General features: G+C 47.3%; 1 protein-coding gene, 1 non-coding gene and 1 pseudogene across 2 annotated transcripts; 1 reads left to right on the plus strand and 2 right to left on the minus strand.

The window, feature by feature from the left end:
• Positions 1-4,456: 4,456 nt before the first annotated feature.
• LOC137312912 (beta-1,3-galactosyltransferase 5-like) lies at positions 4,457-7,713 on the plus strand (annotated as a pseudogene).
• Positions 7,714-11,652: 3,939 nt separating this feature from the next.
• LOC137312913 (beta-1,3-galactosyltransferase 5-like) lies at positions 11,653-33,002 on the minus strand. Its single transcript, XM_067979287.1, has 3 exons — positions 32,951-33,002; positions 12,577-12,591; positions 11,653-12,455 (listed from the first exon to the last, which is right to left on the minus strand). The coding sequence occupies exons 1-3, from the start codon at positions 33,000-33,002 to the stop codon at positions 11,653-11,655; spliced, it is 870 nt and encodes a 289-aa protein (XP_067835388.1).
• Positions 33,003-49,468: 16,466 nt separating this feature from the next.
• trnal-cag (transfer RNA leucine (anticodon CAG)) lies at positions 49,469-49,551 on the minus strand. The gene has a single exon. It is a non-coding gene; the product is annotated as a tRNA-Leu (tRNA).
• Between the last annotated feature and the right edge of the window lie 22,538 nt (positions 49,552-72,089).

Raw genomic sequence — 72,089 nt, forward strand, 5'->3', positions numbered from 1 at the left:
TCCCTGTCTCCCCCTCTCATTCTGTTTGCTGATTTTTGTTATCAATCTCTCACTCTCGGTCTTAGTCTGTCTTCTTACATCACCGCCCCTTTATCTCCGTTTCTCGCTCATTCTGTTTTACTTTTCACTCCATATATTTCCCTCCTTCTCTTGTATCTCTTGCCTTTTCTCTGAGTGTTTCTCGGTGTATTTATGTTAATGTCTATCTATCACACTCCCTCTCTGTTTCTGTCACCTCTCCCATCTATCGCTTCGTCTCGTTCTTCCTTCTTTCCCCTTGTTGCCTTTCTTCTCAACTGTTTTCCGCCAGTTCCATCCTCTTCATATCCTGCTAAGGAGAAAATCAGAAACAGAGTGAGAGCAAAATGGGAAAAAAATAATGAGACGAGGGAAGCGAACACAACACAAAAAGGGTGAGTAATCCAACGGTGTGTCGGAGTGAGATGGAGCGGAGACAGAAAGTGAAATAGGTGAGAAATGGAAAATGGAGAAATATTGGAAGCAAAATGAGAAAAAGGAGGTAAAGGCAGAAGAAAGAGAAATGAAGAAGGAAGAAAGTGATTCTAATTAAGGAAGGAATGAAAGAGAAAGAAGTGAAAGGAATCGAGAAAGGGGTACAAGGGAAAGAGACCAACATAAATAAATGAGAAATTATGAGGAACGAGAGGAAAATATAACGAAGTCTGAGACAGAAAAGACAAAGACAGAAAAATGATGAAGAGCGGAAAGTAAAAGGAGTCAATGAGCTCCCCCAATCACTGGATTAAATTCAGGTGCTGGCCCAGTGATCCTCAAATCTTCTGCCTGTTGCTGCTCATTCGACACAGGACTCGGGACAGTGAACAGATATTTAATACAGGACTCGGGACAGGGAACAGACATTTAATACAGGACTCAGGACAGGGAACATACATTTAATAGAGGACTCGGTACAGTGAACAGACATTTAATACAGGACTCGAGACAGGGAACAGATATTTAATACAGGACTCGGTACAGTGAACATACATTTAATAGAGGACTCGGTACAGTGAACAGACATTTAATACAGGACTCAGGACAGGGAACATACATTTAATAGAGGACTCGAGACAGGGAACAGATATTTAATACAGGACTCGAGACAGGGAACAGATATTTAATACAGGACTCGGTACAGTGAACATACATTTAATAGAGGACTCAGTACAGTGAACAGACATTTAATACAGGACTCGGGACAGGGAACAGACATTTAATACAGGACTCGGGACAGGGAACAGACATTTAATACAGGACTCAGGACAGGGAACATACATTTAATAGAGGACTCAGGACAGGGAACATACATTTAATACAGGACTCAGGACAGGGAACAGACATTTAATACAGGACTCAGGACAGGGAACATACATTTAATACAGGACTCGAGACAGGGAACAGACATTTAATACAGGACTCGGGACAGGGAACATACATTTAATACAGGACTCGAGACAGGGAACAGATATTTAATACAGGACTCGGGACAGGGAACAGACATTTAATACAGGACTCGGGACAGGGAACAGACATTTAATACAGGACTCGGGACAGGGAACAGACATTTAATACAGGACTCAGGACAGGGAACATACATTTAATACAGGACTCGAGACAGGGAACAGATAATTAATACAGGACTCGGGACAGGGAACAGACATTTAATACAGGACTCAGGACAGGGAACAGATATTTAATACAGGACTCGGTACAGTGAACATACATTTAATAGAGGACTCAGTACAGTGAACAGACATTTAATACAGGACTCGGGACAGGGAACAGACATTTAATACAGGACTCGGGACAGGGAACAGACATTTAAACACGACTCAGTACAGGGAACATATATTTAACGCAGGACTCGGTACAGTGAACAGACATTTTCCGCACGACTCCGTGCAGTGAACAGACATTTAACACATTGCTCGGAACAGGCACAATAGTTTAACGCACAACTCCGTGCAGTAACAGAAGTTTAACACAGTGCTCGGCAAAGGGTACAGTCATTTAACGCACGACTCGGTACAGTGAACAGACATTTAACACACGACTCGGTACAGTGAACAGACATTTAACACCGGACTCGATGCAGGAAACAGGCAGAAAAAGTAGGATCAGAGAGGTAAACGCGTGGCTAGAGAAACGGTGCAGGAGGGAAGGCTTCAGATTCCAACAGCATTGGGACCAGTTCGAGGGCAGAAGGAATCTGGTCAAAATATATGGGTTGCACCTCAACAGAGCTGGGACCAATGTCCTCGTGGGGAGGATAACGAGTGCTGTGGGGAATTTGGCAAGGGAATGGGCACCAGGATGAAAAAATGGAGAGGAGAAACAAGGTGATAGAGGACTAGGAGAGACAAACAGCACTCGAGTAAAGGGTAGTTCAGAAATAGGATGGATCAAGCAGATGGCAAATGTGAGGCAGTGTAAGAATGGACAGGTCAGGGTATATTTGAGCAAGAGCCCATGAAAATACGATGCGTACATAATTTTTACTAAGCTGCTGGCAATGAAAATGTAAAAACTAAAATTCTGTGCTGTAGATTTAGGCAATGTTTGTAAAGGAATTTAGTGATAATGCTTCGTGGAGATCAACAATTCATCGTCGACCAATCTTACCTCAGTCACTGCGGTAAAGAATTTAGCCTGTTACGATAAGGCCCTCAAATCTCCCACTCATCAAGCTGACAATAACCAATCAACCTCATCTTCCATGGACTTGTTATGTTCGAAAAACAACGTCACATTTCCAGGCTCCAGGTGCAAGGGTCGGGCTGGTACCGAATATAAGACCAGTGTAAGTACAGGTGATTGTAAGGGGTCAGTAGGAGAGGAAGAATCTTCAAAGAAGAAGGAAACCCCCGAGCAGGTCGAGCATCTCCACTCAGAAACGAATGGAGTCATTGTTTTCCCTTCTTATAATCATGGCGTGAGCGTTGTAATTATTTTATTTTGTGCTTGGTTTGATCGCATCAATAAAGAACTCTTCACCATCTACAGGGTGTCAGGGTCGGATTTATTACAGCAGTCTAAGATGGGTTTAGAGTGCATGTGCATAAATGCAAATAACGCAGGATATGGTTACGGTAGAACAATGATTATGTTACTGGACTAGTAATCCAGAGGCTTCGGGTAATGATCTGGCGACATGAATTCAACTCCTGCCATGGGAGCTGGAGAATTTAAATTCAGCTAGTTAAATAAAATCTGGAATAAAAAGCAAGTATCAGTAATGGTGACCATGAAACTACCAGACTGTCATAAAAACCCATCAGGTTCACTAATGTCCTTTATGAAAAGAAACCTGCCTCGTCACCCGGTCTGGCCTATAAGTGACTTCTGACCCACAACAATGTGGTTGATTCTTAATCGCCCGTTGAAATGGCCTAGAAAGCTACTCAGTTGTACACACCCGCTTAAAAAAGTCATAATAATTTTAAAACCGGATGGATCACCCGGCATCGGAACACTGTGCAGCGGACACGACAAAGTCAAAAAAACAAGCCCAGTCAACACGGCAAAATCTTCCTCACTAACATCTGGGTGGTTGTGATAAAAATTGGGAGAGATTTCCAACAGACTAGTCCAGCAACAACCTGACATAGCCATACTCGCAGAATAATATCTATCAGCCAACGTCCCGGACTATTGCATCACAATCCCTAGGTATGTCCTGTCCAACTGGCCAAATAGATCCACCGGAGGTGGCGGCACAATGGAATACATTCAGGAGGGAGTGGCCCTGGGAGTTCTCAACATTGACTGTGGACCCCAGGAAGTATCAAGGCGTCAGGTCAAAAAAAGGCAAGGAAACCTCCTGCTGATTGCCACCGACCGCTGTCCCTTGGCTGATGAATCAGTACTCCTCCATGTTGAGGACACTTGGAGCAAGTACTGAGGGTAGCAAGGGCACATAATGTACTCTGGGTGGGGGACTTCAATATCAATCACCAAGAGTGGCTCGGTAGCACCATTACTGACCGAGTCTTGAGGACATAGCTGACAGACCGAGCCTGCGGCAAGTGGTGAGAGATTTAATTGAGGTGAATAAAATTATGAGGGGCATAGATAGTTTGGAGAGGGAGGACCTACCTCCCTTAGCAGAGATATAAAAAACAGTGGGCATAGTTTTAAAGTAATTGGTAGAAGGATGAGAGGGGAGTTGAAGAGCAATTTTTCGACCAAGATGGTGGTTGGGGTACGCAACTCACTGCCTGAAAGGGGGTAGAGGCAGAAAACCTTATCCCATTTAAAAAGAACTTGTATATGCACTTGAAGTCTCATAAACTGCAATGCTACGGATCAAATGCTGGAAAGTGGGATTTGGCTGGATCGCTCTTTTTCGGCCGGCACAGTCATGATGGGCCGAATGGCCTCCTCCTGTGCCGTAAATTTCTATGATTATATGATTCTGATGCCCTTGTTCTTCGAGATGATTCCCAGGAAGGTAAGATGCCACCTGTACAGCTCTCTTTCTGTTCTACTCATTCTGGTTTGGAAAGGAGTACATCATTCCCAATGGATCGTTCGGAAGGATATAAACTTGACCTCAGGCCAACTGCACGGTTTCCTGGCGATTCCTGACTCCCGGTGCGACACCGACCCTCCATTTTTGAGCATACTGGTAACCACGAGACATGAGCAGCTGTAGGAACGGGTTGCCATCCGGGAGACCTGGGGCAAAGAGAGACGGATTGGGGAGAGAAGGAATTGTACATATTTCCTCCTGGGTTACGATGGTGCCCAACAGTCAGATATCGAGAGAGAAAATCAACTCCACAAGGATATAATTCAGCGCTATTTCACCGACACCTATTTCAACCTGACGATCAAAGCATTAATGGGGATGGAATGGGCTCATCTATTCTGCTCTTCAGCCGTTTTCGTCATGAAGACAGACTCAGACATGTTTGTGAACACCAATTACCTGACCCAGCTGCTGTCGGCGAAGAATACCCACAATTTCTTCAGTGGAGTTGCGCTTATTAATTGAGGCCCAATAAGGAATACAAATAGCAAATTTTACGTTAGTGAGGAGGAATATCCAAAGTACGAGTTCCCCTGTGCTATCAATAAAGCCGACCAGCACCGCCGGCATCTGAAGCGCATTCTCCCAGTACGTTTGTCTGTCAGTGGATTTCCCTTACTCCATCTCTGCCTTTCTCTGTTTCCCTCTCCATGTTTATCTGTGCTCCTCTGACCACTCATAGACTCCCAGTGCCTCTCTGCTCCTCTCATCATTCACAGACTCCAAATATCTCACTGCTGCTATCATCATTCACAGACTCCAAATATCTCACTGATCGTCTCATCATTCAGACTCCCTGTGTCTCTCTGCTCCTCTCACCACTCACAGACCCCCTGTGATTTTCTGCTCCGCTCACTATTCACAGACTCGCTGAGTTTTTCTGTTACTCTTACCACTCACAGACTCACTGTGCCTCACTGCTCCTCTCACCACTCATAAACTCAAGGTGTATCTCTGCTTCTCTCACCACTTAAAGACTCCCTGACTCGCTCTCCTCCTCTCACCATTGACACACACCCTGTGTCTCTCTCCTTCTCTCGTCACTTAAAGTCTCCTTGTGGCCCTCCACTCGTCTCAACATTCACATACTCCCTGTGTCTCTCTACTCTTCTCAGCACTCAAAGATCACTTGAGTCGCTCTGCTCCTCTATCCTTTCACAGTCTTTCATGTGCGTGTCAGCTCCTCTCACTATTCACAGACACCCTGTGGAATATAATGTGCGGGATTGTGAAGTCATCAACTTCGGGCGGAAAAGTAAAAAACAAAATATTTTTAATGGTGAAATACTATAAAATGCTGCAGTACAGAGGGATCTGGGTGTCCTCGTATATGAAACACAAAAATTCAACGTACAGGTTCACCAGTTAATCCGGAAGGCAAATGGAATGTTGGCCGTTATTTCTAGGGGGATGGAGTATAAAAGCAGGGAAGTCATGCTTCAACTTTACAGGGTGTTGGTGAGACCACACCTGGAGTACTGCGTACAGTTCTGGTGCCCTTAATTAAGGAAGGATATATTTGCATTGGAGGCAGTTCAGAGAAGGTTCACGAGGTTGATTCCAGGTATGGAAGGGTTGTCTTATGAGGAAAGATTGAACAGGTTGGGTCTATACTCGTTGGATTTTAGAAAAGTGAGAGGTCTTATGAAACATATACGATTCTGAAGGGACTCGATTGGGTAGATGCTGAGAGGTAGTTACCCCTGTTAGAGGAATCTAAATCGAGGGGACATGGTCTCAGAATAAGGGGACGCCCGTTTAAGACTGAAATGAGGAAGAATTTCTTCTCCCAGAGGGTCTTCAATCTTTGGAACTCTTTACCTCAAAAAGCTGTGGAGGCTGAGTCATTGAATACATTCAAGGCTGAGTTAGACACATTTTGATATCAAGGGAGTCAAAGGATATGGGGAAAGGGCGGGAAAATGGATTTGAGGTAAATATCAGATCAGCCATGATCTCATTAAATGGTGGAGCAGGTTCGAGGGGCCAAATGGCCTGCCCCTGTTCCTATCTCTTATGGCCTTATGATCTGTGTCTCTCTGCTCGTCTCACCAATCACCGACTCCCCGTGTCTCTCTGATCCTCTCACCACTCACAGTCTCCAAGTGCCTCTCTACTCCTTTCACCATTCACATACTCCTCGAGTCTTTCTGCTCCTCTCACCATTCACATGCTCCCTCTGACTCTCAGCTCCTTTCACCACTCACAGACTCCCTGTGCCCCTCATCACTCACAGATTCAGTGTGTCTCTCTGCTCCTCTCACCATTCAAAGACTCTCTGTGTCTTTCTGCTCCTCTCCCCACTCACAAAATCCTTTTCTCTCTCTGCTCCTCTCACCACTCAAGGACTCACTGTGTCTCTCTGAATACATTTGTTATGTCCTTGCCTTTCCAATTTTCATTCTCAGAGCACATTTCATCCTCTAGCTTTGCTTTTTTCCTCTCAACACCCACGTCCCTTTTTTCCGTTTAATTTTCTCTCAGTTAGTGTCTCTCCATTTCTCTCCTTACCTTAAATAAATGGACCAATTTAGCTGACATAATTATGGGTAGCTCTTGAAACTGAAGTTCCATTCTCACCCTGTAGCACGAACACACAACATGTCAGGGTGATCCCTCCCACAGGACCGGAGGTGCACTTGACCCCCATCCAGCCACCGAGATTCACATCCTCGAACTCGGAAATACACAAGTGAAATGGACGGGGAGAAGAGATTTTCTGTCAGTCAAATGCCTGAAACATCAGCAAACAGTAATAGACAGCTGGTCAACACTGACATCAACCGCTGTAATCAAGACAATGATATGCAGATCTGTGGATTAATTGTTTGATCAAACTAGAGGTCCCGGGGTCCAGGTTGACGGTGGTGGGGGGGGGGGGGGGCATGTTCCCTTTGCTCATTGATATTTATTTGGGACAAGTGTGATCAGGGTGGATTTTGCGCTCGGTCAGGCTGCACGTTGTTTTAGACAAGCATCCGACGAGACACATGGAGCGAGCGGCCGTGTGAGCTTTGTTGTTTGAGTGGTCGAACTCTTTCTATCCCAGTAAAATTAAGTATTGATTGCTGATTCTCCGTTCTTCTTTCCAGTCTCCTTTAGTTGCTAGTAATTTTAATAATTCCGCCTGGAATCAACGTTGCACATGGGTTGAATTGTAGCCCGTTTGCTTGGTGCCAATGTGTGTGTCTGTTTCCTGCAATACACCGAATACATTTACGTTTGAATTGTAAGAAGTGCAGAGCAGTTTAGTTTAGATGTGGCATAAAAACACCTTTCGAATGATGGAGACGTGTCAGCTCGTTACCTTGTAGATTGTTCTTTGATGGTATATTCAACTTGTAAAGGTCATGATTACGGGATGGAGACAATTATGTGAGAGATAACTGGCGTTAGGGCCCAGAGGAATCTCGGACATACATGAAGGAACTGCCATCCATTAGTTAGTTAACTCATGTCCGGTAAAGGAATAAAGAAGGAATTTAGTAACGTCGATGTAAACTCACCTCAGTTACACATCATCTGGAATATGTTTGGCTGACGAGGAATTAGATTTCTGTCTCCCTCTGCAAACATAATAATACTTTCATCTCAACTCCTGCATAGGATCTGCCCGCACTGGTCTGTATGATTAACCCTCTGTGAACGGTCTCCAGCTGTTGTGTTAGACGGGGTTTCACTGCTCCCTTCTGTCAGTTACCGTGTATATGAATAAACCCCGTTTAGTTCTTTAGCCTGTTGTGAACTTTATCTAATGTGGTTTCACATCTCTCTCAAACTGTCCCTTCTGTGAATTGCTCTGTACATGAATAAACTCGTTTGATCCTTTATCCGGTTGTGAACTTTGTACGACGCAACCAAAATTCTCCCTGATCTCAAACGATGAGGGCGGTTCTGGCATCCATCCATACTATCCAGGAATAATAAAAAGGTGATTGGTGTGCCCTGCGCAAAGTGCCCCAGATTACTTCAGTAATCAGGTGGGAAATAGGGGAAACCTTGAACATGTTTGAAAGATAAAACGAATAATGTTATATAGAGCAACTTGTCCTCTGCTTATCTACCCGAGCTGCGCTGAGCTTGTCGATGTGAGTCCAGTGTGTTACTGAGCCGCACACAATTTATGAAGGCCCGAGATACCACCCCCGGCCTGTGCTGATGTTGATCTCACCCAGGGTGGTACTGAGCGTGGCCTAGTTCAGGCAGGGCCCAGGTACATCACCCGGCCTGTGCTGAGTTAGAGGACGCAAGCCTCGGTAGATGGTTGTGGTCCAAGTGCCCCTCTGGTCCTGTGAGAGGAATCACCCTGCCATATTCTCACTGTAATTTCAAGCCTCGGTAGATGGTTGTGGTCCAAGTGCCCCTCTGGTCCTGTGAGGGGAATCACGCTCCCATATTCTCACTGTAATTTCAAGCCTCGGTAGATGGTTGGGGTCCAAGTGCCCCTCTGGTCCTGTGAGAGGAATCACCCTGCTATATTCTCACTGTAATTTCAATCCTCGGTAGATGGTTGTGGTCCAAGTGCCCCTCTGGTCCTGTGAGAGGAATCACGCTCCCATATTCTCACAGTAATTTCAGCCTCTGTTGATGGTTGTGGTCCATGTGCCCCTCTGGTCCTGTGAGAGGAATCACCCTGCAATATTCTCACTGTAATTTCAAGCCTCGGTAGATGTTTGGGGTCCAAGTGCCCCTCTGGTCCTGTGAGGGGAATCACCCTGCCATATTCTCACTGTAATTTCAAGCCTCGGTAGATGGTTGGGGTCCAATTGCCCCTCTGGTTCTGTGGGAGGAATCACCCTGCCATATTCTCACTGTAATTTCAACCTGTTTCAAATCTCATCGACCCTGAGCTCTTTTGCTGTTTCAATGTTAGTTACCCGTGAGCTTGATGGATCACTGGACACGCTTTGGTAAAACAGACAGGCTTTATTTCAACAGAACAACCCATTATCAGACAGAACCTCTACCAGCGGAGGTAGACTTCAAAAGAGGAAGGGTTGAATTCCAAGCAATAACTGCGGCGATATTATCCCCAAAACTAACATGCGATGACCATCCCATAATCAGGAATCTTACAGATTCTGTGGCCTTGCTATAGGGTGAGCAAGCAACCTCCGTTTCAAGAGCAACCCCTTAATTATTTCAGCGAAAGGGGCACATTTATTTAATATCTGTACAGGTAAGGAGAGAAGAAATGAAAACGAAAACAAGCAAAGTGGATGTTGAGATGGGAAAGGAGAGCTGACTGTGAATGATGTGAGGAGCAGAGAGACACAGGGAGTCTGTGAATGGTGAGAGGTGCAGAGAGACATAGGGAGTCGGTGAATGGTGAAAGCAGCAGAGAGACACAGGGAGTCTGCGAATGGGGAGTGTTGTAGAGAGACACGGGGAATCTGTCGGTGTGAGAGGAGAAGAGAAACATTCAGTCTCAGTGGGTTGACAGGAGCAGAGAGAGTGTGAAGCTGTGGCTGGAGAGAGAAGCAGAGAGACATAGGGGGTCTATGAAGGGTGAGAAAAACAGAGAGACACAGTGTGTCTGTGAGTGGTGAGAGGAACAGATAGGCACGGGAGGTCTGTGAATGGTGAGTGTTGCAAAGAGACACAGGGAGTCTGTGAATAATGAGAGGAGCAGAGAGGCACATGGGGTCTGTGAATAATGAGAGTAACAGAGAGAGACACAGGGAGTGTGCGAATGGCGAAAGGAACAGAGACAAAGGGATTATGTGAATGGTGAAAGGAGCAGAGAGGCACGGGAGGTCTGTGAATTGTGACAGTTGCAAAGAGACACAGGGTTTCTGTGAATGGTGAGAGGAACAGAGAGACACAACGAGTCTTTCAATGGTGAAAGGAACAGAGAGACACAGGGAGTATGTGAATGGTGAGAGGAGCGGAGAGACACAGCGAGCCTGAATGGTGAGAGTTGCAGAGAGACATAGCGAGTCTGTTAATGGTGAGTGGAGCAGAGAGACAAAGCGAGTCTGTGAATGGTGAGAGGAACAGAGAGACACGGGTAGTCTGTGAATGGTGAGAGTTGCAGAGAGACACAGGGTGTCTGTGAATAATGTTATGAGCAGAAAGAGATACAGGGAGTGTGTGAATGGTGAGAGGTGCAGAGAGACACACAGAGTCTGTGAATAGTGAAAGGAACAGAGAGACACAGGGTGTCTGTGAATGGTGAGAAGTCCAGAGAGACACAGGGAGTCTGTGAATAATGAAAGGAGCAGAGAGAGAGACAGGGATTCTGCGAATGGTGATAGGAGCAGAGAGACAGAGTGAGTCTGTGAATGGTGAGAGCAGCAGAGAGACACAGTGAGTCTGAGAATAATGAGATTAACAGAGAGAGATACAGGGATTCTGTGAATGGTGAGAGGAGCAGAGGAATACAGGGATTATGTGAATGGTGAGAGGAGCACAGAGACAGTGAACCTGTGAATGGTGAGAGCAGCACAGAGACACACAGAGTCTGCGAGTGGTTAGAGGAGCACTGATAGAGATAGAGAATAGCAGAGAACGGCCGAGATGGAGTAAGGGAAATCCAGAACAGACAAAGATACAGGGAGAATGACATTCAGAGATTGAGTAAAGGTTTACTGAGACGTGAATTAAAGAGCGTGCATAGACTTCTAGACCAGGGTTAGTGATACCACAGCTCACCATCTCTCCCAGAATGGCACCAGCAGTTGGCCAGATGTGCTGGGCCGCTTAATGATGGCACAGGGTATCTCGTCCCCCTATCTCTGTCCCATTGATGGTGACAGACCAGCAGCTCGAACACCCGAGTGAAACGATCCACGTCATCATATTCATTCTAATTTGGAATCAATCGCATTGAATGAATGTTTGTTTAATCGACCTGACTGCGTTGTAAACTGTTCCGGGTTTGTGACCTGGAATGCACTGCATGAAAGGACGGAGAAAGCAGATTGAACAGTAACTTTCAAAAGCGAATTGGATAAATACTTGAAGGGATAAATATTGCAGGGATATGTGGAAACAGCAGTGGAGTGGGACTAATTGGATAGCTCTACCAAAGAGCAAGCACAGGCAAGATGGACCGATTGGCCTCCTTCTGTGCTGGAAAATTCCATGACTCGACGATTCTAAGGACATCCTTCACCTGTTGATTCTTCCAGTTCCTTCCAATAGAGACGGTTCTCAAAAGGTCTAACCCAGTGTGAGATCACTATGCTCCGAAATCTGCACACTGAAAATGGAACCTTGCCAGTGGAGAAGACTTGCCTGGAACTCAGGCTGACCGGGGAGACTTGAAGTTTGGCCAGACACAACCCAACGAAGACATCTTCCAATTTGAGGAACGGAACATCCCTCGAAATATTCCAGATCTCTCGCGCGAAGTCACCGGAAAAGACATACCCTGTCCCAGAGCAAAATGTCGGATACTTTGAATGAGGATATTCCTCCTCACTAACGTAAAATTTGCTATTTTTATCCCTTATTGGGCCCCAATTAGAGAAGACAACTCCACTGAAGAAATTATGGGTATTCTTCGCCGACAGGAGCTGGGTCAGGTAATTGCTGTTCACAAACATGTCTGAGTCTGTCTTCATGACGAAAACCGCTGAAGAGCAGAATCGATGAACCCATTCCATTCCCATTAACACTTTGATCGTCAGGTTGTAATAGGTGTCGGTGAAATTGCTCTGAATTATATCCTTGTGGAGGTGATTTTCTCTCTCGATATCTGACTGGCGGGCACGATCGTAACCCAGGAGGAAATATGTGCAAATCTTTCTCTCCCCAATCCGTCTCTCTTTGCCCCAGGTGTCCCGGATGGCAGCCCGTTCATCCTGCTGCTCATGTCTCGTGGTCACCAGTATGCACAAAAATGGAGGGTCGCTGTCGCACCGGGAGTCAGGAATCACCAGGAAACCATTGAGTTGGCCTGAGGTGGAATCCACATGCTTCCGAACGATCCGTTGTGAATGATATACTCCAATTATCAAAATGTAAACCAGAATGAGTAGAGCAGAAAGGGACCAGAGCAGGAGCAGGAGGCATCTTACCTTCCTCGGAGTCATCTGCAAAACAACGTCATCAGAATATGACTGGCCATTTACACAATTAATCAGGAAAATTAATGAATCCAAACAATAAAGTAGTTGAGCAAAATAAAGAAAATAAAACTAAGGGCGATACAGAGTAAAGCTCCCTCTACACTGTCCCATCCTTCAAACACTCCCAGGGCAGGTACAGCACGGGTTAGATACAGAGTAAATCTCCATCTACACTGTCCCATCAAACACTCCCGGGGCAGGTACAGCACGGGTTAGATACAGAGTAAATCTCCCTATACACTGTCCCATCAAACGCTCCCGGGGCAGGCACAGCACGGGTTAGATGCAGAGTAAAGCTCACTCGACACTCTCCCATCAAACACACCCAGGGCAGGTACAGCACCGGTTAGATACAGAGTAAATCTCCCTATACACTGTCCCATCAAACACTCCCGGGGCAGGTACAGCACGGGTTCGATACAGAGTAAATCTCCCTATACACTGTCCCATCAAACGCTCCCGGGGCAGGCACAGCACGGGTTAGATACAAAGTAAAGCTCCCTCAACACTCTCCCATCAAACACTCACAGGGCAGATAAGGTACAGGGTTAGATACAGAGTAAAGCTCCCTCTATACTGTCCCATCAAACACTCACAGGGCAGGTACAGCACTGGTTCGATACAGAGTAAAGCTCCCTCGACACTCTCCCATCAAACGCTCCCAGGGCAGGTACGGCACAGGTCAAACACAGAGTAAAGCTCCCTCGACACTCTCCCATCAAACACTCCCAGGGCAGGTAGAGCACGGGTTAGATACAGAGTAAAGCTCCCTCGACACTCTCCCATCAAACACTCCCGTGGCAGGTACGGCACAGGTATAGAGTAAAGCCCACAATTCGAGATTTATGTCACTTCCCCCCAAACTCTTTCAGTACAGCTTCAATCTTGTGCTATGCATCTTGCATTTACACCCAGGTATCATGTTTGCGATTGAAAGCTCAGAAATGCAAAGTCAAAAAATGTTAAGAACAGGGCCGGTGATCCCTGAAAATACAGAATGACCTGCAGCCTGAATCCTACCTTCTCTGTGCCCCCCGCGCTCTCAGCGGGTCGATGGCTTCGTTGCCTGAAACTTTGGGGGGTCCCAGAACAAACAATCACTCTTTGGCCCATTAATAATCCCGGACAGCCCCTGAAATAACATTGTTTGCTCCTCTCACTTCCTCATTGCGACTGTCTCGAAACTGCTCCGACTATCGATTCTCTGCCTGCATCTAATTCACCTTTGCTCCAAGTGTCCCTCACTGTTTAATCATTATTTAACTTTTATTGGCACTGTAACACATGTTCGAGTTGCTGTGAATTAACCCTCTCGCTGCTGACTATCGCTGTGGTACTGTTTTCACGGGCGCTTTCCGTGCTCTGATACAAGAGCCTTGTTCTTCGTTGCGAGGCAAGATCGTGAGAATTGGCAGGTATTTTACAATGTATGGAGTATCACAGCTGGGCTCAATGAGGCTAAGGATGGGTCCTGGGCCGTCCCGCTCTGTGTGGCTCAGGAACACACTGGATTAAATCAGCAATCATCAGAAGCCAAGGATGGATCCTGGGCCGTCCCCCTCTGTGTGGCTCAGGAACACACTGGATGAAATCAGCTATCATCAGAAGCCAAGGATGGATCCTGGGCCGTCCCGCTCTTTGTGGCTCAGGAACACAGTGGATGAAATCAGCTATCATCAGAAGCCAAGGATGGATATAGAAACATATAATCATAGAATCATAGAAGTTACAACATGGAAACAGGCCCTTCGGCCCAACATGTCCATGTCGCCCAGTTTATACCACGAAGCTAGTCCCAATTTCCTGCACTTGGCCCATATACCTCCTTACCCATGTAACTGTCCAATTGCTTTTTAAAATACAAAATTGAACCCGCCTCTACTGCTGCCTCTGGCAGCTCGTTCCAGACACTCACCACCCTTTGAGTGAAAAATTGCCCCTCTGGACCTTTTTGTATCTCTCCCCTCTCACCTTAAATCTATGCCCCCTCGTTATAGACTCCCCTACCTTTGGGAAAAGATTTTGACGATCTACCTCATCTATGCCCCTCTTTATTTTATAGACTTCTATAAGATCACCCCTTAACCTCCTACTCTCCAGGAAAAAAAGTCCCAGTCTGTCTAACCTCTCCCTATAAGTCAAACCATCAAGTCCCGGTAGCATCCTAGTAAATCTTTTCTGCGCTCTTTCTAGTTTAATAATATCCTTTCTATAATAGGGTGACCAGAACTGTACACAGTACTCCAAGTGTGGCCTCACCAATGCCCTGTACAACTTCAACAAGACATTCCAACTCCTGCATTCAATGTTCTGACCAATGAAACCAAGCATGCCGAATGCATTCTTCACCACCCTATCCACCTGTAACTCCACTTTCAAGGAGCTATGAACCTGTACTCCTAGATCTCTTTGTTCTATAACTCTCCCCAACGCCCTACCATTAACGGAGTAGGTCCTGGCCCGATTCGATCTACCAAAATGCATCACCTCACATTTATTTAAATTAAACTCCATCTGCCATTCATCGGCCCACTGGCCCAATTTATCAAGATCCCGTTGCAATCCTAGATAACCTTCTTCACTGTCCATAATGCCACCAATCTTGCTGTCATCTGCAAACTTACTAACCATGCCTCCTAAATTCTCATCCAAGTCATTAATATAAATAACAAATAACAGCGGACCCAGCACCGATCCCTGAGGCACACCGCTGGACACAGGCATCCAGTTTGAAAAACAACCCTCTACAACCACCCTCTGTCTTCTGTCGTCAAGCGAATTTTGTATCCAATTGGCTACCTCACCTTGGATCCCATGAGATTTAACCTTATGTAACAACCTACCATGCGGTACCTTGTCAAAGGCTTTGCTGAAGTCCATGTAGACCACGTCTACTGCACAGCCCTCATCTATCTTCTTGGTTACCCCTTCAAAAAACTCAATCAAATTCGTGAGACATGATTTTCCTCTCACAAAACCATGCTGACTGTTCCTAATTAGTCCCTGCCCCTCCAAATGCCTGTAGATCCTGTCTCTCAGAATACCCTCTAACAACTTACCCACTACAGATGTCAGGCTCACCGGTCTGTAGTTCCCAGTCTTTTCCCTGCCGCCCTTCTTAAACAAAGGCACAACATTTGCTACCCTCCAATCCTCAGGCAACTCACCCGTAGCTGTCGATGATTCAAATATCTCTGCTAGGGGACCCGCAATTTCCTCCCTAACCTCCCATAACGTCCTGGGATACATTTCATCAGGTCCCGGAGATTTATCTACCTTGATGCGCGTTAAGACTTCCAGCACCTCCCTCTCTGTAACATGTACACTCCTCAAGACATCACTATTTATTTCCCCAAGTTCCGTAACATCCATGCCTTTTTCAACCGTAAATACCGATGTGAAATATTCATTTAGGATCTCACCCATCTCTTTTGGTTTCGCACATGGATGACCTTGTTGATCCTTAAGAGGCCCTACTCTCTCCCTAGTTACTCTTTTGCCCTTTATGTATTTGTAGAAGCTCTTTGGATTCTCCTTTGCCTTATCTGCCAAAGCAATCTCACGTCCCCTTTTTCCCCTCCTGATTTCTCTCTTAACTCTACTCCGGGAATCTCTATACTCTTCAAGGAATGCACTTGATCCCAGCTGTCCATCCATGTCATATGCCTCCTTCTTCTTTTTGACTAGGGCCTCAATCTCCAGAGTCATCCAAGGTTCCCTACTTCTTCCAGCCTTGCCCTTCACTTTATAAGGAATGTGCTTACCCTGAACCCTGGTTAACACACTTTTGAAAGCCTCCCACTTGCCAGACGTCCCTTTGCCTGCCAACAGACTCTCCCAATCAACTTCTGAAAGTTCCTGTCTAATACCATCAAAATTGGCCTTTCCCCAATTTAGAATTTTAACTTTTGGGCCAGACCTATCATTCTCCATAGCTATCTTAAAACTAATGGAATTATGATCACTGGTCCCAAAGTGATCCCTCACTAGCACTTCTGTCACCTGCCCTTCCTTATTTCCCAAGAGGAGGTCAAGTGTTGCCCCCTTTCTAGTCGGGCCATCCACATACTGAATGAGAAATTCCTCCTGAATACACTCAACAAATTTCTCTGCATCCAAGCCCCTAATGCTATGGCTGTCCCAGTCAATGTTGGGAAAGATAAAGTCCCCTACTATTACCACCCTATTTTTCTTGCAGCTGTCTGTAATCTCCTTACATATTTGCTCCTCAATTTCCCGTGGACTATTTGGGACTAGCCTCTCCAGTCTATCCACGTAACTGAAATCCCTCATGCTTGGAACCATTCTCGATAATCTTTTCTGCGCCCTCTCTTCGGCCTTCACATTATTCCTCATGTGCGGTGCCCGTAATTGGACACAAGATTCCAGCTGTGGCAGAAATGTGTTTTTTAAAGGTTCAACATAACTTCCTTGCTTTTGGACACCATGGGCACGAATTGAGCAGGCCTGCGGGTTCCCAGCGGGTGGTCCTCCGGGAGCGTGGAAAATGCGGATGGCTAATCGCGTGCGTCTCCCACGCGATCGCGGGATAATTGGACCGATTAAGCCCTGCTTCCTTGTTCTCCGCTCCCCAGCTGCGTGCCGGCCTGCTGCGCATGCGCAGTGCCGTCGACGCGATGTCGGAGCTCCACTTAAAGGGGCAGTCTCCCAAAGCCCCTCCTGCTGCAATCAGTAGGTTTCTGACGATGGCTCAGCCAAGGGGAAAGGCTGCGCCCCGTTTTTCCGACCTGGCGCTGCAGCTGATGCTGGAGGGCGTGAGGAGGAGGAGGGACACGCTCTTCCCAGAAGATGGACGCAAGTTCCCTGCCGCCGCCACCAGGAAGGCATGGGCAGAGGTGGCGGCGGAGGTGAGCAGCAGGGGCAACACCCCAAGGACTTGGGAGCAGTGCCACAAGCGCTTCAATGACCTGACTAGGTCTGGCAAGGTGAGTAGACCAACGCACCCTCCCACATCCCGTCCCCACCATCACGCCAAACAGATCACAACCCCTCCTGCACAGCCACCACTGCGCTCCATCAGCAATCCTCACAGCCACTCATTCACCATCCTCGCCGTGCACGCAAGTACCCACCGTCCCTGACCCCACCCGAACACTACCACACACCCCAATCCCAATGCAATGGGATGGGCACGTGGCACACGCATCCTCCCATCCATCTGCGCCACGCTCAACCCAACCACACCGATGCTCGATGCGTCTCACGATGCAATACGCACCCACTCACACATCTGTGTTTTGCCTTCACAGGAGAAGAGAAGCAAGAACAATCGTGAAAGGGCACGCACCGGAGGTGGGCCGCCGCAAGTGGTGGAGCTCACCGACGCCGAGGTGGAGGCGCTCGACCTCGCCCGCATGCGACATTGCCTCTCGGTGGCTGATGGCGAGGGTGTCGCCGGCCGAAACGGCCGGTAAGGGAAAGCTGACACTCAACACCCATGATCGCGAGTGACCGTATCATCACCTGCCATCAGGCGCACTGTCAAGTTGGTCCACATGCCTCAAAGTGCCCTCTGTTCTCTTGCAGGTCCATCTTTGGGTGAAGCGATCGTGGAGGGCGATTCCTCAGAGGACATGGCGGTCTCTGAGGGTGCATCGTCACATCAGAGCCAACCATCTACCAGCGCAGAGACACGCACCTCGGTGGGTCCCCCTCGCCAACTAGTTGGGGTAGCACTTGGTGAGTCACCGTGCACGAGTGAGCATGAGCAGACCCTGGTGGCACGGGCAGCCGCGGAGGGTCCGCGACGGAGGGAGCACTCATCTCCAGGCTTTGCTCAGCCGGACCCAGATGCTGAACCCAGGGGGCCACCAGTGAAAAGGAGAGTCGTCGAGGGCCACCAGCTAATTGCTGAGGTACTGGCAGAGGTGCCGCGCGCATTGTCCACAATAGCGCAGGCGATGGAGGAGTCCACCTCCTGCACGTGGGCATTGGTGGCGCAGGCACAGGAGGGTACCGGCGACACAGTGTCGCAGGTAGGTGCGGGACTGTCTGCGGTGGAGGACAGGCTGGCCTCCCTCGAGCGTCACGCACAGCTCCAGATCGAGTCCATGCAGGCCCTGACAACGTCTGTACGGATTCAGGGTGAGCAACATTCCGACGCCATCCACAGTCTGAGGGATACACTAGGGGTGGCCTTGCAAGGCCTCACACATGCCATCCAAACTGCCGTCCAGCAGGGTGGAAGGGGTGATGTGGGCCGAGGCCAAGAGAGGGATGATGGTGACCGGGGACATGGAAGCGGGGACGCCTCTCAAGGCGCCCCCACGTCCCACCCGTCGCCCACATCTCAACCAGTACCCGCAATGGTGCCTCCTCTCCAGGTGGCCGAGTCTGCCCCTGCCCCGGTGCAGGAGGAGCAGTCTGTGGAGGTGCCGTCACGGGCACCGAAACCCAGGGGCCGTCCGCCAAAAGCATCTACCCGGTCAAGGCAAGAAGACGAGCAACCTGCCACTCCCTCTGCTGGAGCCACAGGGGTAGCACCACGTAGGGGTTCCCGGAAAAGAATTGCAAAGGCCTGAAAATCACAAAGGGAATACACCAGGGTGTTTATTATTTCGTACTTTTTTTCTTATATAATGTCACATTCGAGATATTAAATAGTCTATTCTCACCACTCCTGCCACCTCTCGTCCATTCTTCCGCGGCTTGTGCAATAGATGCGTTCCGTGGAGGCCATCATGACGGCGAACACCTGCTGCCACCCATTGGGCACACTGCTGTGGGTGCAGCATTACTGGCAGCACTCTTCAATGGAGGGGGCTGGTATGGCCGCTCGCATGTGCAGGTGAGGAGATGCGAGCGCCTCGCAGTGTCTGACTCTAGGAGAACCGTTGACGTATGAGTGCCTCCCTGGCCCGGCGACCATCCCGGTGAGTCGCGGCTCGGCGCATGGGTCGTCCAACATCCTCTGGCGCGTCCTCCTACTCCGCCTCCTCCTCCTCCGCCTCCTCCTCCTCCTCATCCTCCTCCTCCTCGCCCTCGCCTTCCTCAATGTGGGTGGCGGGTGTGGATGGGGCCTCCTCCAGCGGCATCCCTCTCTGTTGGGCCATGTTGTGCAGGGCACAGCAGACAACTATGATTCGTCCCACTCTGAATGGTGTGTATTGCAGCGCTCCCCCAGAACGATCAAGGCACCTGAAGCGCATCTTGAGAAGCCCTATTGTCTGCTCAATTGTAGTCCTGGTAGCAGTGTGGCTGTCATTGTACCGACGCTCCGGCTCGGTGATGGGGTTCCTCAGAGGTGTCATGAGCCACGTGTGCAGGGGATACCCCTTGTCGCCGAGGAGCCAGCCGTTGCCGGCGTTGGGTGCCTGCAGGATGGGCGGGACGGCGGACTCCCTGAGGACGAAGGCATCGTGGCAGCTGCCGGGGTATCTGGCGCACACGTGTAGGAATCTCTGGCGGTAGTCACAGATGAGCTGGGCGTTCATGGAGTGATACCCCTTCCTGTTGATGAACAGCCCTGGCTCATGCGGAGGTGCCCGTATTGCGATGTGGGTGCAGTCGATTACACCCTGCACCCGTGGGAAGCCGGCCATGGCATGGAATCCAACCACCCTCTCCATCTGGCTGCGCTCGTCCATGGCGAATTTGATGTAGTGGGAGGCCCTGCGGAACAACCCATCGGTGACCTGCCTTATGCACTTGTATGCAGAGGACTGACAAACCCCGGTGATGTCCCCGGTGGCACCCTGGAAGGAACCGGATGCGAAGAAGTTGAGGGCAGTGGTGACTTTGACGGCGACAGGTAAGAAGATGCTGCTTGGTCCATCAGGGAGCAGCTCGTCGTTAAGGAGGCTGCAGATGTCGGCGACTACCTGGCGATTGACTCTGAGCCTCCGTATGCACTGCTCCTCGGAGAGGTCCATGAAGCTGAGCCTCGCTCTGTACACCCTGTGCGGAGGGTAGTGCCTCCTGCGACGCATCTCTCTCTGCGGTTGCCCTCCCTCCTGCTGTGCAGGTGGGTGTGCCGCAGCACCATGTTGTGGGGCCCCACCTCTCCGTGGCGGACGGCGTGGACTGCGAGGCTGCTGGGGCTGGTCATCCTGTTCGTCCTCCGACGATGTCAACGCACCACCCATCTGGCAGGTGTTGGTCTGAGGGGTTGTGCAGGGTAGGTGGGTGGGTCCTCGGAATGGGGCTGCGGTTTCGTGTCGGTCTGTCCTCTGGCTTGGCGGGGGTTGGTGGAGGGCAGGGGTTGCCCTATGTGACGCGGTGGCCTCCTGCGTGGGTGAGGGCGCTCCCCCGTGGAGCGCACCTTGGCACCTGCCACAGGCTGCTGGCTACAACACGCCTGGTTTGAAGGGTCCTGTTTCCCCCAGTGTGGGAAACTGACTGCTTTGAACGAAAATCCCACACTTCCTCTTTTGACAGCTTTTTTTTTCAAAAAATATACTTTATTCATAAAAAATTGCAGCAGTACATACAAAACAGTTGTCATATCACTTTCCAAACGTACACAATACAGATTATACAATTTGCAGGTTACGTTAAGTGCAGTACAATGAACACATTGGACATCATTGCAGTTCATGACACTCTAGGGTGTCTCATTGCATCATACTCAACACAGATTATTGCTTACAGATTCATTTCTGGTCCATTTCAGATTCATTACAGGTACATTACAGCAATTTGAATTTTACATTCTGCCCGAGGGGGTTTTTCCCTGATTGCAGCCCCTCGGTTTACAATGTCGGGAAGGCTCTAAACGGTTGCCTTTCCCCACAGGGCCTTTGCGGCGGCCGCACCCAGCCTCAGTGCGTCCCTCAGCACGTAGTCCTGGACCTTGGAATGTGCCAGTCTGCAACACTCGGTCGAGGACAGCTCCTTGTGCTGGAAGACCAGCAAGTTTCGGGCAGACCAAAGGGCGTCTTTCACCGAGTTGATGGTCTTCCAGCAGCAGCCGATGTCCGTCTCAGTGTGCGTCCCCGGGAACAGCCCGTAGAGCACAGAAACCTGTGTTACGGAACTGCTCGGGACGAACCTGGACAGATACCACTGCATCTCTCTCCAGACCTTCTTTGCAAAGGCACATTCCATAAGGAGATGGGTGACGGTCTCGTCTCCACCGCAGCCTCCTCTGGGACAGCGCGCGGTGGCGCTGAGAGCCCGGGAGTGCATGAAGGATCTGACGGGAAGGGCCCTTCTCACCACCAGCCAAGCGAGGTCTTGGTGCTTGTTTGAAAGCTCTGGCGATGAGGCGTTCTGCCAAATGACATTGACAGTCTGCTCGGGGAACCAACCGACAGGATCCACCATCTCCTTTTCCCGCAGGGTCTCGAGGACGTTACGTGCGGACCACTTGCTGATCGCCTTGTGGTCAAAGGTGTTTTCCTGCACAAACCTTTCCACGAAGGACAGGTGGGGCGGAACGGTGACAGCTGCTACAGCTCATTAACTGACCACAACGAGCAAGTTAAGTGCTCTCAAGTGGAACCCCGCTGGCTTTAATTGCCTGCGGGATTCCCACACAGGGGCTTGCGCGCGCAGCCCCGCACGTCAGCGCGGTACCCGGAAGTGGCCGGGATTTCGTCCGAATCCGGTCACGTGATCGGAGATCGGGATTTTCGTGGGCCCCCCGCTGGAAACCCACAAGTAACCCGACCCTAAAATCGAGCCCAATGTGTCCAATGCAGATTCCTCAATCATAATCCCGCACTTTGGGCTCGAATTTAGCAGGCCTGCGGGTTCCCAGCGGGTGGTCCTCCGGGAGCGTCGAAAACGCGGACGGGTAATTGTTCGCGTCCCCCACGCGATCGCGGGATAATTGGACCCATTAAGGCCTGCTTCCGGGTTCTGCGCTCCCCAGCTGCGTGCCGGCCGGCTGCGCATGCGCAGTACCGTCGACGCGATGTAGGAGCTCCAGTTAAAGGGGCAGTCTCCCAAAGCCCCTCCTGCTGCAAGCAAGAGGTCTGGGAGAATGGCTCAACCAAGGGGAAAGGCTGCGCCCCGTTTTTCAGATCTGGCACTGCAGCTGATGCTGGAGGGCGTGAGGAGGAGGAGGGAAACACTCTTCCCTGAGGATGGGCGCAAGTTCCCTGCCGCCGCAACCAGGAAGGCATGGGCAGAGGTGGCGGCGGAGGTGAGCAGCAGGGGCAACACCCCAAGGACTTGGGAGCAGTGCCGCAAGCGCTTCAATGACCTGACTAGGTCTGGCAAGGTGAGTACACCAACGCACCCTCCCACATCCCGTCCCCACCATCACGCCAAGCAGATCACAACCCCCTCCTGCACAGCCACCACTGCGCTCCATCAGCAATCCTCACAGCCACTCATTCACCATCCTCGCCGTGCACGCAAGTACCCACCGTCCCTGACCCCACCCGAACACTACCACACACCCCAATCCCCATGCAATGGGATGGGCACGTGGCCCACACTTCCTCCCATCCGTTCCGCGCCACGCTCAACCCAACCACACCGATGCTCGATGCGTCTCACGATGCAAGACGCACCCACTCACACATCTGTGTTTTGCCTTCACAGGAGAAGAGGAGCAAGAACAACCGCGAAAGGGCACGCACCGGAGGTGGGCCGCCGCAAGTGGTGGAGCTCACCGACGCAGAGGTGGAGGCGCTCGACCTCGCCCGCACGCGACATTGCCTGTCGGTGGCCGATGGCGAGTGTGTCGCTGCCGAAACGGCCGGTAAGGGAAAGCTGACACTCAACACCCATGATCGCGAGTGACCGTATCATCACCTGCCATCAGGCGCACTGTCAAGTTGGTCCACATGCCTCAAAGTGCCCTCTGTTCTCTTGCAGGTGCGTCTTTGGATCAAGCGAGCATGGAGGGCGATTCCTCAGAGGACATGGCGGTCTCTGAGGGTGCATCGTCACATCAGAGCCAACCATCCACCAGCGCAGAGACACGCACCTCGGTGGGTCCCCCTCGCCAACTAGTTGGGGTAGCACTTGGTGAGTCACTGCGCACGAGTGAGCATGAGCAGACCCTGGTGGCAGGGGCAGCCGCGGAGGGTCCGCGACGGAGGGAGCACTCATCTCCAGGCTCTGCTCAGCCGGACCCAGATGCTGAACCCAGGGGGCCACCAGAGAAAAGGAGAGTCGTCGAGGGCCACCAGCTAATTGCTGAGGTGCTGGCAGAGGTGCCGCGCGCATTGTCCACAATAGCGCAGGCGATGGAGGAGTCCACCTCCTGCATGTGGGCATTGGTGGCGCAGGCACAGGAGGGTACCGGCGACACAGTGTCGCGGGTAGGTGCGGGACTGTCTGCGGTGGAGGACAGGCTGGCCTCCCTCGAGCGTCACGCACAGCTCCACTTCGAGTCCTTGCAGGCCCTCACAACGTCTGTACGGATTCAGGGTGAGCAACATTCCGACGCCACCAACAGGCTGAGGGATACACTAGGGGTGGCCTTGCAAGGCCTCACACATGCCATCCAAACTGCCGTCCAGCAGGGTGGAAGGGGTGATGTGGGCCGAGGCCAAGAGAGGGATGATGGTGACCGGGGACATGGAAGCGGGGACGCCTCTCAAGGCGTCCCCACGTCCCACCCGTCGCCCACCTCTCAACCAGCACCCGCAATGGTGCCTCCTCTCCAGGTGGCCGAGTCTGCCCCTGCCCCGGTGCAGGAGGAGCAGTCTGTGGAGGTGCCCTCACGGGCACCGAAACCCAGGGGCCGTCCGCCAAAAGCATCTACCCGGTCAAGGCAAGAAGACGAGCAACCTGCCACTACCTCTGCTGGAGCCACAGGGGTAGCACCACGTAGGGGTTCCCGGAGAAGAATTCCAAAGGCCTTATAATCACAAAGGGAATACACCAGGGTGTTTATTATTTTGTACTTTGTTTCTTAAATGATGTCACATTCCACATATTAAATAGTCTATTCTCACCACTCCTGCCACCTCTCGTCCATTCTTCCGCGGCTTGTGCAGTAGTTGCGTTCCGTGGAGGCCATCATGACGGCGAACACCTGCTGCCACCCATTGGGCACACTGCTGTGGGTGCAGGATTACTGGCAGCACTCTTCAGTGGAGGGGGCTGGTATGGCCGCTCGCATGTGCAGGTGAGGAGATGCGAGCGCCTCGCAGTGTCTGACTCTAGGAGAACCGTTGACGTATGAGTGCGTCCCTGGCCCGGCGACCATCCCGGTGAGTCGCGGCTCGGCGCATGGGTCGTCCAACATCCTCGGGCGCGTCCTCCTCCTCCTCCTCCGCCTCCTCCTCCTCCTCCTCCTCCTCCTCCTCCTCCTCGCCCTCGCCTTCCTCAATGTGGGTGGCGGGTGTGGATGGGGCCTCCTCCAGCGGCACCCCTCTCTGTTGGGCCATGTTGTGCAGGGCACAGCAGACAACTATGATTCGTCCCACTCTGAATGGTGTGTATTGGAGCGCTCCCCCAGAACGATCAAGGCACCTGAAGCGCATCTTGAGAAGCCCTATGGTCTGCTCAATTGTAGACCTGGTAGCAGTGTGGCTGTCATTGTACCGACGCTCCGGCTCGGTGATGGGGTTCCTCAGAGGTGTCATGAGCCACGTGTGGAGGGGATACCCCTTGTCGCCGAGGAGCCAGCCGTTGCCGGCGTTGGGTGCCTGCAGGATGGGCGGGACGGCGGACTCCCTGAGGACGAAGGCATCGTGGCAGCTGCCGGGGTATCTGGCGCACACGTGTAGGAATCTCTGGCGGTGGTCACAGATGAGCTGGGCGTTCATGGAGTGATACCCCTTCCTGTTGATGAACAGCCCTGGCTCATGCGGAGGTGCCCGTATTGCGATGTGGGTGCAGTCGATTACACCCTGCACCCGTGGGAAGCCGGCCATGGCATGGAATCCAACCGCCCTCTCCATCTGGCTGCGCTCGTCCATGGCGAAGTTGATGTAGTGGGAGGCCCTGCGGAACAACCCATCGGTGACCTGCCTTATGCACTTGTGTGCAGAGGACTGACAGACCCCGGTGATGTCCCCGGTGGCACCCTGGAAGGAACCAGATGCGAAGAAGTTGAGGGCAGTGGTGACTTTGACGGCGACAGGTAAGAAGATGCTGCTTGGTCCATCAGGGAGCAGCTCGTCGTTAAGGAGGCTGCAGATGTCGGCGACTACCTGGCGATTGACTCTGAGCCTCCGTATGCACTGCTCCTCGGAGAGGTCCATGAAGCTGAGCCTCGCTCTGTACACCCTGTGCGGAGGGTAGTGCCTCCTGCGACGCATCTCTCTCTGCGGTTGCCCTCCCTCCTGCTGTGCAGGTGGGTGTGCCGCAGCACCGTGTTGGGGGGCCCCACCTCTCCGAGGCGGACGGCGTGGACTGTGAGGCTGCTGGGGCTGGTCATCCTGTTCGTCCTCCGACGATGTCAACGCACCACCCATCTGGCAGGTGTTGGTGTGAGGGGTTGTGCAGGGTAGGTGGGTGGGTCCTCGGACTGGGGCTGCGGTTTCGTGTCGGTCTGTCCTCTGGCTTGGCGGGGGTTGGTGGAGGGCAGGGGTTGCCCTATGTGACGCGGTGGCCTCCTGCGTGGGTGAGGGCGCTCCCCCGTGGAGCGCACCTTGGCACCTGGCACAGGCTGCTGGCTGCAACACGCCTGGTTTGAAGGGTCCTGTTTCCCCCAGTGTGGGAAACTGACTGCTTTGACCGTAAAATCCCACACTTCCTCTTTTGACAGCTGCTTCAGCTCATTAACTGACCACAACGAGCAAGTTAAGTGCTCTCAAGTGGAACCCCGCTGGCTTTAATTGCCTGCGGGATTCCCACCAGCGGGGCTTGCGCGCGCAGCCCCGCACGTCAGCGCGGTACCCGGAAGTGGCCGGGATTTCGTCCGAATCCGGTCACGTGATCGGAGATCGGGATTTTCGGGGCCCCCCCGCTGGAAACCCGCCGGAAACCCGACCCTAAAATCGAGCCCCTTGAATTTAAGACCATAAAATGGCGCGAGTGGTGAGTCTGAAACAGACAGAAAAATCAAGTGATGTCACAGGTCAAGCAGGAGCGGCGGGTCTTATATGCAGATAAATATTTCATTCATTGGTTAATTGTTTGGTGTTGAGAGTTAAGTTTTATTATTAACATTTAATTGACCGGTTATGTTTTTAACAGTCGTTAGTTCTTTTTTATTGTTAGCCTTTCAGTGTTTTGTCTTAGCGAAACAGTTAATTAGCCTTAAAGCTAATAAGACAATTTTAGATAATATAGAAACATAGAAACGTAGAAAAAAGGAGCAAGAGTAGGACATTCGGCCCTTCGAGCCTGCTCCGCAATTCATAATGATCACGGCTGATCGTGTAACTCAGTACCCTGTTCCCGCATTTCCCCATATCCCTTGATCCCTTTAATATTAAGAAATATATCTATCTCCTCCTTGAATACATCCAATGAATTGGCCTCCACTGCATTCTGTGGTAGATAATTCCACAGTTTCACCACCCTCTGAGTGAAGAAATTTCTACTCATCTCGGTTCTAAATGGCAAACCCCGTATCTTGAGACTGTGACGTGGTTCTGGACTCGCCAGCCATCGGGAACATCCTCCCTGCATCGAGTCTGCCTAGTCCGGTTAGAATTTTATAAATTTCAATGATATCACCTCTCATTCTTCTAAACTCGAGTGAATATAGGCCAAGTCGACCCAATCTCTCCTCATACGTCAGCCCTGACATCCCACGAATCATTCTGGTAAACGTTCGTGGCACTCCCCCCATGGAAAGGACATCCTTCCTCAGATAAGGAGAGCAAAACTGCACACAATACTCCACATGTGGTCTCACCAATGCCCTGTTGAGAGGGTTTGACAGGGGGTTGGACAACAGAAGGAAAAACAATAATTGACCAATTCGAGTCCTTCAATGAGGAATCGTTATGGGTACAAGGCAGTCACATTCTCACGTGGGCGAGGTGTGGGGGAGGGGGTCGGAGGAAGGACATTCAAAGCTGGAGCTTCCTGGGTGAAAAAAATATATAATGAGCAAAATGAAGAACATAAAGGTGGCTTATGACAAATGTAAGGTTCATAATCCAGTAAAGAACCAACCTAAATGCAGAAAGTACAGAAGAGATCCAAAAAACGAATGGGAGGAAAAGTGAGATTATGAAAATGGATTAGCGGCTAACATGAATGGGAACCCAAAAGTCTTTTGTAACACATAAATAGTAAAAATGGACAAAGCAAGGGCGCGGCTGATTAGGGACAAATAAGGAGATCTTCTTGCGGCGGCAGGAGATATGGGGCTCGATTTTAGGATCGTGTTTCCGGCGGGTTCCCAGCGGGGTGGCCCCGAAAATCCCGATATCCGGTCACGTGACCGGATCGCGACGAAATCCCGGCCACTTCCGGGTACCGCGCTGACGTGCGGGGCTGCGCGCGCAAGCCCCGCTGGTGGGAATCCCGCAGGAAATTAAAGCCAGCGGGGATCCACTTGAGAGTACTTACCTTGCTCGTTGTGGTCAGTTAATGAGCTGAAGCAGCTGTCAAAAGAGGAAGTGTGGGATTTTCGGTTCAATGCAGTGAGTTTCCCACACTGGGGGAAACAGTCTCCCTCCAACCAGACGTGTTGCAGCCAGCAGCCTGTGGCAGGTGGCAAGGTGCGCTCCACGGTGGAGAGCCGTCACCCACGTAGGAGGCCACCGCGTCACATAGGGCAACCCCTGCCCTCCACAACCCCCCGCCAAGCCAGAGGACAGACCGACACGAAACCGCAGCCCCAGTCCGAGGAACCACACACCTACCCTGCACAACCCCTCAGACCAACACCTGCCAGTTGGGTGGTGTGTGGAGACCCTCGGAGGACGAAGAGCATGACCAGCACCAGCAGCCACGCAGTCCACGCCGTCCGCCGCAGAGACGTGGATCCCCCCAACACGGTGTTGTTGGACGCCCACCTGCACAGCAGGAGGGAGGGCTACCGCAGAGAGAGACGCGTCGCAGAGGGCACTACCCTCGCCACAGGGTCCACAGACCGAGGCGCAGCTCCCCGGACCTCTCCGAGCAGCAGTGCACAGGGAGGCGCAGATTCGCTCGACATGTAGTCGTGGAGATCTGCAGCGTCTTTCATGCCGAGCTGCTCCTGGCTGGCCCCAGCACCAACTGCTTAGCTGTCGCTGGCAAAGTCACTAATGCCCTCCACACCTTCTCCTCCGCATCCTTCCAGGGTGCAGCCGGCTACACCGCCGATGTCTCTCAGTCGTCTGCGCGGACGAGCCCTGCAAATACACCTGCACCTACTCTGCAGTAACACGATGGGTGGCATCAGTGGTGGGTCCTCATAGTGATACCCAGGAGCGGGCATTATTGGACACAACGGACAGGATTCGCGGAGACATGGCAGTGGTGGTGTCAATATAATGTGTGCTGTTTGTTGCTCTGAAATTCAATATGGGTAACACCCATGACAAACCCTCAGACACCCTTGTGCACCCCCTTCATGCTGACGAGACGTTTGCCTTACGCTGCCTACTGCTCATATGTGATGCATGCCCTGTGGCTGCAGCACAGGTGGTGGCAGGTTGAGTGAGGCTGGCCGTGAGGGAGATGCACGAGAGGGTGAGTATGGGATGCAGCAATGAGATTGTATGAGGATTGGGTTGCGTGTTAGTGGCAGGGTGAGTACTGGCGAGGTGAGTAGGTGGAGGTAAGATGAGGATGGGGTGTGAGTGGGTATGAAGGGTGATGTGACAGAATAGTGTTGGCGGTGCCGAAGGAGATGTGGGGTGGGGGCAGTGTTGTGGCAGACGGAGTGTAGGGGAAAGACTTCGTGTTCACACTGCGGCTGACCTACTTAGTTCATTGTAGCAACGCCTGCACTGTATGCAGGTCGGCGATATGTTGGTGGCGCAGGTGACCCCCTCTGCCACCTCGAGCCAGGCCTTCTTGGTGGCAGAGGCAGACCGCTTCCTCCCGCCCGCCGGGGGGAAGATCTGTGTCCTCCCCCTCCTCCTCACCCCATCTGACGATACCTGGGGTGAGGCATCATTAAACTGGGAGCAGCCTTCCCCCTGGGCTGCTCCATGCTGCAATTTGTCCCATTGGTTGCAGCATCTGTCAGTGGAGGACTGCCCCTTTAACTAGAGAGCCTCCAGCTGACAGATCGTACTGCGCATGCGCAGCCCGACCGACGCGCAGGCCAGCGCCGTGGACCCCGGAGGAGCAGGTAATTGATTCCTATTAGTGGATTGCCTGCTACGATCGCGCGGGCAACCCACTAATTTCGCCGAGCGTGTTGGCCACGCTCCTGGAGGACCACCCGCTGGGAACCCGCAGTCCTGCTAAATTCGGGCCCATGATTGAGGAACTAAATTAACACTTCACAGTTGTCTTCACTCGAGAAGAGGATGCTGCCAATTTAGCTGTAAAGGAGGGGTGAGTTTCGATATTGGATAGGATAAAAATAGACAAAGAGGAGGGAGTAAAAGGTGGTCTGCATTCAACGTAGAAAAGACACCCGGTCCCGAAGGGATGCATCCTGGGTTTCTGGGTGAATTAAGGCTAGAAATTCGGGAGGCTCTGGCCACAATCTTCCAATCCTCTTCAGATATGGGGCGGTGCAAGAGGTCAGAAGGATTGCAAATATTACACCCCTGTTCAAAAAAATGGGAGAGAGAAAAACCCGGAAATTAGATTAACTTCGATGGTGGGCAACTTTTCGAGACAATAATCTGGGACAAAATTAAGTGGCACTTAGAAAAGTATGGGCTAATAAATGAAATCCATCACGGATTGTTTGCGTTCTTTAAGGAAATAACGGCGAGAATTGAGGAGGGTACTGCGGTTGATGTTGTTAATATCGACTTGCGAAGTTCATTTATTAAAGTCCCACGTACCAGTCTTGTAAGCAAAATTAACACTCAAGGGGTTAAAGGGACAATGGTAACGTGGATACAAAATTGACTTAGGGACAGAAAGCAGAGATTAGTGGTTCACATTTTTTTTCAGGATGGGGGGGAAGTGTACAGTTGTGTTCCCCAGAGGTCTGTGTTAGAACCATTGCTTTTTTCGATATAAAATAATGAACTGCGCTTGAGTATACAGGGTATAATTTAAAAGTTTTCAATCACACGAAACTCGGGAATGTAGTAAGTAATGTGGAGAATAGTGACAGACTTCAGGACGACACAGACAGTCAGGTGAAATGGGCCGACACAAGGCAAATGAAATTTAGTGCAGAGAAGTTTGAAGTGATACATTTGATATGAAGAATGAGGAGAGACATTATCAAGTAATTGGTATAATTTTAATGGGGTATAGGAACAAAAATCTTTGAATGTGGCAGGACAAGAAGAGAAGACTGTTAAAAAAAACAAATGTGATCCTGGTCTTTACGATTCGAGACATAATGTACAAAAGCAAGGAAGTTATGCAAATAAATTATTGAACAATGGTTTGACTTCAGCTGGAGTGTAATGTTCAATTCTGGGCACTACACTTTCGGAAGGATGTCAATGCCTTACAGAGGGTGAAGAAGAGATTTTCGAGAATTTTATTATGGATGAGGGACATCAGGAATGTGGCGACACTGGAGAGGCTGGGATTGTTCTCCTTAGAGCAGAGAAGGTTAAGAGGAGATTTGATGGAGTTGTTCAAAATCATGAACGGTTTCAACAGAGTAAATATCGGGAAACTGTTTCCAGTGACAGAAGTGTCGGTAACCAGAGGACTAAGGTTTAAATGATTGGCAAAAGAAACAGAGGCGACAGAAAGAAACATTTTCTTACGTAAAGAGCAATTATGATCTGGAATTCACTGACTGAAAGGTGGTAGAAGTGGATTCAATAATAACTATCAAAAAGGAATTGGAGAAATATTTGAGGGGAAAACACTGACAGAGCCATGGAGAAAGAGCAGGGAAGTGGAACTATTTGATAGCTCTTTCACAGAGCAGGCACAGGCGCGATGGGCCGAAGGGACTCCTTCTGTGCTGCACCATAATATGATGCTATGATATTCAGGCTCCGATCTCTACTTTCCAGGTTTTCCACCTCAGATTACTAACAGATTGCTATTTGCTAATTTGGCTCGGTGACTCGTTCTTTCTTTTTTCCCCCTCTGTCTGCATCTATTCCGGTTTGCCCTCATGTACCATCGCCGCCCGCGCTTAATCTGTCTCCGTGTTTACACTCGCAATCTGTGCCTCTGCCCACGTTTGAGATTATACATGGCCGACTACACCATGCCACGGAAATACCAAATCACTGGGCTCCCTCAGGAATCAGTTAGAGCAGCTCTCCTTTTTAATCGATACATAAACTCGCGAGAGCAGATTGCGGAAATTAATTTCTGCTGTTGACAGTGCCCTTCTTCCTGAAACTAGAGAGTTTTCGACCCTGTAAATCGCACTCACTTACGATATGAAATGCATTGCACAGAACATTCGGAAATGTTGACTTCATCCGAGTATCACAAGGACTGAGAGCTCCAGCTTTCATTTGCACTCTGTTGTACCTCTTCTGAACTCACTACAAACTCTGGTCAACTTTTAAAAATTGCAAAATTGAAGCCCATGGAATAAAAGGAGCAGTGGCAGCATGTATACAAAAATGGGTAAGTGACAGGAAGTAGAGAGTAGTGGTGAACGGTTGTTTTTTTCTGCAGGAAGAAGGTGTACAGTTGTGTTCACCAGGGGTTAGTACCAGGAACCCTGTATTTATTGCGATATATTAATGACTGGACTTGTGTATACAGGGTGCAATTTCAAAACTTGCAGATGACACAAAACTTGAAAGTGTAAGAACAGTGAGGAGGATGGTAATAGGCGTCAAGAGGACATAGACCGGCTGGTGGAATGGGCGGACGTATGGCAGCTGAAATTTAACGCAGAGATGTGCGAGGTGATACATTTAAGCAGGAAGAATGAGAAGAGGCAATATATGCGAAATTATAAAATTCTAAAGGGGTTGCCGGATCAGAGAGACATGTGGGTAACTGTGCACAAATCTCTGAAGGTGGCAGGACAGTTTGTGAAAGTGGCTAAAAGTGCATACGGGATCATGGACTTCATAATTAGAGGCATATATGGGCTCGATTTTAGCACCCGCGGTCGGGTGCGTTCCTGGCGCGGGGGCTAGGATAATCGGGGATTCCCCGGGCGGGTCGGGAGCCCGGCTCCAACCCGCCCCATTTCCGGGTTCCCCACTGACGCGCTGACATGCGCGCGCAGCCCCCGCTCAGTGCAATTAAAGCAGGCGGGATGCCACTTAAGGCATTTATTTCGGTACTTCAGGTCGTTCAGAGACCTGGGGCCTGATTTTAGCAGGCCTGCAGGTTTCCGGCGGGTTGGGTTTCGGGTGCGTGGACTCCGCGCCCGGTGAAATTAGTGGGTTGACCGCGCGACATCGCAGGCAATCCACTAATTGGAGCCACTTACCTGCTCCTCCGGGGTCCGCGCTGCTGGTCTGCGCGTCGGGCGGGCTGCGCATGCGCAGTACGATCAGTCAGCTGGAGGCTCTATCGTAAAAGCGGCAGTCCTCCACTGACAGATGCTGCAACCAATGGAACAAATTACAGCATGGAGCAGTCCAGGGGGAACGCTGCTCCCAGTTTAATGATGCCTCACCCCAGGTATCATCAGATGGGGTGAGGAGGAGGAGGAGGACAGAGATCTTCCACCCGGCTGGCGGGTGGAAGCGGCCTGCCTCTGCCCCCAAGAAGGCCTGGCTCGAGGTGGCAGAGGGGGTCACCTGCGCCACCAACATATCGCCCACCTGCATACAGTGCAGGAGGCGCTCCAATGACTGCAGTAGGTCAGCCACAGTGAGAACACGTAGTCTTTCCCCTACACTCCGTCTGCCAGAACATTGCCCCCACCCCACATCTCCTTCAGCACCGCCAACACTACTCTGTCACATCACCCCTCATACCCACTCAAACCCCATCCTCATCTTACCTGCACCTACTTACCTCGCCAGTACTCACCCCGCCACAAACACGCAACCCAATCCTCATACAATCTCATGGCTCTATCCCATACTCAGACTCTCATCCATTTCCCTCACGGCCAGCCTCACTCAACCTGCCACCACCTGTGCTGCAGCCACAGGGCATGCATCACATATGTGCAGTAGGCAGCGTAAGGCAAACGTGTCGTGAGCATGAAGGGGATGCACAAGGGTGTCTGAGGGTTTGCCATGGGTGTTAACTATATTGAATTTCAGAGCAAGAAACATCACACGTTATATTGGCACCACCACTGCCATGTCTCCGCGAATCCTGTCTGTTGTGTCCAATAATGCCCGCTCCTGGGTATCACTATGAGGACCCACCACTGATGACACCCATTGTGTTACTGCAGAGTAGGTCCAGGTATATTTGCAGGGCTCTTCCGCGCAGATGACTGAGAGACATCGGCGGTGTACCCGGCTGCACCCTGGAAGGATGCGGAGGAGAAGGTGTGGAGGGCAGTGATGACTTTGGCAGCGACAGGTAAGCAGATGGTGCTGGGGCCAGCCAGGAGCAGCTCGGCATGAAAGAGCCTGCAGATCTCCACGACTACATGTCGAGTGAATCTGCGCCTCCGTGTGCACTGCTGCTCGGAGAGGTCCGGGGAACTGCGCCTCGGTCTGTGGACCCTGTGGCGAGGGTAGTGCCCTCTGCGATTCATCTCTCTTTGCGCTTGCCCTCCCTCCTGCTGTGCAGGTGGGCGTGCAACAGCACCGTGTTGGGGGGCTCCACGTCTCTGCGGCGGACGGCGTGGACTTCGAGGCTGCTGGGGCTGGTCATGCTGTTCGTCCTCCGAGGGTGTCCACGCACCACCCATCTGGCAGGAGTTGGTCTGAGGGGTTGTGCAGGGTAGGTGGGTGGTCCCTCGGACTGGGGCTGCGGTTTCGCGTCGGTCTGTCCTCTGGCTTGGCGGGGGGTGGTGGGGGACAGGGGTTGCCCTATGTGACGCGGTGGCCTCCTGCTTGGGTGAGGGCTCTCTCCCCCCACACCACCGTGGAGTGCACCTTGGCAGCTGCCACAGGCTGCTGGCTGCAACACGCCTGGTTGGAGGGAGACTGTTTCCCCCAGTGTGTGAAACACTCTGCGTTCAAGGTAAAATCCCACACTTCCTGTTTTGACAGCTGATTCAGCTCATTTAATGACCTCAACAAGCAAGGTAAGTACACTCACGTGGAACCCCGTTGGCTTTAATTGCCAGCGGGATTCCCACCAGCTGGGGCCGCGCACGCAGCCCCGCACGTCATCGGTGAACCCGGAAGTGGTCGGGATCGTGGCGCGATCCGGTCACGTGACTGGATATCGGAATTTTCGGGGCCCCCCCTCTGGAAACCCACACGAAACCAGACGTTAAATTCGAGCCCCCGATTAAAATGATATTTTAGGAGGGTTGAGATTTTGCTAAAAACTGGGACTGGTTCCCGTATAGGGGGAAACACTCCGAGTTCAAATGGACGTGTTGCAGCCATCAGCTTGTGCCAGCTGCAAAGGTCAATTTGACAGGTCGGGGAGGGAGACCCTCACTCATTGCAGGAGGCCACTCTGTCACATTGGACAAAGATTGGCCTCCACCACCCTCCTCCTAACAATAAAACTCACCAACTTGCAAACTTACCCCGGTGTCCATACACACGCATCTACCTTGCGGACCCACTCAGATGTGCATCTTCTGGCTGGGGGACGCCGTAGCTGCAGTTATGACCTCCTCGGAAGGCGAACAGCATCCCCAGCCTCGCAGGCCACGCCGTCTCCCTCTGACAGGTGGAGCTCCACAACACAGTGCTGTGACACATCTACCCACACATAAGGAGGGAGGGCAACCGCAGAGAGAGATGTGTCGCAGAATCAGAATCATCGCCACATGGTCTACAGACCGAGGCTCTGATTCATGGACCTCTCTGAGCAGCAGTGCTCACAGAGGCTCAGAGTCACTCGACATGTAGTCGGGGACATCTGGAGCCTCCTTTATGCCGAGCTGCTTCCGGCTGGCCCGAGCACCATCTTCTTACCTGTCGCTGTCAAAGTCACCACTGCCCTAAACAACTTCTCCTCCGCATCCTTCCAGGGTGCCACCGGGGACATCGCCGACGTCTCCCAGTCGTCTGCACAAAAGAGCACTGTAAATGTACCTACACCCACTCTGCAGTGACACAATGGGTGGCTTCAGTTGTGGGTCTTCATAGTGATCCTCAGGAAAGGGCATTATTGCACAAACCAGACAAGATTAGACGTGGCAGTAGTGGTGCCAATATAATATGTAATGTGAGTTGATCAGAAATTAAATAGAAGTAAAAACCATGACAAACCTTCAAACACCCTTGTGCATCCCCTTCATGCTCACGACACGTTTGGCTTACGCTTCGTGCTGAACATATGTGATGCATGTCCTGTGGCTGCAGCACAGGTAGTGGCAGGTTGAGTGAAGCTGACTCTGAAAGAGATGCACGAGAGGTTGAGTATGAGATAGAGCAATGAGATTGTATGGGGATTGGGTTGAGTCATAATGGCGGGATGAGTACTGGCGAGGTGAGTAAGTGCAGGTAAGATGAGGATGAGATTTGAGTGGGTGTGATGAGTGATATGACAGAGTCGTGTTGGCTGTGCAGAAGGAGCTGTGGGGTGGGGGCGGTGATGTGGCAGACGGAGTGTCGGGGACTGTTTAAGTGTACTCACTTCGGCTGACCCACTTAGGCATTGCAGCGCCTCCTGCACTGTATGCAGGTGGGCGATATGTTGTTGTTGCTGGTGACCTCCTCTGCCAACTCGAGCCAGGCCTTCGTGGTGACAGCGGATGGCCACTTCCTCCCGCCCGCCGGGAGGAAGATCTCTATCTTCCCCCTCCTCCTCATCCCATTCAATAAGAGCTGTAGCGAGGCATCATTAACCTCGGAGCAGCCATCACCCTGGGCTGCTCCATGCTGTAATTTTTCCTATTTCTTGCAGCATCAATCAGTGGAGGACTGCCCCTTTAAATAGAGCTCCTCCAGCTGACAGACCTTACTGCGCATGCGCAGTCCGCCTGCCGCTCAGCTTTGCAGAGGGGAACCCGGAGCAAGAGAGAACAATTAGGCTGCGATCGCGCGCGGGGCAGACTGATTTCACCGGGCGCGTTACCCACGCGCCCAATCGAACCCCCGCCGCGAACCCGCCGCCCTCGTAATACCGGGCCCATAGATTCCAAAAGCAAGGAAGTTATGTTGAACCTTTAAAAACATATTTCTGCCACAGCTGGAATATTGTGTCCAATTACGGGCACCGCACATGAGGAATAATGTGAAGGTCGAAGAGAGGGCGGAGAAAAGATTATCGAGAATGGTTCCAAGCATGAGGGACTTCAGTTACGTGGATAGACTGGAGAGGCTAGTCCCAAATAGTCAACAGGAAATTGAAGAGCAAATATGGAAGGAGATTACAGACAGCTGCAAGAAAAATAGGGTGGTAATAGTGGGGATCTTTAACTTTCCCAACATTGACTGGGACAGCCATAGCATTAGGGGCTTGGATGCAGAGAAATTTGTTGAGTGTATTCAGGAGGAATTTCTCATTCAGTATGTGGATGGCCCGACTAGAGAGGGGGCAAAACTTGACCTCCTCTTGGGAAATAAGGAAGGGCAGGTGACAGAAGTGTTAGTGAGGGATCACTTTAGGACAAGTGACCATAATTCCATTAGTTTTAAGATAGCTATGGAGAATGATAGGTCTGGCCCAAAAGTTAAAATTCTAAATTGGGTTGATTGGGAGAGTCTGTTGGCAGGCAAAGGGACGTCTGGTAAGTGGGAGGCTTTCAAAAGTGTGTTAACCAGGGTTCAAGGTAAGCACATTCCTTATAAAGTGAAGGGCAAGGCTGGTAGAAGTAGGGAACCTTGGATGACTCTGGAGATTGAGGCCCTAGTCAAAAAGAAGAAGGAGGCATATGACATGCATAGGCAGCTGGGATCAATTGGATCCCTTGAAGAGTATAGAGATTGTCGGATAGAGTTAAGAGAGAAATTAGGAGTGGGAAAAGGGGACATGAGATTGCTTCGGCAGATAAGGCAAAGGAGAATCCAAAGAGCTTCTACAAATAAATAAAGGGCAAAAGAGTGACTAGGGAGAAAGTAGGGCCTCTGAAGGATCAACAAGGTCATCTATGTGCGGATCCACAAGAGATGGGTGAGATCCTAAATGAATATTTCACATCGGTATTTACGGTTGAGAAAGGCATGGATGTTACGGAAGTTGGGGAAATAAATAGTGATGTCTTGAGGAGTGTTCAAGTTACAGAGAGGGAGGTGCTGTAAGCCTTAATGCGCATCAAGGTAGATAAATCTCCGGGACCTGATAAAATGTATCCCAGGAAGTTATTGGAGGTTAGGGAGGAAATTGCGGGTCCTCTAGCAGACATATTTGAATCATCGACAGCTACGGGTGAGTTGCCTGAGGATTGGAGGGTAGCAAATGTTGTGCCTTTGTTTAAGAAGGGCGGCAGCGAAAAGTCTGGGAACTACAGACCGGTGAACCTGACATCTGTAGTGGGTAAGTTGTGAGAGGGTATTCTGAGAGACAGGATCTACAGGCATTTGGAGAGGCAGGGACTGATTAGGAACAGTCAGCATAGTTTTGTGAGAGGCAAATCATGTCTCACGAATTTAATTGAGTTTTTTGAAGGGGTAACCAAGAAGATAGATGAGGGCTGTGCAGTAGACGTGGTCTACATGGACTTTAGCAAAGCCTTTGACAAGGTACCGCATGTTAGGTTGTTACATAAGGTTAAATCTCACGGGATCCAAGGTGAGGTAGCCAATTGGATACAAAATTGGATTGACGACAGAAGACAGAGGGTGGTTGTAGAGGGTTGTTTTTCAAACTGGAGGCCTGTGACCAGCGGTATGCCTCAGGGATCGGTGCTGCGTCCGCTGTTATTTTTTATTTATATTAATGATTTGGATGAGAATTTAGGAGGCATAGTTAGTAAGTTTGCAGATGACACCAAGATTGGTGGCATTGTGGACAGTGAAGAAGGTTATCTAGGATTGCAACGTGATATTGATAAATTGGGCCAGTGGGCCGATGAATGGCAGATGGAGTTTAATTTAGATAAATGTGAGGTGATGCATTTTGTTAGATCGAATCGGGCCAGGACCTACTCCGTTAATGGTAGGGCGTTGGGGAGAATTATAGAACAATGAGATCTAGGAGTACAGGTTCATAGCTCCTTGAAAGTGGGGTCACAGGTGGATAGGGTGGTGAAGAAGGCATTCAGCATGCTGGGTTTCATTTGTCAGAACATTGAATACAGGAGTTGGGATGTCTTGTTGAAGTTGTATCCGACATTAGTAAGGCCACACTTGGAATACTGTGTACAGTTCTGGTCACCCTATTATAGAAAGGATATTATTAAACTAGAAAGAGTGCAGAAAAGATTTACTAGGATGCTACCGGGACTTGATGCTTTGACTTATAGGGAGAGGTTGGATCGACTGGGACTTTTTTCCCTGGAGAGTAGGAGGTTTAGGGGTGATCTTATAGAAGTCTATAAAATAATGAGGGGCATAGATAAGGTAGATAGTCATAATCTTTTCCCAAAGGCAGGGTAGTCTCTAACGAGGGGGCATAGATTTACTGTGAGAGGGGAGAGATACAAAAGGGTCCAGAGGGGCAATTTTTCACTCAAAGGGTGGTGAGTGTCTGGAACGAGCTGCCAGAGTCAGTGATAGAGGCGGGTACAATTTTGCCTTTTAAAAAGCATTTGGACAGTTACATGGGTAAGATGGGTACAGAGGGATATGGGCCAAGTGCAGGCAATTGGGACTAGCTTAGTGGTATAAAATGGGCGACATGGACATGTTGGGCCGAAGGGCCTGTTTCCATGTTGTAAACTTCTATGATTCTATGATTCTATGATTCTAAGCTGGAGTTGTTCTAATTAGAGCAGGGAAGGTTAAGAGGAAATTTGATCGAAGTATTCAAAATCATGAAGGTTTCAGATAACGTAAATAAGAGAAACTGTGGACGAGTCGAGAACCAAAGGCCACAGATTTAAGGTGATTGTCAGAATAACCGAAGGCGACATGACGAAAACATTATTTACATAGCGAGTGAGTGTGAACTGGAACACGTTGCCTGAAACGGTGCTGGAAGCAGATTCAACCGTGGCTTTCAAAAAGGAATTTGGTAAATAACTTAAGGGAAAACAATTGAAGGACTTCGAGGGAAAGAGCGGGGGAATGGAACTTACTGGGTTCCTGTTGCAAAGAGCTGGCACGGGCTCGATGGGCCGAATGGCATGCCTATGTGCTGAAAACATTCGATGATTCTATGGTAATCCCAAAATGCTTCATGGAATTTCGAGCATTCGCTTTAACCGTGCTCTCCTTGATGTGAGAGTGTGTCTACTGTTTAACTGTGCAGTCTTTGAGGTGAGGATGTGTCTTCTCTTTAACTGTGCAGTCCTTGAGGTGAGGCTGTGTCTTCTCTTTAACCGTGCAGTCCTTGAGGTGAGGGTGTGCCTTCTCTTTAACCGTGCAGTCCTTGAGGGGAAGGTGTGTCTTCTCTTTAACCGTGCAGTCCTTGAGGTGAGGATGTGTCTTCTCTTTAACCGTGCAGTCCTTGAGGTGAGTTCTCGCCCATAATGGTTTTAGGTTGGGAATCCGAAGATTTGAACCAAAAAAACATTAACAGCCTGTTACTGGGAAAGGAGCTGAATATTTTCTCCACGGTATTTTTGCTCTTGTCATTATTTGTGCCCGAGCTCGTATTATTGGAATGATTTTGGTCAGTTGCTGGAGGACAAATTATAAGTGGCCTAGACTGTAACCACAGTCCGTCATTTTGGTAGAATGGATGATCAGGGGAGAGGATGAATCGGATAGCGTCCAAGAAAGAATCTAATGTCAGGAAGTCTTCCATTCTGTAATTTATTTAATTAACCTGAGAATTGCAATGAATGGATATTTCACCACATTCTTCAACTGCTCTCTGAATTTACTCTGTGTTATTGCATAAATACAGGTGTTTGTACAACAGCTCAGAAGCTGAAGTATGAATCCCAATTCTTGTACAAATGTAGGAAGATTTACAGAAAAATTCCACATCATCCAAATTCGCAAAGTAACTACAAACACCAGAAACAGCGCCCATAACAGAATAAAATTCCCCGAGATAACAAACAGTAAAATGATGGATTTTCTTCGGCTGTCCATCTCTGGGTCACTATTTCTGTGACCCTGGAGTCTCCTGCGGGCTCGACTGGCCATTAAAATATGTCTAACGGTGAAAGTGTTGAGCAGCAGAATCAAGACAATCGGGACACCCGGAGTTAAAAGATAATGAAGGAATTCAATGCCTGTCCATATCTGCGAATATAGAGCACCGCTTGCCACACCACAGAACCAGGGGCTATTGGATAACATATAATCACCGGTATGGAAAAAGTACCAAAAAATATTCTTGAAACAGAACAGCACAGTCACTGTTCCTAAAACCACAGCCGCCGTTTTCTCGGTGCAATATTTAGTTTTCAGCTTCTGACAACAAATGGCCACAAATCGATCGAAGGTGAAAGTGACGGTGAACCAGACAGAACAGTCTGTGGCTGCATAAAGCAGGACGGCGTGGATATTGCACACGGGAATGCGGTATAGAAAAGTGAACTGTGAACGATAACTGATGGGGATCTGCCTTAATATTAGATCATTGATAATGACGAGGAGATCAGCCGCTGCCATTGCCACCAGGTATCGAGTGACACATTTGGAGAGTCCGCACTTTCCACGAGACAGGACAATGATCGTCATTAAGTTAACTGCAATTCAGCGGAAGACAAGCAAATTAAAGTAATCTCTAAGAACAAAGGCACACGTGTGACAGAAATAATAATATAATCACAGTATTATAAAATCACAGTATTAAAGAATCATAAAATCACACTATCATAGAATCATAACATCACAATATCATAGAATCATAGAATCACAGAATCAGGGAATGAATCATCGAATCATCGAGTCATTGAAGCATAGAGTGAGGCCATTCGGCCCATCGTGCTCCTACCGGCTCTCCGAAAGTGACATCCTGTTAACCCTCTCTGCTTCTCTTTCCTCATAACTCTGCACTTCTTTTCTTTTCAAGTATATATCCAATTGGCTATTATATCTTAATGAAATGTGATAAATGGATGCCCTCTCACTGCTCCAGTAAAATGTTTGTTAAATTGTGAAAACCAAGCCAATGTCCAGTGTAGTCTGATTCCATGGAGTCCATGTAGGATTATGATATTTGGGAAAAGAGAAAACTTTCTATGGGAGAAACAGACCAGAGGGTCAATTATACATCAATCTGAAACAGACAAGGCAAACATTTCTAGAGTAAAAAGGAGCGACGGAACCGTAAACACATCGCAACCACACCCAGAGGTAAGTCCGTGAATGTGGAACGGTTGCTATGTAAGGTGACAGTGGTCACGAGGGACGGACAGGAGAGGATCTATTTGGGCCTTTAATTTGATCGTTCACAGAAACTTCAACCAGTAATGGAATCATTAGTGAAATCAGAACCTTCATATCCAGAGTGGGCGATGTGCAAATAGTAATTCATTTTAACGACCGACTGTCCAGTTATATTACAAATAACTTTTAAAAGAATGATCAGTTATTTCAAACAGTCTGACTACTTTAAAACATGATAGATCTGAACACAGGAGCAGCTTCTCGGTTTCACCTGTTGGTGAGCATTAAATAGTTTCACTAATTGAAACGGGGAATGTGGGAGAATAAAATATGTAATTAATTTATGATTCATCGCAGTCCAGTAAGAATCGTATGTTTACATATCCATATAATAAACAGGAAAACAATGAAATTCACTCAGTTGTATTGTGGAATAGCAGGAGATGGTAGAAAATCAGCCTGAGACTCGCTGATAGATCCTTTGAACCGTGTCAGACTGGTCTGGGACGAAATGGTTATTTCACAGCAATGATTGGAGATAGATCCAATAAAATGAAGAATTGACCCTGATATATGCTGCACCTGCATTTCTGTCCTCAGCATCCGAGGGCAGTGACACTGGTGCAGTAAGGGAGATAGGGAGAAGTGAGGCAGCTGACGGGAACTGAATCATTCCTCCCACAACCTGAACCACATGGAGCTGGAGTTAAAGGTCCCTGGCAAACTCATGCTGAGAATTTGTGAACTGACACAGGTTTCATTGGAGACCAAAGACAGTAGTCTGCTGAAGGCAGGGAATCGTTCGGTGAAATTCCTGATTTTAGAACCTCAGAGTGTATTTGACTCACGTAGAGCAAACAGCGGTAAATTAGGTCGAACAATTCATTCAGCTGATTTCAGTGAATGGGTGACGGCATAAAATCCCAGTGAGGAGCGCGGTATTTTACCAAACACAGGAAGGGGAGCGCGGTATTATTCCAAAGACTGCAAGAGGAGAGCCGTATTCTGCCAAACACAGAAAGGGGAGCCCGGTATAATAGCAAAAACCCAAAAGGAGCGTAGAATTGTCGCAAACGCAGTAATAGGAGTGCACTATTTTTCCAACCACAGTAAGAGGAGCATCATTTTATATCTAACAATCAAGTGGAATGTTCTGTTTGTAACATTTAGCTGAATGTCACGATGTACATTACAGGACCAGTGTTACAGTGTTACATTGGTGACAGAATCAATAACTGGAAATAGAGGCTTACCAGGATCCCCAATAGCGGCGACGAGGGGATAGTAAATAACAAGAACAATAATACAGTGAAACATGGCTTATGGAATTAATAACTGGATATAAAGTCTTACCAGGAACACCAACAGCAGCAACGAGGTGATGTTAAATAACAAGAAGATTAATACAGTGAAACATGGTTTATAGAGTTAATAACTGGATATAAGGACTTACCAGGGACACCAACGGCAGCGAGGATGGGATAGTAAATCTTTTGGAAATCGTAAAGATTCCAGAGTATCAGATATTTTATTATCAGGAACGAATCCATTAGTTTAGTTTGTTGGTGGACTGATGATTCCAGATGATGCTGGAAGCGATGCTCTCCTGACACTCTGAGGTAAGATGATGAATTAAACGCCGTATTTATTGTAGAGTAAACCTCTCCTTGGAGAATTTTATTCCATGGTGACGGATATTAATCACCTCATTGAACAAACAGGTTACACTAACCATTATTACATTAACAATTTTCACAGGCATTGCAGAAAGGTATAATCGAACGCTATAATTACCAGAATATAGTCTGAGTAACTTTGGAAAGAACAGAACATGAATATCTAGGTCACGGTCTTGCATCAATGATACAAAGTGAAACGTAGGAATTACTATATGATAAAAGACCAAGTTCTATTTCACGTTCTGCCATCCTGATAAAACGATAATGGTGTTGTTGACGAATCATAACAATCAATCTCTATCAATTAGTCTACAACAGACCCAGAAATGACACGAGGAAATCCCCAGTGGTGGAGAGCTTTGGGAACCATCGGTCCAAAGTCACCCTTTCAGCAGAAATTTGCGACACTTACCGCATGTCATCTCTCAAATTATTCATATATTGTACTCCAAAATACTATTTTTAGAAAGAATTGTATCGAATTTGCAATTGAATAGATCAATAATGACTTTGTGCATTCCACAGAGGTACCACTCGGACACTGAAAAATTATTACTGCAGTTTAGTTTTGAATTCACCACCGTTCAAGCACAGGTCATGTCCTCTGGTTCTATGGTTCTAGAAAGGTGCAATACCTTTTCATGGTCCATATTATCTCGTCCTAAAAACTGAAATCATATAAACTCTTAACCTTTTCATTTCCAGTGAGAAAATGTCCAATTTACATAAGCGCTCCACGTAACCCAATCCCTCCATCTCCTCACTCATTCTGCTTGCTCCCTACTGTATCCATTCAATAGCTGTAGTATCCTTTTCCTACTGTGGCGACCAGTACTGTACACAGTATTCTAATTGAGGTCGCAGTAATGATTTATGAAGTCACAGGGTGACCTCACTATTTCAGCACAATGTCGACCATTTAATACATACCAACATATTTGCCATATTCACTGTCAATTAGCATTTTTGCGACAGCATCAATTTATTGTTAATCAGGTCTCACAGATCTATTTCATTTTCCATGCTTATTATTCATCGTAGAATCATAGAATCACGGAAAGGCACAGCACAGGAAGCAATTCGGCCTGTCATACAAAGATACAGACATACGGAATAAGAGCAAGTGTAGACCATTCCACCCTTCGAGCCTGCTCTGCCATTTGATAAGATCATGGCTGTTCTGATTGTGACCTCTACCTACTATATCCTTTCACTCCCTTCTTAATCAGGAATGATTATAACTCCACTTTAAAAATATTCAAAGAACCTGCCTCCACCGTTTTCTGGGGAAGGGAGTTCCATGGACTCACGACCCTCTGAGAGAAAAAAATTCTCCTCATCTCCGTCTTAAATGGGAGACCCTTATTTTTAAACTGTGCTCCTTAGTTCTAGTCTCTCCCACAAAGTGAAACATCCTCTCAGCAACTACAAATTCTAGTCCCCTTAGGATTTCATAAGTTTCAATAAGATCACCTCTCATTCTTCTAAACTCCAGTGTCAATCGGCCCAACTTGTAGAACCTTTCTTCATAAGATAACCCCCTCATCCCAGGAATCAGTTCATTGAACCTTCTCTGAACCGCCTCCAAAGGAATTATGCCCTTTCTTAAAAAAGGTGACCAAATCTGGACACATTATTCTCGATGTGGTCTCACCAATGCCCTGTGCAGCTCTAACACAACATCTCTACTTTTATATTCCATTCCACTTGCAATAAATGACAACATTCCATTTGCCTTCCTAATCACTTGCTGCACCTGCATACTAACTTTTTGTGATTCATGTACTCGTGCACCCAGATCCTTTTGTACCTCAGAGATCTGCAATCTCTCCCCATTTCGATAATATACTGCTTTTCTGTTCCTCCTGCCAAAGTGGACAAGTTCACATTTCCCCAAATTATACTCCATCTGCCAAATCTTTGCCCACACACTTAACCTATCTATATCCATTTGCAGAATCCTTATATCCTCTTCACAACTTACTTTCCTACCTACCTTTGTGTAATCAGCAAATTTTGCAACCACACATTCGGTTCCTTCATCCAAGTCATTGATATAGATTGTAAATAGTTGAACTGATCCCAGTGGCACTCCACTCGTTACATCTTGCCAACCTGAAAATGATCCATTTATGCTTGCTCTCTGTTTCCTGTTAGCTAACCAATCCTTTATCCATGCTAACATGTTACCCCCTACACCATGAGCTCTTATTTTGTGTAGTAGCCTTTGATATGGCACTTTGTCAAAAGCCTTCTGGAAAGCCAAGTACACCACATCCACTGGATCCCCTTCATCCACGTTGCTTGTTACTTCCTCTAAATACGGAAATAAATTAGTCAAACACGATTTCCCTTTCACAAAACCGTGTTGACTCTGCTTAAGTGCATTAAGATTTCCTAAGTGCCCTGCTGTAACCTCCTTAACAATCGATTCTAACGCTTTCCCTATGAAAGATGTTAAGCTAACTGGACTGCAGTTTCCTGCTTTCTGTCTCCCTCCTTTCTTGAATCGAGAATTTACATTCGCTATTTTCCAATCTGATGTGACCCTTCCAGAATCTCGAGAATTTTGGAAAATTAGTACCACTGCAGCTGCAGCCACTCCTTTTAAGACCCTAGGATGAAGTCCGTCTGGACCTGGGGACTTGTCAGCTTTTAGTTCTAATGTTTTGTTCAGAACCTTTTCCCTGGTGATTGTAAATGTTTCAAGTTCCTCCGTCCCATTCACCTCTTGATTCACAATTATTTCTGGCATGTTATTTGTATCCTCCGCAGTGAAGACGGACGCAAAATATCTGTTCAATTCATCGGCCATTTCTTTATTCTTCATTATTAATTCTCCAAACACAATCTCTGGAAGACAAACGCTCACTTTACTTACTCTTTTCCTTTTTCAATACACATAGAAACTCTTACTATCATTTTTATATTTCTAGCTAGCTTTCTCTCGTACTCTAATTTCTCCCTCCTTATGATTCTTTTAGTCATTCTGTGCTGTTTTCTATATTTTGTTCAATCTTCCGACCTGTCACTAATCTTCGCGTAATTGTGCACTTTTTCTTTCAATTTGATACTATCTTTAACTTCCTTAGTTTGCCACGGATGGTACGTCCTTCCCCGACAGTCTTTCTTTCGGACTGGAATGAAACTTTGCTGAGTGTTATGAAATATCTGATTAAATGTCTGCCTCTGCATCTCCACTGACCTATCCCTTAACCCTAATTCACTTTAGCCAGCTCTGTCTTCATGCCCTTATAACTGCCCTTATTTAAGCTTAAAACACTAGTCTAACACTGAATCTTCTCTCCCTCAAACTGAAGGCGAAATTCAATCATATTGTGATCACTGCTTTCTTGAGGCTCCCTTACAATGAGGTCATTAATTAATCCTGTTTCATACACATTACCAGATCTAGAATAGCCTGCTCTCTGGTTGGCTTTAGAACGTGCTGCTGTAAGAAACTGTCCCGAAATCAGTCCATGAACTCATCTTCCATGCTACCTTTGCCAATCAGACTCTTCCAATCTGTATGTAGATGAAAATCTGCCATGATTGTCGCTGTTCCTTTCTCACAAGCCCCCATTATTTCGTCCTGTATACCCTGTCCTACAGTGTGGTTCCTGTTAGGGGGTCTATAGCCTGAAGCTACATTGCCGTCTGCCTCGCCATCCTCATATTCCACACTCTACAATAAGTATATTTTACTCAAATTGCTGCTTTTTTCACTGCAAGTGCGAAGAGACATAAATGTGATAACATTAGCAACGAATTCATCAACTGGGTATTAACTTTACTTTTTCCACATTCTGGGCCTTTCTTAACCCGTTTCTGCTGTTGTTGCAGGTTCGATCAGCCCTGGCCGTTCAACTAAGCCTCGGGGTCGATTAGGGAAAAGACAGACAGACAAGACATAGGGAGAGATAGAGATGCAAAGAGTTTAAATGTCAAGATCTGCGAACGAGCAGAATTTAAGCTGGAGCTGCAGAGAGATTCCAGCTCTCGTTTTGAAATCGTGTAAGAAATGATTGGGCTCCTTATTAGAAGCGTCTGCCTCGGTGGAGTATCTATCTGAGAGAGGTAATTGCGAGTAGGTTCGTTCCAATTGATATTTATTCGAGCTTCAAACACAAGCGCTGCGAGCAGGATTTGAACTGGCGCAGGAAAATCGCAATCGATTGCATTTTAACACTTTAATAAATCGGCCATCGGAAATCGTAACAACAGCACCTGCACGGCTGTACAGCAGAATTCGTAGGGTTATAACAAGCGATCTGTCAGACTGTATGTTCTCTCAGACAGGTTTCCAACTGGACACGTGCAGCCAGTGACCATGCGAGAGTTGGTGATTCAGTAATAACATTCTTGTGTCCCATGTGGGAAATGCCGTTTTGATTCCCGGCAGGAACATTTTCCATTCCGTACCCTTGGGGTCGCCTGAATTGGGATAAATTCACATTCAGCTTTAATCAGCACACCACCTTAAGACATTTGATTTGCTCCACGTGTGCTGCGTCGACAAACCCTCTGCATTCTGTCCTCTGGAGCTCAATCATGCTCTGCATATAAGGTAATCCTGCCTCCTGCACCACTAAAAAGTTGTGAGAAACAAATTGACTAAATTTTATTCCGAGCTACATCCCGACCTCCATCTGTGGGAGGTTTCGTTTTAATGGTGGTAAGAATGTATTGTATTGGGGGTCAGCACAACACGACCAGAATTAACTTTTACAGAACAGTTTACTGTATTAATTCAGCAAAATTCATTAAATTCTGTGAAAAAAAGATGAATCTAATCATCATTAATAAACCGGTAAATTTCTGTTTCAGATTGAAGGAAATTCTAACATGGTTACCGAGTGACAGTCAAAACTTTTTTTTTGTGTTTTTCCTGTGTGGAATTGTCATCCGTTCTCATTTTCAAACGGTATTTTAGGATTGGATTAAACATGTTCAGAGCCTCTGACACCAGGAATCTGGTTCAGTCTTTGTTCAATTCCCTACCTCACTAACAGACAAGAGCAACTACTGCTCCACTCTATCATACAACCCCAATTAGTGCCGCCTCAATTAAAGAACCTAAACTAATGCCCCCCACTATTGCACAAACTTAAGTGTGTATATACAAATTGTAAGTGTGTTTGTTTTACTGTGATATTTATACAACAACAACCGCCAACTTTTCGTGTCTCTGGGAAGTTTGTTCGCGATGAAAATCGAATCCCACCCTGACAATCCTGGAGCATCAATGTCCGGTCTCAGACCACTCGACCACGCTCCATGCCAGTATGGTCGAAGATAAATTGCTGACGAGCCGCAGATGTTACTATGGCGACACCGTTTCAGCCACATAAACAGATTTTAGTCGAAAACATTTCACACACATGCTATACAGGGAGATGTGCTTCACATGTCTATATTTCATTACAAGCATCACCCACCATGCAGGAATCAACGACGGAACAACACTCGCAAACTTAGCTTCTCATCTGATCATTTTACCAAAAACACACAAAAGGGTTAAAGTTCACATACCTACGTCATGCGAATTTGCGTGTTGAGATCACAGGTCCAAAGACTGTGTAAATTACTCATTTTTTATTTTGTAATCACAATTACAACTAGACACATCTGGATCACCATTCAGCGATATGAGGCGAGTGATTGAGGTATTGGTCTACACTGGTCAATGTTACAATGGATTGATTCCACGGGCCGTGTTTTGCTCACTCCCAACACTATACATTCTTACAACAAATAAAAACAAACCGGCCGTGGACAACAGGGCAGCAAAATCATTTACAGTCAAAGGTGTAAACTGTGATTTCGCCTTTGTGAATGACTAAATGTCAAAAGTGGGATGCGAACCCACGTCTCCAGAAGAGACTGCGACCTGAACGCAGCGCCTTAGACCGCTCGGCCATCCTGACTGCCTGATGGCTAATTTACTGAACCTGCTTTTCCCACTGAGGCCCAATGACAGTTTCACGCTCTGGTTCTCGGTCAATCCGAACAGAAGGACACAAGCTCCCCGGACAAATACGAAAATAAATTATTATGAATCATGGGCCGTCACAAGTTTCATTCTTTCGGTTTTTTGTTCCTCTTAAAATCCAAACTTTAGGAATAAATTCACACACAAAGTCAGGGGGAATTTTTTAGAATAACATCCATTGCATCTTCCCCTTTGGGCGGAGAAACTGATCTTACCTTTAATTTGTCTTACTCCGATTTGCTGATAAACGCTTAACTCGCGGCCTGTTCCCATTAATGGTCACAAGCAGTAACAGACAGACAGAGCGGGTCTGACCGCCTCGAGATGTGGAAAAGGCGTCAGTTTAGGAGAATTGTATCAAATGTTCACCTGGCACCGAGAGTGAAAAAAACAGAGGAAAAGGCAAAATGGAACAAAGAAATAAAATGAACACGATGTAATTTTTTCCCACCCTTGATGTCTCTCGATTCCATCCCCAATCCTTTGTGATTTGAGAAGAGGAAACTAAATAACCGAAAACTGCCCAAACCTGTGACCTTTAGATCTTCAGTCTAAGGCGGGGAGATCAGCCGAATTCCCGAGTACCAGAGTCTTCACTGGGGATAGGGAGAGCAAGGCGGGGAGTTCAGCCGACTCCCCGAGTACCAGTATCTCGTGCGGACCAGATCAAATGTCGCTACAGACTTTCCAATGGGTGAATTGGGTGAGTAACTGAGAATGATTGAGAGTGGGGAGGGTGGGGGCGGCGGGTCGGGGGTGAAAATGGCGAAGGAAAGGGTAAGGAGAGAGTTAAAGTGATGGATACGAGAAAGAGATGGGGAATTGAAAGGGGTGCCTTAGTTATTTGGACTCGGAGTCCAGTAGTTTATAGAAATAAACATGTGTCTACATTAAGTGCAGGTCTCTCCTCTTTCTCTGGTCACAGGTAGAAACCTGATGGTGAGCAGACTTAAAGTTGAATCCTAACGCAGAGAATCAATCAACACCAAATGCTCGGGACCCCATTATTCTCAGATTAGTGTCGAATTAAAACCCAGAGCTCTCAATCAAAGCATTGTGGGATTGAGTAATTTTTCTTGTAAAAAAATCAAACTGAAGGGGGAACTGAGTGGTCTCAACATTTGTGACCCTGAGCGATACAAAGTAAAAGCAAAATGCTGAAACTCAGAGACAGAAGCGAATGGTTGCCGTTCGTGGGAAGTCATTTCCATAAGACCATAAGACCATAAGAGATAGGATCAGGAGTAGGCGATTCGGCCCCTCGAGCCTGCTCCGCCATTTAATGAGACAATGGCTGATCTGATTTTTAACTCAACTCCACTTTCCCGCCCTTTCCCCATATCCTTTTGTTGACCGGAGGTCACCAGTTACGGTTACTGGCTTAGTACAAAAAGGAGAAGTGTCAATTCTCTCTTAATTCTCAATTCGCTTTATTAATGTTGTTACATCATGTACATATAAGCTATATCGTAGTGTTAGATATTAGGCATCCAGTTTACAGCAGGTTATACAGTTTTATACCCAAACTAGTATTTAAACGCACACCCACTAGGTTTTTTGACACTCCCTGAGTGGTCACAGAATAGAAAGGATATTATATTACCCAGAAAGGAGAGCTGAAGCTGGCCAGGCGTTCCGTTCTCTCTCTTGACCTCGTCTCCACGTCCCTGACATAGTCTCTACGTCCCTGACGTAGGGTCTCCCGCTTTCGCGATGTTTCGTCTCCGTAGTCTCGCACACTCTGGCACCAAGCCTGCAATTCTTCAGTATTATTCGCAAGTCTTATCTCTTCGAGTGGTATTGTCTTTCTCCTGTTGGCTGAGATTTACTCAAGTGATCGGTGTCATCCCTTGATTGGCTCTGTTCCAGGGGGTTAGCTAGCATCACCTCATTACTCCTTTTCTAAATAATGACTGGTGTCTCATCACAGACACTTTATCTCTGAGAAGCGTGGCTAATTCAAACCGGTTTCGGCCAGCTCAGACCAGTGAATGAACTCCAGCTCACTTCAGTTCAAAAGTTACTTTTGCCTGAGTGTTAGCAATTCGGAAGAAACTCAGTAGTTTCCTGCAGCCCCTGGCCAACTTCTCCCCCCTTTTGATCCAAAGATGCTTATCTTAGGATCATTATGCTCCCTTTCTGTGTACCACTCCTGACGTTGCCATTGTCCCCCAATGGGCATGTTACATCCGCGATATCACATGTTTATAGAAAAAATATAAAGAAGAATTGTAGAAAATATACTTCACACACTGTCCTTATGTTGATAATCGCTTCTTCTGTTTCATTATAGCACTAACACTCAATTGTTGCAAAATTTAATTTTACAACCTTCGAAGCTGATATACATTGAATATGACAAGTATTAATGCACATAAAATCGCAACTACAGCAGCATGTGATAAAATCCTGACACATTGATGCATTTGAACATTAGATCCCCAATTCCAAAATTTATCCCAGAACCCGGGGTCCCGCAGCAGTTCATCCGCTTTATCAGCATGAGTTTTAATTATTTTAGCATGTTTAGTCCAGTGATGAATTATCTCATTGGCTTCCTCCGTTATTTGTGTCCAATCTGCAGTCAGGTGCGGAATGGGTGGTAGTTCGGTCGGAACATATTTCCGCAGATCTTGGTCTATATCGGTACGTTGGACTGTGAGGTTTTCGTTTATCACCATCCTCATTATTGGCTTAGGCAGAACTTGTCCACCGACAACCAGGTCTGAAGTCAGATTGTTAATGGCCACATTGTGTCCTTCCAGAGGGCACTGTTTCCATCCTTTGCTATAGTTCATAGCCGCTGTGGCTATGTAATACGTTTGTACCGTCGCTCCCCGATGGTCGCTCCATAAATGGACCCACAAATTGATTAATGATTTTTCCCTCTGGGATTATCGATAATGTCACCTCTAGAACTGTGTTAAATGAAAACTCTACTCCCGCTCCCTCCGGTATAACCTAAGTCTTTCCCGCCCACGCTCACCCATCCACTCCCGTATAATACAAATTTAAATCCTCTCTTTCCCCTTTGTTGGTTCGGACTGTCTTATTCTGCAGAACAAAGTTGTCCCTGGTCTTGGGATATCCATCCGCCGTCGACACTGCTTCAGGCACGTTCATTCGTCGTGACGGCTCCGAGGCAGGTTCAACCGCAGTTCTGATGATGGTCAATCCGATAGCAACAAACTGCATTATCCCCTTCATTCTAGGCTGGACCTGGAATAAACAAGTGCAATTTCTGCTCTTATTTACAGTTTCTTTTAAGTACTATCATAAGTCCAGTCTCTCCATATACGGAGCCAGACCGTCCATATCCTGTTCCCGATTTGTTTCAAATTCTAACCGTACGTTTCTTCGAACCCACTTATTCCCCCTTTTTGTTTAATTTTCCTTTCGTTTTCTTTCCTGGTTTCGCCTCTGCATGTGAACGGACAGTATCAAATTTGTTTTCAATCACCTCCTCTTGGACCTGTAGCTGGTCCTGTTCTTGATCTCCCTGACCTTCAGAATTCGGAACATCGTTAGCATCGAGCAGCACATGCCAATGGTGAATATCTTGTTTTTCTCCAACCAACTTTAGCTGATTAATGTGGTACCAGCCACTCTTATCTGGTGCCGTTAATATTCTGTATACAGATGGGCTAGCTTCGTCTACTATCTCATAGGGACCGGCAAACTTTGGACTCAAGAATGAGGTGGGCTGTTGTATTCCAATCATTACTCTCTGTCCGGGGCTCAACTCTATCCGGCTGGCTTTTGCATCGCAATAAGCCTTGCTTTGCTGTTTCTTCTTTCCCTGTCGGTGAGCGGCTACATAATTTGCTTCTTTTACTGTTTCTACGAGCTGTTGTACCCATTTTTCTGATATAATGTGGTCTACCTCGGGTTCAGACAAATCCAAACCTACCAACCCCTCCATTCCCCTCATGTCCCTTCCTCTCATGAGTCTATAAGGAGTGTAGCCTGTTGATGAAGCCACGGCATTCCTGACTATCATCAGCACAAAGGGCAGAACCACTTGCCAGATTGTCTTGCGCTGCTGCACCATTTTGGCTATCATGTTTTTCAATGTCCGATTCATTCTTTCCACAATTCCACTAGACTGTGGTCTATAGGGTATGTGAAATCTCTGTCTAACCCCAAAAAGGTTCATAACATCTTGCATCACTTGGGCTGTAAAATGTGTTCCCTGATCCGATTCTATACTTCGCGGTAAACCCCAACGGGTAAATTACTTTTCGAATAGAATTTTCGCAGTAACTTTGGCTGAGTTTGTTCTGGTCGGAAAAGCTTCCACCCATTTAGTGAAGGTATCCACTATTACTAGAATGTACTTGTATCCTCCTGGAGTGGGAGGAAGCGGTCCTATATAGTCTATCTGTAAATTAGTCCAAGGCCCTTCTACTGGTCTAGTATGTCGAAGGTCCCCTTTCTTAACATTTCTATCGGGGTTGTGTTGTGCACAGATCAAACAATTCCTGACATAGTGTTCCACGTCACCTGTCATTCCGGGCCACCAACACACCTCCTTTATCCTATCTAGGGTGCTCTCCGTCCATTTATGTCCCCATAAGTCATGGTACCAGTGGATTATTTGGTTTCGTCCCCCATCTGGCACCACAAATTTTCCTTCACACAAAACCACTCCGTCTTGAATATAGACCCCCTTGTGCCTTTTGTATGTGTCTGACTCTGCTCCTTCTATTAGTTTTTTTTAATTCTCCGTCTTTCTTTTGCTCCTCCGTTAAATCCATTACTTTGACCTGCTTCTCTTTCCGGCCTTCGATTTCCCCAATCGGTGGCTGCCATTCCTGTCCACTTACAGCACCTCGTTTAGCTAGCTCATCAGCTTTCCTGTTCCCTTCGGGAGATAGTTTTGAATGAGCTTTCACTTTTTTGACCCCATATCCTTTCCCCTGTGCTTCTTCAAAGATGTACCGTAATAGAGGGGCTGACGGAAGGGGACTTCCATCCGCTGAGACAAAACCTCTTGCTTCCCAAAAGGGGCAAATGTTCTGTGAGGCTATTACAAACATACATGCTATCAGAATATATGAGTGATCTGGGCGGAAAATATTCCGGGTGACCAACCACATATGCGACGGCTGCTAGTTCTGCTACCTGCGCACTCATAGTTTTAGGTAATTTCAGAGCCGCACTAAATCTTTCCTGTCCGTGGTCATCCTCCATGTATATCCCACAGCCAGTTCTCCTTTCCCCATCCTGTACTGATGAAGAGCCATCCACAAAAATTCTAAAAGAGGGTTCTTCCTTTCCTGTTTCCTTTGTCTTTCTGCTTTCAGGCCCCGTCTTACCCCCTCCTTTTTGTTTTGATACAAATGGGCCCTTCGGGTCATTTGCTATCATCAATTGACACTCATGTTTTTCTCCCTGATAAACTAAGTTGTCTGCTCACATAGTGGTGGTTTTTACCCCATTTACAGTTATATTTCTCCCTTGCAGCAACAATGTCCATCTCGCGATTCTATTTTGGCTAACTGAACCATCCTTGATCCTTCCATCTAACAGTAACTGTACTGGGGTGTGTTCTGTTAATATGGTAAGCGGGTTTAGTCCCACTATATATGTAAAATGCTGCACTGCACAAAATACAGCTAGCATACGTGAGGCGTACGCTACTGGTCGTAATTTCCCGTGTGTCTCCTGTAATAGAACTGCCGAGAGGGTGGTGTCTGTGGTAGCCACCTCCAATCAAAACGGCTCAGTGGGATTTGGGTTTTTTAGAGCAGGCGCGGCAGCTAGTGCTTGCTTTAGATCAGTCATGGCCTGGGTGTGTTCTGTTTTCCACTCCCAGGCCACAATCTTTTTTAATAATTCCATCAGCGGGGCCGCCTTTGTGGCGAATCCATCAATATGGTCCCTGTAATATCCCACCAACCGCAAGAAGGACCTTAACCCTTTTACATTCGGCAGAACAGGGAGTCTGCCAACTGTCTCTATTCTTCGCTTGTCAATGTCCCTATGTCCCGGCGTCAGAATCATTCCCAAGTAAGTAACTTTTTGTTTCATGATCTGCGCTTTTTAGGGTTAATCATTAATCCCAAGTCATGTAACAACTGCAGTAATTCTCTTAGCAGTTGATAATGTTCCTTCTTGGTTTCAGTTTGTAGGAGTAAGTCGTCTACATCCTGCACGAGACATTCAGGCCTTGAGAATCCTTTTAACCCTTCCCTCAGCCGTTGGTGAAATATGGAGGGGGAATTGTGAAACCCCTGGGGCAGGGCGGTCCATGTATATTGCTGTCCTTGGAAAGTAAATGCAAATTTATATTGACATTCTTTCTCCAGTGGAATAGACCAAAAACTGTTACTTATGTCGAAAACCGTAAACCACTGCGCATCCTCATTTTGTCGAACTACTTTCTCTGGGCTAGTTGCTACTGTAGGCGCTGCTAACGGGGTGACTTTATTTAATTCTCTGTAGTCTATCGTTAGTCGCCAGCTACTGTCGGGTTTCCTCACTGGCCAAATAGGTGCGTTATTAGTAGAAGCTATTGGTCTTAATATCCCTTGCTTCAGCAGACTCTGTATCACCTTCTCTATCTCTTCTTCTGCTTGTTTTGGGAAACCATACTGCTTCTGTGGTTTTGGGTCTGGGCCTTGTAAACACACACTCCCGGTCATTTTCCCACAATCATGTTTATGTCGGGAAAATACTATTGAGTTTTGTACAATAATTTGTTGTACTTCACGATCTTTACTCATTTCTCCTGGTTCTATCCACATTTCCCCGATCGTGCATATCCTATCCCGATATTCCCCCCACCGGGACGACTGTGTGATTTATACTGCCCATGCCCAAAGGCATTTGCCAAATCATACAATTAACAGGGTCGAAGCAGAATCCCGCTTTGGCCATATAGTCACTCCCTAATATATGTTTTTATTCTCTCGGTAATTTAATAAGGACCACTGAATGCTCTATCACTATGTCTCCCACACCTACTGCCATGGTACACTCACATATCCCACTTGTGAATGCCCTGTGAATCCACTTACAATAATTTTGTTTTGAATTTTCCAATCTATGTCATTGATCTGAGTGGTGTTAACAGTGGTTCGAGATCCCCCTGTGTCCCAAAGAAATGTAAGAGGGCGGCCTCCGACCCTACCATTCACTCGGGGTCTCCCTATGTCATCCAACCGCGCGTCACACACCCATAACAGAGAGGCCTGAGACCGTCATTGCAGTTCAGGGTACAACCTGGAACTCAGTGATATTTCTATCGTATCACACTGAGGACTTGGTCTATTTGGCCCTTCCACGGGTAGGCTCTGATTTTTTCCCCGACCCGCACTCTCTCGTCTTGGGTTCGGGAAGTCCCTTGCGAAGTGTCCCTCTTGGCCACAGTTTTCGCATTTGGACACCTCGCCTTGTGTTCTCCCCGTTCCAGAGAGTTTTCCTTTTCCTCTGCCTCTACCTCTTCCCACTGTCTGATAAGCTCGAGGGGGTTCCCCCTGAGTAGGTCCCCTCCCTTCATTTCTCCAAATTATCACCTGATCTTTAACAGGCATTGCTCTGTCCCCAGATGCCTTGGATCGTTTTGATGTTTCCCTTTCCCATACTCTAACCATCTTCCTAATTATCCAGGGTTCCGTATGTGTGTCATCAGCGGGGTCAAACTGATCTCGTGCCTTCCTCGACTCCTCAGTGCCATGCGACACGAGTGTTCTCAGCCATCGGTTCCTAACCTCTCGCTGTAAATTATCCCTGTCTAAGTCTGTACCATAGACCCCCTGAAACACCACCCAAATGCCAGCCGAAAATACAGTGGGGTGTTCACCTTTCCTTTGATAGCATCTCATCAGCGCCTCCACTGGATCCCCTCTGTTATCGCCCATGACAGATAATACCTGGTCCTTTAAGGCTTCATTTGTGCCTCTACCAAGATTTTGTTCCTCCGGTAGGGCGGAGTGTATATGTGGGTGTAGGCACATAAGGATTAATTTCCTTTCTTCAGCATCATCTAAGCCGTGTATCGCTCTCTGTTGCCTGACCGCTAGGAATAACTCCCTAGGATCATCCCCAGGCGCACACGTTCCAATATCTTTCGCAATAACCCTCAGTTCCTGTACCCCAAGTGGGGTGGAATATGTCATATCCTGACCATCTTCCCCCATCTGTGCTCTCGTAGTTACCAGGGGGGCCATTGGGGCAGACGTTTTTTTCTGCTCTGGAGCATATGCTGGCGGTGGGTCCCCTAGTGGAGGTTCCCTATCACAGCTGCTATATCAATCCGCCTTGTCTTCTAAATCATCCCAATCAACATCCCCTAGACCACTTTCTTCACCTCTCCCGGGTGGAAAAGCACACAATATGCCCTTCTGTGCAGCTAGCTGATCTTGCAGCCTCGCTATCACTTTCTGACACGTTGAGTGATCGCCAGTACTACTCCTCTTCTCCTGAGCTGCTCTGTGAATCACATGCATAGCAGTTTTTAAATCACCACATTGTTGTTTCCATCTCTCCACCTCAGCTTTAGCTGCTTGGGCTTCTCCCTCTCTCTTATTCTATTCATTAGTCAATTTTTCGCACTGTAACTGATATTGGTTCATGTGCATCAAATCTGCACTTCTCTGTCCCTGTAGATCAGTTACCTTCTCACTAAGGCGGGCTATCTCCTCACGGAGTTTTTTATTCTCTTCCCCTAATTCGTCTTGGATTTTCTGATGTTCCTCTCTCTCTCTCCTAGCCTGCTGTCGGCATTCTATCCTTTCCTCAAGTAAACATCCGATCGCTACGGACTTTTGTATCTTTTTAAATTTCCTATCTGACATCTTTGTTTGCGCAATTTTCCAAAGGACCTCCCCAACAGGCGTTCCCTTGTCTCCAATGTGACCCGCATAATCCCCGTATTGCGGCCACTTCCCTATTACGTATTTTTGAAGGAGTCCCTTCCAATTCCCCAGGGCTTGGTGTTTTCCCTTTATTCGTCATCTTACGTTATTAACTATGAATTAACCCAAACTCCTGTTCTCTGTATATTTTGCCAAATTCGGTTCGGCTCGAGGCTCCCACTGACGCAACGGAGAGATTAATCCTCGAGCCCACCCAGGGACGCCAAATATGTTGACCGGAAGTCACCGGTTAACGGTTTTAGCTTCGTACACAGAGGAAGAGTCAATTCTCTCTCAATTCTCAATTCGCTTTATTAACGTTATTAGATCATGTACATACCGCTTATACGTCTGATTAGATATAGGCATGTAGTTTACAGCAGGTTATACAGGTTTATACTCAAACTAGGATTTAAACGCACACCCACTAGGTTTTCCTGACAGCACTCCCAGAGTGGTCCCAGAATAGAAAGGATATTATATTACCCGGAAAGGAGAGACGCTGCTGGCCAGGCAATTCTCCCTCTTACTCCCGACGTCGTCTCCACGTCCCCGACGCAGTCTTTACGTCCCTGAGGTAAGGTATTCACTTCCACGAGGGTTAGTCTCCAGAGTCTCCCAGAGTCTCCTTCACAAACAAAGACACACCAACAAAAACACACACACACACTCTCTCTCTCTCTCTCTCTCGCTCACAAACAAACAAAGACACACACTGGGACCAAACCAGCAACTCTTCAGTTTTTATTCCCCAAGTCTGTCTTTTCGAACGATGCTGTCTTCTCCGGTTGGCTCAAAGTTGCTGGAGTGACCGATGTCATCCCCTGATTGGCTCTGTTCCAAGGGCTCAGGTAGCATCACCGTTCCTTTGTCTCTCTAAGAAGTGGAACGAATTCAAACCGGTTCTGGCCAGTTCAGACCAGTGACTGAACTCCAGGTCACCTCAGTTCAAAAGGTCAGTGTCTTTGTTAGCACTTCGAATTCAGCTCAGCAGTCTTCTGCAGCCTCTGGCTAACACCTTGTACACCAGTTACTGAAAGCAAACAGGCAGATGCAGCAGGCAGTTAGGAAGGCAAATGGTATGTTGGCATTCATTGCAAGAGGGTTTGAGTACAGGAGCAAGCTTGTCTTACTGCAGTTATACAGGACCTTGGTAAGATCACACCTGGAGTATTGTGTGCAGTTTTGGTCTCCTTACCAAAGAAAGGATAAACTTGCTATGGAGGGAGTGCAGCGAAGGTTCACCAGATTGATCCCTGGGATGGCAGGACTGTCGTACGAGGAGAGATTGACTCGACTCTACTTGTATTCACTCGAGTTTAGAAGAATTGAGCGGATCTCATTGAAACAGAAAAAATCCTACACAGGTATAGGCATACTGGATGCAGGGAGGATGTTTCCTCTGGCTTGGTTCTCCAGAACTAGGGGTCATCGTCTCAGGATACAAGGTAGGACATTTAGAACTGAAAGGAGGAGAAATGTCTTCATTCAGAGGGCTTTGAATCTGTGGAATTCTGTACCACAGAAGGATGTGGAGGCCAAGTCACTGAATGTATTAAGAAGGAGATAGATTTCTCGACACAAAAGGCATCAACGGGTCAAGGAGACAGAAGGAATATGGTATTGAGATAGAGGATCAGTCATGATCCTATTGAATGGTGGAGCAGGCGCAAAGAGCTGAATTGCCTACTCTTGCTCCTATTTTCTGTATTTCTATGTTTCTATGTAAAAACTTACATTCTCAGTGACCGTCCAAGAGAGAAAGGCACGGAACGACGCACACACACACACACACACACACACAGACGGAGACACACACACGCACACACACAGATGGAGGCACACACACAGAGGGAGACACACACACACACACACACACACGGAGGGAGACACACACACAAATTGGGAGACACACACACACACAGGGGGAGACACAAACACACACACACACAGAAGGAGTCACACACACTCAGAGGGAGACACAGCGAGAGGCACACAAACAAAGCTGAGACACAATGCGAGAGAGATAGAGAGAGACACGCACACAGTGATAGACAGAGAGAGGAATACACAGAGAGAAAGACAGAGAGAGAGAGAGAGAGACAGAGAGAGGGGGAGGGGAATAGATAGCAAGGACCGTATAGAATAAGACACAAGGAGTGGCACAGAGAAAAGATCAACACAGAGATACAGAGGGTCGGTGTTGGGACCACTGCTTTTTTGATGTATATTAATTAATTGGACTTGGGTGTACAGGGCACAATTTCAAAATTTGCAGACGACTCAAAGCTTGGGAGTGTATTAAAAATGAAGATTACAGTAATTGACTTTAACAGGATATAGACAGGCTGGTGGAATGGGTGGACGTATGACAGATGATATTTAACTTTGAGATGTGCGAAGTGTTATATTTTGACAGGAAGGACGAGGAGATGCAATAAAAATCAATTGGTACAATTCTAAGGGGGTGCAGGAACAGAGAGACATGGGGGTATTTGTGCACAAATCTTTGAAGGTGGCAGGACAGGGTGAGAAAACGTTTAAAAAAGCAAATATAGAGAGGGATAGAGTAGGAAAAGCAAGGAAGTTCCGTTGAACTTTTATAGATCACGAGTTCGGCCACAGCTGGAGAATTGTGTACAATTCTGGGCACCACATTTTAGGAAGGATGTGAAGGCCTTAGAGAGGGTGCAGCAAATATTCACTGGATTGGTTCCAGGGATGAGGGACATCAGTTACGTGGATAGACTGGAGAAGCTGGAGATGTTCTCCTTAGAGCGGAGAAGGTAAAGAGGAGATTTGATAGATGTGTTCAAAATTATGACGGGTTTAGATAAAATAAATAAAGAGAAAGATACAGAGAGAGAGAGAAAATCACAGAAAGAGAGAGAGAAAGAAAGAGTTACACACGCAGTGAGAGACAAAGTTGGACATACACAGAGAGATGGTGACAGAGAGAGAGAGAGAGACAGAGTGAGAGACAGAAAGAAATGTCTCCTCATCTCGGTTATAAATGGCATACACAGTATCCTGAGACTGTGACCCCTGTGACCCCTGGTTATGGATTCCCTCGCCATCGGGTACATCCTTCTTGCATCTAGTCTGTCTAGTCATGTTAGAATTTGAGATGTTTCGATGAGATCACCTCTCATTCTTCTATGCTCTGGTGAATATAGGCCAAGTCGACCAAATGTCTCCTCATACGTCACTCCTGCCATCCCAGGAATCAGCCTGGTAAACCTTCGTTACACTCCTTCCATGGCAAGGACATCCTTTCTCAGTATAAGGAGACCAAAACTGCACGCAATGCTCCAGATGTGTCTCACCAAGAACGCATCTGCCATGTTCTTGCCCACTCACCCAACTTGTCCAAATCACATTGGAGCCTCTTTGCATCCTCCTCACAGCTCACATTCCACCCCAGCTTTGCAAACTTGGAAATGTTACATTCAGTTCCCTCATCCAAATCATTGATGTGTATTGTGAATAGTTGGGGCCCAAGCACTGATCCCTGTACAACTGCAGTAAGATATCCGTGTTCGTGTATTTAAATCCTCTTGCAATTAACGCCAACAGATCATTCGCCTTCCTAACTGCTTGAACACTGGTGACGTTGCACCTCTCCTTTTCCCAATCTATCACCATTCAGATAATCATCCGTCTTTCTGTATTTACAACAAAAGTGGATAAACTCACATTTTTGCACGTTATACTGCATCTGCCATGTTCTTGCCCACTCACCCAACTTGTCCAAATCACATTGGAGCCTCTTTGCATCCTCCTCACAGCTCACATTCCACCCCAGCTTTGCAAACTTGGAAATGTTACATTCAGTTCCCTCATCCAAATAATTGATGTGTATTGTGAATAGTTGGGGCCCAAGCACTGATCCCTGCGGTACTCCACCAGTCACTCCCTGTCACCTGGTAAAAAAAACCCGTTTATTCCGACTCTCTGTTTCCTGTCTGTCAACCAATTCGCAATCCATGCCAGTATATTCCCCCCAATCCCATGTGCTTTAATTTTGCACGCTTACCTCTTGTGTCGGACCTTATCAAAAGCCTTCCGAAAATACAAGTACACCACATCCACTGGTTCGCCCCTATCTATTCTATCAGTTACATCCTCAAAAAACTCCAGTAGAATTGTTAAGCATGATTTCCCTTTCATAAACCCATGCTGACTTTGTCCAATCCCGTTAATGCCTTTCAAGTGTTCTGTTATCACATCCATTATCATAGACTCGAGCATTTTCCCCACTACTGATGTTAGGGTAACTGGTCTGTAATTCCCTGTTTTTTCTCTCCCTCCTTTTTTAAATAGTGGGATTACATTTGCCACCCTCCAATCTGTAGGAACTGTTCCAGAGTCTATGGAATTTTGGAAGATGACCACCAATGCATCCACCATTTCAAGGGCCACTTCCTTAAATACACAGGGATGTAGATTAACAGGCCCTGGGGATTCGTCAGCCTTTAGCCCCGTTAATTTCCCTAGCACTATTTTTTACTGATACTGATTTCCTTAATTTCCTCACTCTCACTAGACCTTTGGTTCCCGACCAGTTCTGGGAGGCTATTTGTGTCCTCCTTTGTGAAGGCAGAAGCAAATTATGTGTTTCATTGTTCTGCCATTTCTTTGTTCACCATTATAATTTCCCCCACTTCTGACTGTAAGAGAACTATATTTGTCTTCACGAATCTTTTTCTCTTGTCATATTTATAGAAGCTTTTACAGTCAGTTTTTTTGTTCGCTGCTAGTTTACTCTCATACTCTATTTTTCCCCTCTTAATCAATTTATTTGTCATCCTCTGCTGAATTCTAAACCGCTCCCAATCCTCAGGCTTGCCGCTTTTTCTGGCAATTTTATATGTCTCTTCTTTTGATTTAACACTCTCCCTAATTTATTTTGTATGCCACGGTTGAGCCAACATTCCTGTTCGAATTTTGCACCAGACAGTACTGAATAATTGTTGTAATTCCTGCACACGTTCTTTAAATAGTAGCAATTGCCGATCCACCATCATCACTTTTAGGAAAGTTCCCCAATCTATCATACCCAACTCACACCTCATACTTTCATAATTTCCGTTATTTAGATTCAGGGCCCTCGTTTCGGATTCAACTACTTCACTCTCCATCTTAATGAGGAATTCAATCATGTTATGGTCACTCTTCCCTAAGGGACCCCGCAAAGCATGATTGTTAATTAATCCTTTCTCATTGTACAATACCCAGCCTAGGATCGCCTGCTCTCCAGTTGCTTCCTCAATGTATCGGTCTAGAAAACCATCACGTACACACTCCAGGAATTCCTCCCCCACAGTATTATTGCTAATTTGGTTTGACCAATCTATGTGTAGATTAAAGTCATCCATGATTATAGTTGTAACCTTCTTGCATGCATCTCTAATTTCGTGTTTAATTCCCTCCCCTACATCTCCAGTACTGTTTGCGGGCCTATGGACAACCCCCACCAACGTTTTCTGCCCCTTTGTGTTTCTTAGCTCCACCCATACAGATTCTACATCGTGATTTTCATAGCCAATATCCTTCCTCACTATTGCATTGATTTCCTCCTTTACGAACAAAGCTACCCCACCTCCTTTCCCATTTTTCCTTTCCTTCCTAAATATTGAATACCTCTGGATGTTCAGTTCCCATCCTTGGTCAACCTGCAGCCATGTCTCCATTATTGCAACTATATCATAATCGTTCATATCAATCGGCAGTGTTAATTCTTCTACCTTATTGCGAATTGTCCGCGCATTAAGAAACAATGCCTTTAGACTTGTCTTTTTAATATTGCTAGACATCTTAGTTTTATTTTGCACTCTGGCCCTATTTTTTCCTCCCTTGTTTCCTCTGCCTTCCACGATTGCTTCTTCCCTTTCTTTCTTTTGTTTCTATCCTTGTTTCCCCCTACTCTGTCTCCCTGCTCAAGTTCCCAACCACCTGCCATTCTAGTTTAAACCTTCTTCTAGAGGAATGAAATGGATCCGCGGACAAGGTAAACACTGAGTGAGAGGTCGAGAGCGTCACAAAGAATCATATCCATGTATTCAGTTCCAAGTACAACGCCTCATAAACACCACCTATAACAGTATGAAATTCTGCCAGATAACAAAGAGTACAATGATGGATTTCCTTCGGCACTCCATCGCTGAGTCGTTGGGTCTCTGTCCACTGCTGTGGCCCCGGAGTCTCCTGTGGGTTCTGCTGGCCAACTCTGATGGTTAAAGCATTGAGCAGCAGAATGAGAACAAATGGGACACAAGAGGTTACAATACAATGAAGGAATTTAATTGCTCCTCACACCGTGCACATACCGTGCAGAGGTTTCCACAAAACAAAACCGGGGGAATGCACAAGTGTATATCAATCTGTTAACATAAAGTACCAGAAAGTCTTCATCAAGAGCTCAGCACATTTACTGTTCCGAGAACCACAGACAACGTTTTTCCGGTGCATTATTTAGTTTTCAGCTTGTGGCAAGAAATGTCAACAAATCGTTCAAAGGTGAAAATGAGTGCGAACCAGACAGAACAGTCTGTGGCTGTATAAAGTAGCGCAGCGTGAATATTACACACGGGAATGGACTCCACCAGATACTTTTTTCCCCGAAAAACAATCAGAATCTGCCTCAATATCAGATCAGTGATAATGGCCAGCACATCTGGCGTTGTCATAGCTACCATGGTACCGAGTAAAGCATTTGGTGTGACTGCACTTTGCCCTAGACAGGTTCACAATCGTCACTAAGTTAACTGTAAGGAAGGAAAAGAAACAGGGAAATCATACATCAAGCAGGGAGCACAAATCGCAGTTTGATGCAGTTCGGGGTGAAACTATCAACTTCGTTACTGCAGCCAGTGATGGATCTGTTTATTGTACACGTGACAGGGCTTTTTGCTGTAAATATTTTGAGGAGGCACCATGGAGTGTAACATTCAGGCAATCTCCAGAATGTGTCAGTATTTAGCGGAGTCTGTGGGAGCGAGTTAATACTTAGATGGTGTACCAACAAGTGTGCACAGTCAGGAAGTACTTAGACGGTGTCGGTATTTACAGGCTCTGTGCGAGTGATTTAATATATACATGGGGTCGCAGGGACTGTACACATTCAGACAGTCCACAGACTGTCAGTACTTACAGGTGGCTGTGGGAGTGCATTAATACTTACTGGGGTAGCAGGGAGTGTACACTTTCAGGCAGTACCCAGATTGCTTCAAGGTAACAGGGATCTGCAGATTCACATACATTCCTGCTAATATAATGTAAGTAATCTCTGACTGGTAATGTTTCACACACTCTCACTCCTGGGACCAGGTCGAAACTGTGGCAAAATTGATGGTACCACAAGTAATTACTTGCAAACACCCAGGGACCTGCTGTAAAAACTTAACAGTATTCAGAAATGCCGTTGAAATATTGACATTCACTCAGAAATACCATAAAAATACTAACATTGATAAAAACCCTTTAATACTGACACTGACCAATGAACATACAGTAAAGGCTGACACTCAATCAGAGATATTCTGTATATACTGGCGCTCACCGAGGAACTTAGCATCCGGCAAACACTGAAAAACAGCAAGGAACATATTGTAAATATTAACATGCACACGTCAATCCGCTGGAAATAATGACACATACAATGGAGCATTCTGTAAATAATGACACACCCAAGAGCATCCTATAAATACTGACACGAGGACAGGAGCGCCGTGAAAATATTAATTTTCACTCAGGAACATCATGTAAATACTCTCAGCCTGGAACAATCTGTTATCCAGACACTCACTCAGGAACCTCCTGTAAGTACAGACATTCACCAAGAGCATCATAGAACCACAGAAAAGATATAGCACAGAAGGGGGCCATTCGGTCCATCGTGTCCGCGCCGGCTCGTAGAAAAAACAGGTGCCCATTCTAATGCCACGTTCCAGCACACGGTCCATAGCCCTGCAGCTTACAGGAATTTAAGTGCAGGTCCAGGTACTTTTAAAAAGAGCTGATGGTCCCTGCCTCTACCACCAATTCGGGCAGCGAATTCCATACACCCACCACCCTCTGGGTACAAAAAAATCCTCATGTCCCCGACATCCTTCCATCAATCAGCTTAAATCTCTGTCCTCTAGTTCTTGAACTCTCCGCTAGGGGAAAAAGGTACTTCCTGTTTCCTCGATCGAGGCCGCTCATAATTTTGTGCACCTCAATCGAGGCTCCCCTCAGCCTCCTCTGCTCAAGGGAAACAACCACAGCCTATCCAATCTCTCCTCGTACCTGCAATTTCCAAGCCCTGGCAACATTCTTGTAAATCTTGTCTGCACTCTCTGCAGAGCCATTACATCCTTCCTGTAATGTGGTGAACAGAAATGCGCACAATACTCCAGCTGTGGCCTTCCAAGCGTTTTATACGGTTCCATCATTACATCCCTGCTTTTGTATTCTATACCTCGGCTAATAACGGAGAGCATTCCGTATGCCTTCTTCATCAACCTTATTTACCAGTACTGATACCTTCAGGGACCTGTGCACATGCACGCCAAGGTCTATCACTTCTTCGACCCCTCTCAATATATTCCCGTTTACTGCGTATCCCCTTTTCCTGTTTGCCATCCCTAAGTGCATTCTCTCACACTTCTCCGGTATGAACTCCATTTGTCACTTTTCCACTCACTCCAACAACCCATTGATATCTTCTTGAAGTCTACAGCTATCCTCTTCACCATCAACTACACGGCCAATTTTTGTTTCGTCTGCAAATTTGCCAATCGTGCACCCTACATTCAAATAAATTCATTATAATATACCACAAACAGCAAGGGACCCAACGCCGAGACCTGTGGCACACCACTGGAAACGGATTTCCATTTGCAATGACACGAATCGACTTATACACTTTGTTTCCTGTTACTGAGCCAATTTTGGATCCAATTCGCAACATTTCCCTGTATCCCATGGGTATTTGCCTTTCTGACCAGTCTGCCATGTGGGATCTTGTCAAGTGCCTCACTTAAATCCATGGAGACAACATCCACTGCACGACCCTCATCAATCCTCTTTGTCACTTCCTCAAAGAATTCAATCAGATTTGTAAGGCATGACCTTCCCTGAACAAATGCATGCTGACTATCCCTGATTAAACCGTGCCTTTCCAAGTGACAGTTTATCCAATCTCGCTGTATAATAGTTTGTCCACCACCGAGGTAAGGCTGACCGGCCTATAACTGTTCAGCAATTCCCTTGTACCCTCTTTAAACAATGCTGTTACGTTTGCAGTCTTCCAGCCCTCCGGTACCTCCCCTGTATCCAGTGAGGATTGGAAAATGATCCTCAGTGCATCTGTTATTTCCTCCCTGGCTTCCTTCAATTGCCTAGGAAACAATTCATCCGGTCCTGGTGACTTATCAACTTTCAAGGATTCCAGTCCCTCAATACATCCTCTCCCGTTATGTTTACCTTATCCAATATTTCACACCTCCCCTCTTTAACCACTACGACCGGATCATCCTTTTCCTTTGTGAATATGGAGACAAAATATTTATTTAAAACCCGACCGATAACCTCGGCTTCGACACACAAGTTATCCTTATCATCCCTGATGGGTCCCACCTTTTCCTTAGCTATCCTCTTGTTCTTAATGTACTGATAAAACATCTTTAGGTTTTCTTTAATCTTACTAGCTAATATTTTTTCATGCCCTCTCTTTGCTTTCCTCATTTCCTTTTTACGTCATCTATACTCCTCTGGGCTTTCTGCAATATTTAGGTTTCTGTCATAAGCTTTCTTTTTCTGCTTTATCTTGCCTCTTATACTTCGAGTTAAACAGGGTGCTCTAAATTTGACAGTGCCACCCTTTTTCTTTGACGGGACGTGTCTGCATTATACCCGTAGAATTTCACTTTTTAGTGCCTCCCACTTGCTGGCCACTGATTTCTCCTCAAGTAGTTGTGTCCAGTGCACTTCTGCCAAATCCCCTCTAAGTTCTGTAAAATTTGCCTTCCCCCAATTAAAATGTTTACTCCTGATTTAACTATATCCTTTTGCATAATAATGCTAAAACTAACTGAATTATGGTCACTATCCCCAATGCGGTCACCCAATGTCACTTCACCCAATTGCCCATCTTCATTTCCCAGGACTAAATCTGGAACCGCATCCCCACTTCTTGGGCTTGTCACGTACTGGCTAAAAAAATTCTCCTGGACACCGATCAAGAATTTTGCACCCTCTGTGCCCCTTGTAAATACTTAAACTAACTGCCGAGAGTTCAGTGAGCGAGCGGCGGTTAAGAACGAGACCAGAGCAGGGATATAAACAGCGCGGAGGAAGCGGGAGTTCAGTCGCTGCCAGTCAGAACCCACCCACCACGGCCTGAGAGAAATCCAAGTGTGACATCAAAGGGAAACACGGAAGTGGTTGTTTGGTGAATATTTGATTCGTTTGACTTTCAAAACTAGTGTAACTTAATAATTGTAAGGTTTTTATAGTAGTAGAATGTTTACTAGCAGTTGTAAAGCTTATTGGGAGTTGTAGGGTTTATAAATTATAAATTTAATGAAGAAAAATAATAGATTAATTAATAAATAATAAAGATGGCAGGGCAGGTGATGTGCAGCAACTGCAGAATGTGGGAGTTCCTGGACCCCAGTGTGATCTGGGGCAAACACGTCTGCAGTAAGTGTCTGCGGCTTGAGGAGCTTCGGCTCAGTGAGATTGAAGTTGAGGTCGAGCTGCAGACACTGCGACACATGAGGGAGGGTGGAAAATAGCTGGACACTCGGTTCCAAAATGCGACCACAACCGTTAGGATAGGGTCGGCAGAAATTTGCAGCGTTCAGGGACAGGAGGGTGTGACTATGACAGAGGCAGGTAAGGGAAACTGGAAGGTAGAAGTGAAGGATTCTCAGCCTTTGCAATTCTCCAACAGGTGCTTGCAGCCTGTATGGACGAAAGCGGAGGATGCAGGGCGGATGAACAAACTGACCGTGGCCTCATGGTACAGGAAGCCGTTCAAGCGGGGAGTGTTCGTAGGAATGTCGTCGTAGTAGGGGACAGTATAGTCAAGGGGATGGACACAGTTCTCTGCAGCCTAGAACCAGAGTCCCGAAGGCTGTGTTGCCTGCACGGGGCCAGGGATCGGGCCATGTGCTCTGGGCTGGAGAGAAACTTGCAGTGGGAGGGGAAGGATCCAGTTGTCATGAGCCACCTAGGTGTCAACCACATTGGTCAGACGAGGGAAGAGATTCTGCTTATGAAGTATGAGCAGCTCGGGGCTAAATTAAAAAGCAGAACGTCAAAGATAATAATGTCTGGATTATTACCTGAGCCACAAGCAAATTGGCAGAGGGCAAATAAGATTAGAGAGTTAAACTCGTGGCTCAAAGATTGACGTGGGAGAAAAAGGTTTCGATTCATGGGGCACTGGGACCAGTAGAAGGGAAAGTGGGAGCTGTACCGTTGGGACGGCCTTCGTCTGAACCATGCTGGGGCCAGTGTTCTGGCGAATCTTATAACTAGGGCGTTAGAGAGGGCTATAAAGTAAATAGTAGGGGCGAGGGATCAAGTAAGGGAAGATGTGTTAAATTAAAGAAAGAAGACAAGGCAAGAGAGCAAGAAGGGAAATGATAATTAGATAGTGGCAGGAAATGACAGAGCATGCAAACTTAAGAGTGCACCACCAAATAAGGTTAGAGGATGCAAAAATAGTAAAACGACATCATTAAAGTCTTTGTATCTGAATGCACGTAGCATTCGTAACAAAATGGAAGAATTGACAGCTGAAATAGAAAAAAATATGTACGACCTGATAGCCATTACAGAGATATGGCTGCAAGATGACAAAGGCTCGAACCTGAATATTCAAGGGTACTTGACACTTCAGAAGGACAGGAAGCTCGGAAAAGATGCAGCTCTGTTAATTAATGATGACATGAGTATAATAGAGAGAAATGACCTTATTTCTAAAGAACAAAATATAGAATCAGTTTGGGTAGAGATAAGAAATAGTGAAGGCAAGTAGTCACTTGTGGGAGTAGTTTCTAGGCCCCCTAACAGTAACCACACTGTAGGACAGGGTATACAGAAAGAAATAATGGGCGCTTGTGAGACAGGAACAGCGAAAATCATCGGTGATTTTAATCTACATATGGACTGGAAGAATCTGATTGGCAAAGGTAGCCTGGAAAATGAGTTCATTGAGTGCTTTTGGGACAGTTTCTGAGAGCAGCACGGTCGAGAGCCAACCAGACTGCAGGCTATTCATATCTGGTAATGTGCAATGAGAGGAGATTAATTAATGACCTCATTGTAAAGGAGCCTCTCGGTAGCAGTGATCACAATGTGGTTGAATTTCGCATTCGGTTTGAGGGAGAGAAAAGTAGGTCTAAGAATAGGGTTTTAAACTTAAATCAGGGCAATTAAGAGGGCATGAAGACAGATCTGGAAAATTGTACTGGGAAATTAGGTGAAGGGCTATGTCAGTAGAGATGCAGTGCCAGACATTTAATGAGATATTTCATAACACTCCACAAAGATACATTCCAGTGAGAATGAAGACTCCAGGGTAAGGTCGTACAATCCGTGGCTAACTAAGGAAGTTAAAGAGCTTATCAAATTGAAAGAAAAAACATACAATCCGCGAAGATTAGTGGCAGGTCACGAAAATGGACAGAATGTAAAAAAAAAACAGCAAAGAATGACTGAAAGAATAACAAGGAGGGTGAAATTAGAATACGAGAGAAAGCTAGCTAGAATAATAAAAACAGATAATTAGAGTTTCTACAGGTATTTAAAAAGGAAATTATTAAGTAAAGTGAGCGTTGGTCCTCTAGAGATTGAGTCTCGGGAGTTAATAATGGAAAATAAGGAAATGGCGGATGAATTTTACAAATATTTTGCGTGCGTCCTCGTTGTAGAGGATACAAATAACATGCCAGAAATAATTGTGAATCAAGAGGTAAAAGAGAGGGAGGAACGGAAAACATTTACAATCACCAGGGAAATGATTCTCAAAAGGTAAATAGAACTAAAAGCTGACCAGTCCCCAGGTCCTGACCGACTTCATCCTATGGTCTTAAAATAAGTGGCTGCCGATGTAATAGTTGCATTGGTATTAATTTTCCAAAATTTCCTAGATTGCAGAAAGGTCCCATCAGATTGGAAAATAGCGACTGTAACTATTCCGTTCAAGCAAGAAGGGAGACAGAAAGTAGGAACAAACAGGTCTTTTAGCGTAACATCTGTCATAGGGAAAATGCTAGAATCTATTATTAAGGAGGTTATAGCAGGGCACTGAGAAAATCTCAATGCAATCAGAGTCAACACGGCTTTGTGACAGGGAAATCGTGTTTGAAAATGTATTCGAGTTCTTTCAAGAAGTAAAAAGCAACGTGGATAAAGGGGATTATGTGGATGTGGTATACTTCGACTTCCTTAAGGCATTTGACAAGGTGCCACTTCAAAGGCTACTGCACGAAATCAGAACTCATTGTGTGCGTGTTTGTGTGTGTGGGTAAGGGGGTGATAACATATTAGCATGGATAAAGGATTGGTTAGCCAACAGGAAACAGAGGGTAGTCTTATATTTGTCATGTTCAGGTTG

The sequence above is a fragment of the Heptranchias perlo genome, unplaced genomic scaffold, assembly GCF_035084215.1.
Source record: "Heptranchias perlo isolate sHepPer1 unplaced genomic scaffold, sHepPer1.hap1 HAP1_SCAFFOLD_44, whole genome shotgun sequence".
Classification (NCBI taxonomy): domain Eukaryota; kingdom Metazoa; phylum Chordata; class Chondrichthyes; order Hexanchiformes; family Hexanchidae; genus Heptranchias; species Heptranchias perlo.

Excerpts from the sequence above, each read along its gene's own strand:
- LOC137312913 (XM_067979287.1), bottom strand. The coding sequence starts at position 33,002 with ATGCGCAGCCCGCCCGACGCGCAGACCAGCAGCGCGGACCCCGGAGGA.